Source organism: Lactuca sativa, chromosome 3 (genome assembly GCF_002870075.4).
Source record: "Lactuca sativa cultivar Salinas chromosome 3, Lsat_Salinas_v11, whole genome shotgun sequence".
Lineage (NCBI taxonomy): Eukaryota > Viridiplantae > Streptophyta > Magnoliopsida > Asterales > Asteraceae > Lactuca > Lactuca sativa.
In genome coordinates, this window is record NC_056625.2 from 18,076,297 (window position 1) to 18,148,385 (window position 72,089).

At 36.5% G+C, this 72,089-nt stretch overlaps 1 protein-coding gene and 1 long non-coding RNA gene across 2 annotated transcripts; one reads left to right on the top strand and one right to left on the bottom strand.

Moving 5' to 3' along the window:
• Window positions 1–22,101: 22,101 nt before the first annotated feature.
• On the bottom strand, window positions 22,102–23,369 carry LOC111893763 (transcription factor MYB8). The gene is made up of 2 exons (XM_023889845.2): window positions 23,124–23,369; window positions 22,102–22,885 (listed from the first exon to the last, which is right to left on the bottom strand). Exons 1-2 carry the CDS (start codon window positions 23,254–23,256, stop codon window positions 22,188–22,190), a joined length of 831 nt encoding a protein of 276 aa, XP_023745613.1. The 5' UTR covers window positions 23,257–23,369; the 3' UTR covers window positions 22,102–22,187.
• A 7,231-nt stretch (window positions 23,370–30,600) lies between these two features.
• Window positions 30,601–33,160, top strand: LOC128132577 (uncharacterized). The gene is made up of 2 exons (XR_008230656.1): window positions 30,601–32,407; window positions 32,973–33,160. It is a non-coding gene; the product is annotated as an uncharacterized LOC128132577 (long non-coding RNA).
• Window positions 33,161–72,089: the final 38,929 nt, after the last annotated feature.

Below are 72,089 nucleotides of genomic sequence, written 5' to 3' on the forward strand. Positions count from 1 at the left end.
TGGAAGTCAAAACATGCAAAGTCAAACACCAGAATAATCGAATCCAATATGGTCTTAGAACTTATGAATATAAATAGAACACCTTTCATTTATCACCATATTGATTACCTATTATTCATTGCATACTGTTTCAAACTATCAACTTTGTACTTGAATTAAAACAATAGTTGTTCCATGCTCCAAGCATGTACACTATGTTTTCTAAACACTAGTCATGCCATACACCAAGTATGCACACTATGTTTTTCCAAACATTAGTTATAGTATACACCAAGTATGCACACTAAGTTTGTCTATGATCTTTACTTTGTGAAATAGACTGATTGAACATAATTCCAATGATTCTCATTTCACAATCCCAAATCCTTACCGCAAATGCAAGAATTCCAAATTCCTGCCATTTACCGAAATCTGTTAGATTCTAAACTTATATGCATTGATCCTCTTGTAACGATTATGCACAAAGTCACAAAGACTAGTCAACATACATTACAGAGTATTCCAATGGAGATCATTCCATGGAAATGAAGTCTCAAATTCAAAGTACATTGCTTTGAACATTCTTCTTACATTAAGTTTCCTAATCCTACACAGATTTAATGAATAACTTCCACCTATGGGAATATTTCCATATTCTCATTTTGTCTATCACTTCTGACCAAGAGTTGCCTCTTTTCAGAATATGTCAATATGGTCCTCTCCAAAATTTACACCACACTTCCAACTGTCCCTGAGTAACCAATCTTTGGCAAACCTTAGATTGTCCTCGACAATTGCTTAATCAAATTAGTCTTATCCAGTTCTAGTACTTTTTCCCTCTTAATGCACTAAGCATTTTGAAAAATTAGAATAGATGAATATTATAGCACATGCAATCGACCCTATATCTGAAGCATATGGGACACGATTCATGATGTCTCACTTCAAGACATGATACTAGACCGGTGTCTTTGCTATGATATTTCTATTTCTATTTGACAATTTCTCATAATTCAGATTATGAAAAGGGATGTCGTAATCATAATCGAATTTTAGAACGCAAATAATGGACCCATATATAGAATTTACTTATGTTGAGCCATTCCAACATAAAATTTATATATATATATATATATATATATATATATATATATATATATATATATATATATATCCTTGACTAAAGATGATTAAAACCTCAATCTAAGCTTTTAGAATTGAAATGAAGTATAATTTCCTCTCCCTTAATTATAGTAAAACAACTTTTTCCCAATTGAACTTTTGTTTTATATAATTAACATTGCTAACTTGCAACACTCGTCGTAATTATCATGCTCCCACTAACATGAGAATTATTAGCATAACACTTATGCTCCCACTAGCTTCGACATGTACTCAGAAATCAGCTGGACTTCTAGAAATCAATACTTTATTGACTTTCTTACCAAAGTTCAGACTTCTGATACGAGAGGCTTTGATAAAATTTTATCAACATCATACACCTTTCCTTAGATAGCACACATGTGTGTCTAAACAATTTCAGAAATATGAAAAGGGACGTCATAATTATAGTCTCAATAGTTTAGACCTTTGCCATTTCTCATAAGTCCATGTTATTGTTCCAATTAACCACACACGCTCCACTAACGAATTTGAGAATGCAAATATCACAAATGCTATCTACTTAAAATCTACTTAGTGAAAGCATTTCCTTACCATCATTTTCATTATTTGGAGAGAAACCTTATACCACTTAGATTTTATGGTTTATGTGTTCCTATCCATGTGAATTTGTCAAAACCATAATCACAAGACAAGGTTAGTGACAAATCCAAACTCATATGGATTGAACTTGTGCAGTCTTAACTTCTTGCCACCTGGCAGCACAAGGGCCTGCCATTGCTTCCAAGTTGTTATTCAAGCAATTAAGAACTATCAGAACTCATATGCAAAGCCAACTTCACTAGAATAGGCACAAAAGTAGGAATATGTCAAGACAACAGGTTATAAACCTCAAGTCGTGTGCAAGTGATAAACTACAGGTTTTTACTCTTGATTAGATCTTGAAGCTTTTTCAAGATCTTTAAGACTTCCACTATCCTCTTGACATATAAGACTCACTTGCCAAATATTCAAGAGATAGTGCGGATTCTTTATCAAGACAAACACTTCACACAATTGGCCTTAGTTGGTCTTTGTTTTATCCAAAACATCACAACTTACCAATTTCAAATGTACAAGAGTATGACACATTTTACTCTTACATTTGACAAATGTTAACAAACCTTCTTTAGAATTTGTCACTCAAGTTACAATATTGGAGTATGACTCTAAGAATTGTTTTGGAATGAAGTATGACTCATCTTCTTGATTTAACCATTTCAATAGTTCAATATTCCTCTTCTTAGTCATAAGAATGCACTAAGATCTCCTTAGAGGACTAATTGTGATATGATTTCTAAATAATTAAGATGATCACACAACATGATACTAAAGCACTCTCCCATCTTTTTAGATTGGAGAAACTTTTATCTTTCTGCCTAATTTGATTCTTCTCATTCGTTCTGCCATGCATCGAAACTTTTCCAATGTTTCAGAATTATACTTAAACTTGTAAGTATAACCATATTTACTAAACTTTAGTAAATCATGACGAATAGTCTTATCGATATTTTGTGGTGGACTTGACCAGTACACAAGAATGTGTACCCGATCCCTTTATTCCTTCACTTGACTCACATATACATGTGAACAAGGAATTAGTCTTAATTTCCAAAGATGAAAATTCTCACTCATCATACTATACAACTTGCATGATTCCAAGTTTCGGTCCAATTGAAACTTGGGTGATGAGAATCTTTCATTATTTGGTAAATTTAGACATTACCACAAATGAAAGAATCAAATTCACATTTCCATTATTGCTAGAAACATACAAATATCAATTTTTCAATAAAAGCCATTGCAAGGAGATATAAACTAAAATAAAATAAAATTTTTATTTATTTATAAAATGTGGAAAAACTTTTTCCTTACCATGCAACTTTAAATGAAAAACTATGCTATTACATATTTCCTACCAATCTATCATAACTCCTAAGTAGTAGCTCAAGAATCCGATCTTCGAACCATGCGATTAAAATCCATCTTCGCAATCAGATTCAGCATACTCTTTCTTTAAGTTTCCTTCACTTTGATTGATCCTGTCATACATCAAAATGTACTAAGAACCTTCAAATAGGAACTTAAGAGAGTTAGATAGTGGACTTACCTGAAGCAAAGTCAAACTTTTTGACTTGACCTTCTCTCAGATCTTTCAGGTAGTTAGGGCAACTTCGCAACCAATGCCCCTTCCTTTTGGCAATAGAAACATATGGACTCTTTGGTAATCTTACATGGGACTATCTCAGACTTAGCCTTTCTCTTTACCATTTGGTCAATCGAGTTGACTATGGCTGCTCCTTTTCCATTGGGAAGAGAAAGCTTTTCTGGATTTCCAATGTTCCGTTGTCAATGTCCATGGAAGTTTGGGAAGTTGATCTTCCAATCAAATTTGCTTTACCAGTGCTCCAAATCATTGCTGATTCAGCAGCACCAAGCAGATAGATTAGATCATTAAGGGTCATGTCATAGTCTTTTTCATAGTAGTCCCAAAGGAAACTTACTATATGACTTAGAAAGTGATTGAACAACCAACTTTCTCAAGACTTTAACACCCAACTCTCCCGGCTTGTCAATATGAGACTTCAACTCTAAGATGTGATCACACATAGACCATGCTTGCCAATAGGGCTTGAGAGACCTTGAACTATTCAAGAACTTATGGGTTACGGAGAATAGTTGGAGGAGGTGGAGGGACTGAAGAATGATTTTTGGGACATCATCTTCATTAGGAAACCTTATTCCAAGAGATTTTGGATGATCGTAGATGTCTAAACCAGACATCTAATATGGGAGATATTCAAGTTATTTGATTTAAAGTCCTTAATATGACACCTAATATGAAATATTAAGGCTAGGACCCAACATAATATTTTATAACTTGGAAGAGGGATGCTAATATGGGCATATTTAGTCATATAATTCATTCATTATCTTAATACTTTATGTTGTTGTTGTCTCATTTAATGAACAAAAGGTGCTTAATTAGTTTATAATTTCATTTTTCAGCAACAATGACATGCGCGGATGGAAAAGGAAGCGGAACTAGCGATTGGAAGCTTGGATCTTGGATTTTGAAGAAAGAAGGATGTTGCTGGACAGCTTGACCCCTTGTCAGTGTTTTGGCCATATCTCATGAACCGTAACTCCGATTGTCGAGATTCAAAATGTTCTGAAAACTAGACACAATTTCGGACGACTTTCATGATTTTGGACGCGCTGACTTGCCGTTCATGGGTTTTAAGTGACGAACTCGCCGAGTAGGTCACTGGATTCGACGAGTCACCTCTATTTTGTGAAAATCTATATAAATGGACTTTCAGATAGATACCCTAGCATATAGATGAACCCTTGGAGGCCAATTGTCGACTAAAGGTACTGCTAGAGTGTGGCAAGCTAAGGAATCAACCCTACATTCAATTTTAAGGAGAATCAAGTCAAAATCAGGTTTACTCTTACCTAATCTCTTGCTTGAACTATGTTTTTACCAATTGATTTTGTTTTTGAGCTTGTTTCTATTGTAATCATGATCTAAAACTCATAACTTCTCTATAGGTAGATGAATTTGTGAACATGGATTGATTATTTGATTAGGATTAATTTTAGTTAGTGATTATGTTTTATTAAGCTTGTTAAAGAACCTTATGTGTTAACAATAACTATTCTTTTGTTAATAAATCAGTAATTAAGTTGTATGAACATCTCTTAGTTATTAATTTCATATGATTTATTGTGACCACATAGTTATAAGTCTAGGAATAGTGAATGTGAAACTAGAATTAACTAGAAGATAGGTAAGTTAATGTGTGAGCTTGTTTGATGAACATCAGCAAGCGGTTAATTTAAGGGCCAATTTAATTAACCATTACAAGTCTTATTTAACCCGAATCAATAACTAGGAAATCCATTAATTTAGATAATTGGCCACTGCTTGAGTTAATTTGTTTCCTAAGGATTAGTAATAGCGAACGTGAAACTAATCATCTTAGTCGGTAGCCAAGGAAGAATTTATTTGATACATTGAAATCATCCATGGGAACAAATGAGTCGAACCTAAACAGAAGTCTTCTCCATTATTGAATTTAGTTGATTTATATTTTCTTAGCTCTTAGTTTCTTAGTTTAAGTTTTAGTTAATTGTTTAAGTTTCTAGTCATGCAAAACTAGAGAAACCCCCTTTCTATTACTTGTTTTATTTAGATAATATTAGCATTTATTTTAATTGTTTACCATTCCCTGTGTTTGATACCCTACTTACCTGAACTAAACTGCTAATCGATAGGTACACTGCCTTTCGGGTGTTCGTCTTTGTGTTTAAGTTAGTAGGATTAAAACTAGTTGGTTTTACACACATCAATTTTTTTGGCGCCGTTGCCGGGGAACGGTTCTAAATAGTTAATTTTATTTGCTAATTGTTATCATATATTTTTATTTATTTTTATTTTTTTATGTAGTTTAATTTTTATTTATTATATATTTTCCAAATCTCGATGCTTTTGATGCTTTTCTTGAGGAAGTAGTACAGGAAATTGAGCAAGAAGATGAGGAGTGTGGATCGGATGAAGATTTGAAGAAATTTGATAGATGGTTAGATAACTTCTTGTCTAACGATAAAGAACAATTTGAGTCACAAGAGCTAAAGTTACAAGATGAAGAATTTAATCCAGAAAGAGATTTGGAGGAGCTGGAAAGGTTGCTAGCAGAGAGGTCAAACGAAAAACAAGAACGAGTTGAATTGCAGGAACCAACCTGTGGTTTGACCATTACCACGACATGGTCCCCTGTTATTCCGGTTTGTGTTTCGAAGCATGGGGTGACGATTCCAACTTTGGAGAAAGTTCTAAATCATGATCCATTTATGATTAGTATCCAACCGATTCCAACCCTTGTCAATATTCTTGGGTTTTATGAATTCAAGCTCGTTTGGCCAATTTTTGAAGCAAAGAGTCGAATTTTACAAATTTGTCCACCAAAGAAAATATTCAATGCAACGAATGGATTGGCATTGAGTTTATTGGAAGTTTATTAAGTTGGGAGTCCAGATAAAGACTCGCACAAAAAGAAGTGCTTGCGGGAGGTAACCCGTCATTAGAGTTTGCTTTTCTTTTTCTTTTTAAACTTCTAGTTTATTAAGGTAATTTAGGATTTTAATTTTGATGTTTTTTTCGTTTTTATATTACTTGTGTGTTGGTTTGATCTTTTTGGTTTGAAGCTTAGGATTGCATGTGAGGGTCTAGAGTCAAGGCTAAACGAAGCGAGAAATCGAGTCTAGGCGAGAGAGGAAACGAAGTTTTGAGTCAAGCTATGAGTCCAATTGATAGAAGGGTTATAGAGTGTTTATTGACTGAAGAAAATGAGAGGAAGTATTAGTTTATATAACCCCCATACATCAGAAACGGACCTGGGCAGAATACAAACTTTTCCCCACAACGGTCTACTCGCCGAGTGCATCTTATGGACTCGACGAGTCCATGTGAAATTCCGCGACTTTTCTGCCAGTCAAGCTACAACTCGGCGATTTAGCCTATCTACTCAACGAGTCACTCTTTAATTATATTTTCAAGATTTGACCACATTTGATACGGGCATTGGTTCTTTTCTTAGGAGATCATTTTCCGAGCATTTCCAAGAATTTTTCCCTTATAATTGGAGCTATACCACACGAGATTTTGACACCCAAGACATGGATGAGCTGTTCCCATGTCTAAAATCAATTGAAGATGGGGCTTAAAGACGAAATATCAACTTCTCACTACTATCCCAGGGGAGTTTGTTCCAATTCTCTCTTTATTTTATTGTTCTTTATCATGCATAATATGCAATGAGGACATTGCATAAATTAAGTGTGGGGTAGGTGGTATGTTAAATTAGTTAAAATTTTAGTTAAATTTCGAAAATCTTGTAGGAGGGTGGTTAAATTAGTTAAAATTTTAGTTAAATCTCGAAAATCTTGAAATTTTAGTTAATTTTCAAATTTTTGCATTAAAATTGCTTGGGCTAATTTAGAAAATTTTGGTAAAGCAATTAGGATTCTCTGCTAGTGTTAAGTTTGATGATTCCATGAAGACCCAAATGTTTAGTTGAGCCTATATACGTTACAACGCATTTGTGGCTTCCCTTATTCTAGTGAAATCATGGGACAAAAACACAACCTTGCTTAGTTTGAGGGATGCGATATGTTTAGCATCGTGTACTTGAAATGTATCCAGGAAGACTAATACTTTAACTGTGACATCCCCAATTTCACGGCCCGAAAAGACCGATTTGTTTATGCTTTGTTTTATAAATCAGAGTGATTGTTTAAAGAAAACGGTTGCGGAATTTGTTCCCAAAATAAAATATGATAACCATTTTATCAAAACATTTCTCGAAAAGAATGTATTTTCATTAAATAATAAAACCTCGGGATGTCATGTTCGTTACAGACCAAAAGCATAAACAATATAAATAGACCTTACAATAGTTATTCAACTACTGATCTATAATCCAAAATCTCTCGTCAAGTCCGCCGACTTATACTCTTGTGTCATTACCTGTAATGAAAAGAAAACTGAGTGGGTCAGGCTTGGGAGCCTGGTGAGCATATAGGGTTTTCAACCCACAATAATACATTTATTATATTCACTTATCAAACAATCAACCCAAATACCCATCCCCATTATCTTCTTAAGGTTTTACCCTAAAAATCCACTATCCTTCATTCATTCATTCTTAAGGATTTACCTAAGGAATTGGCACGAAGTCCATTGCTGCCAATGTTTATAGATCAGGTACTAAATCCATAGTTATCAGACGCTAACTCCATAGTCGTCGGGGTTTACTCAAGCGACGCTAACTCCATAGTCACCAAGGTTCACTTAACAGGCACGAAGTCACATCGTCACCAAGGTTTACTCAATAGGTGCTAACTCCATAGTCACCAAGGTTCACTTAACAAGCGCTAACTCCATAGTCGCAAAGGTTTACTCAACAATAGGCGCTAACTCCATAGTCACCAAGGTTTACTCTACAATAGGCGCTAACTCCATAGTCACCAAGGTTTACTCTACAATAGGCGCTAACTCCATAGTTACCAAGGTTTACTCTACAATAGGCGCTAACTCCATAGTCACCAAGGTTTATCTAACAGCAGGCGCTAACTCCATAGTCACCAACTATCCCATCTACCCATGTTCTACCCAACAATTTTTGTAGATATAAATACTTACACAGTTTAAATCATTTAACACTTGTATAAAACATCAATTCCATGCCCATTTCAAATAGACAAATAATATATAACACATAGCACGTATTTCATAGCTAATACTTTATATTTATGTGTTAGAAGAAAGTAACCACACACTGACACATATAAACGACAATATATAAACACATAGCACGTATTTTATAAAATACTTCATATCTATGTGTAAGATGAAAGTGACTATACACTCACGCATATAAACAACAATATACTTAATACACTCAAACCATACTTGTATTATTATCGTGTTTATGAAAGGTAGTATACACTCACTTGATCAGAAGATGATCGGACAGCACTACGACTTGCAGAAGTAGAAATCCTTAGCAGATCTGGAAGATCTCTACAAAAATCGAACTTCTCACGGGCAGAGCTTCGACTCGGGAACCGCACTTCTCGGGATCTTCGGGATCTCGGGACTTGCCTCGGGGCTAGAGAATAATACCGGGGCTTCGGGGTATTTCTGGCACGCAAAACGATGCAAAACGGGAGAGAGAAGAGAGAAAATAGCAACCCTAAACGGCTGGCCCTTCAAATCTATTTATAGGGCAAATTTGGCCCTTGCCACGTCGTGGCAACCTTGTTCCACGTCGTGGGCTTGGTCGTCACTGCATGCGTCATCCCAAGTTGCATCTGGGGGCCTTCCGGAGGTGTCAGGACACTTGCCACGTCGTGGCAACCTTGTTCCACGTCGTGGGCTCTGACAGTTTTGGGGTTTCGCGCCCCGAACTTCAGAAATTCATAACTTTCGCATACGAACTCCGTTTTCGACGTTCTTTATATCGCCGCGAAGGTGAGATTATGCTCTACAACTCTCGTTTAGACTCCATTGGCTAATTTTGAATTGATTTTTAATATATTATAATTATATTACTTATATAGCATTTTTAGTAGGCCGGGACAGGAAAACTCCGTTATAAACTCATAACTCCTTCATCTGAACTCCGATTCCGTCCGTCTTTCCTTCGTTGCACTACTATCGATGAGATCTTCAATTCTCATTTATATCACTAAGGATAGATATCTATCTACCTTAAATTCACTATCTGGGTCGCACTGGGTCGTGCCGGTTCTGTCGTGAAACTTCGACAGGTCATAACTTCTTCGTTATAACTCGGATTTCGGCATTCCTTATATGCACGGAAACCTTGTGACATATACTACAACTTGGTTAAGATTAATCCTTCTAAATAATCTTCCATCAAAAAGTCATTTTTGATGCTTATCGTCTCTAAATTGACTAGCCCTGATCTACGGGTGTTACATTAACCAATAAAGGTTGAAGTTGAGCGCCCCTGCTTAAGCTTGTAGGGTTTTGAGTGGAAAAAAAGTTAGTTACATGTGAAAAAAAAGAGAATTACAAGAAAATTTGTAAGAATTTTGGAGCAGTTAAAGTGAAGATCAAAAGATCAAAATTCCGAAGATTCAAAAAGTTGAAGATACCAAAAGTCAAACAACAAAGGTGGTGAATTCAAAGAAATCAAAGATCAAATTATCAAGAAAGTGAAGAATTCCAAAGAGCTCCATAGTGGTATCGAAAAGTTGTAATTTTCTAGATTATGTACGCTTGGGTTGCTTGACCAAAAATACCTTGAGGTTAGGAAGTTTTCTGGGGATGGATTCGGAGGGATGCATAAAATGAGCGATGTTCAAAAGAAGTGGGGGAGTGTTTATGAGGATTGTAAATATTTAGAATTGAAGGGGGTCCTTAGGAAAATTTTTAGACACAAATGCATGCGTTGCGGTCCTGACATAATGGATGGGTTCGATTGGGATTATTGTATGTGATATTGGTGTGCTAAAATTCAGTTTTGCTTGGGGGCAAACAAAGGTCAAGTGTGGGGTATTTTGATATGGGCATATTTAGTCATATAATTCATTCATTATCTTAATACTTTATGTTGTTGTTGTCTCATTTAATGAACAAAAGGTGTTTAATTAGTTTATAATTTCATTTTTCAGCAACAATGACATGCTCAGATGGAAAAGGAAGCGTAACTAGCGATTGGAAGCTTGGATCTTGGATTTTGAAGAAAGAAGGATGTTGCTAGACAGCTTGACCCCTCGTCAGTGTTTTGGCCATATCTCATGAACCGTAACTACGATTGTCGAGATTCAAAATGTTCTGAAAACTAGAGACAATTTCGGACGACTTTCACATTTTGAGAAAATGCTGATTCCAAACGGACTCAACGAGTAGGCCATAAACTCGACGAGTCATTTCGAACTTTCGTGATTCTGGACGCGTTGACTCGCCGTACACGGGTTTTAAGTGACGGACTCACCGAGTAGGTCACTGGACTCGACGAGTCACCTTTGTTTTATGAAAATCTATATAAATGGACTTTCAGATCGATACCTTAGCATATAAATGAACCCTTGGAGGCCAATTGTCGACTAAAGGTGCTGCTAGAGCGTGGGAAGCTAAGGAATCAACTCTACATTCAATTTTAAGGAGAATCAAGTTTATTCTTACCTAATCTCTTGTTTGAACTATGTTTTTACCAATTGATTTCGTTTTTGAGCTTGTTTCTTTTGTAATCATGAGCTAAAACTCATAACTTCTGTTTAGGTAGATGAATTTGTGAACATGGATTGATTATTTGATTAGGATTAACTTTAATTGGTGATTATGTTTTATTAAGCTTGTTAAAGAACCTTATATGTTAACAATAACTATTCTTTTGTTAATAAATCAGTAATTAAGTTGTATGAACATCTCTTAGTTATTAATTTCATATGATTTATTGTGACCACATAGTTGTATGTCTAGGAATAGCGAATGTGAAACTAGAATTAACTAGAAGATAGGTAAGTTAATGTGTGAGCTTGTTTGATGAACATCAGCAAGAGGTTAATTTAAGGGCCAATTTAATTAACCATTACAAGTCTTATTTAACCCGAATCAATAACTAGGAAATCCATTAATTTAGACAACTGGCCACTGTTTGAGTTAATTTGTTTCCTAAGGATTAGTAATAGCGAACGTGAAACTAATCATCTTAGTCGGTAGCCAAGGAAGAATTAATCCGATACATTGAAATCATCCATGGGAACAATTGAATCGAACCTAAACAGAAGTCTTCTCCATTATTGAATTTAGTTGATTTTTATTTACTTACCTCTTAGTTTCTTAGTTTAAGTTTTAGTTAATTGTTTAAGTTTCTAGTCTTGCAAAACTAGAGAAACCCCCCTTTCTATTACTTGTTTTATTTAGATAATATTATCATTTATTTTAATTGTTTACCGTTCCCTGTGTTCGATACCCTACTTACCTGAACTAAACTGCTAATCGATAGGTACACTGCCTTTCGTGTGTTCGTCTTTGTGTTTAAGTTAGTAGGATTAAAACTAGGGTATCCAACACAATATTTTATAACTTAGAAGAGGGATGTCGTAATCCAAGCTATAAAATATTTGAAGGTAGGTGAATGACGATTCACCAATTTCCACCATGAAAATGAAATAATTTATTAGGTTTTAATTGTATTGAAACTCCTAGATCTTTTGAGATTCATTGAACTATTCAATGACATGTTTAAATCTCGATTGTGCCCTCTCAAGTTTCTGACTGGTATGTCAAGGATCACAAACATGGTGTGAATAACCATGCAAATTGACTTGGTACCCTTAATATTTATCACCTAATCGATATACAGGTTACCCACACGTGCTCCACCGATCTATGATAAACATTAAGTCGCCCTTTTCCATCCTTACTAGTCCAAGTTAGAGTGTTGGTTACCCACACACGCTCCACCAATGACTTGGTAAGGTACAAAGTGTGAAGTTCATGGGTTAGCACCAAATTCACATTTTCCTAAGTAACTAAGATTGGGGATTTATAAGTGTTTAGTTACTTAGTATTTATCATTAATACTTTTAATGAAGGGAGAACTCTAGTCCTTGTTTTACCCGTTCGGCTAACGACCCTCCACCAGTCAAGGAAGCGGTTGATGAGAGTGAACACCCATTAAACTGCCATTTTATAGGCAGTAACCTTATACCCCCTTATAGATCGGCTTCGTGAATGAGGCCTACTAACGGTAAGACTGACTTGCTCTTATATATATATATATATATATATATATATATATATATATATATATATATATATATATATATATATATATATATATATATATAAACTTATAATACTATAAAGTATAAGGGTTGAATTTTAACTTTTAAAATTCAACCGGCTTAACTTGGAATTAAAGTATTCATGAGAGAAACTTTACAAATTCCAAAATTTGATGGCAAGTTTTGAACTATTCAAAAACTTTTCAATTTCATAACTTATGTGTTTAAAGTAGTTTTAATGAAAAACTCTTCAAGTTCCATAACTTGAGGAAAAGTTATGGAAGACTTTAAAACATTTAAAAATGAGACTCTCTATTTTTCATAACTTTTGGAAATCTTATGAGTTTTTAATAATTATAAATGTGACTTTTCATATAACTTGAGGACAAGTTACAGAAACACATATTATGAATAACTTTTAGATTAATTTGGATTGAAAACATATTATCACATAACTTATCTATTAATCTAAATCAACTCATAAGAACAAGATAATTCAAATCACACACTTTTTCATGTAATTAGCCTAACCATTAAACAAATACAAACCATGAATCTATTGATAATTATCTATGAAATTGGATTAGCATGAACATTACCACATCAAAAACAGGTTTACAAGTTCAAAAACAGCTTAGGGTAATGCTCCTAGTCCAATTCCAGCCAAAAAACTCGAAAATATGTTGTCTAGGCTCCTACTCGTCGAGTGTATGAACCTACTCGACGAGAAGGATGATTTTCTTCATGGACTCGGCGAGTCCAGTGCCCAGACAGCCAAAAAATCGATTTTTTCAGCTTTTTCAGCAATTTGCATCAAGTATAATTGAAAACAAGCATAAGCTCTGATATCACTGAAGGGTTTTAAGAATTCTAACACTCCTATTGTGTACATGCAACCCAAAATACCTTGGATCTATGTTTTCTCTATTATACATGCAAACTTGAACTTTCCAAGGTACTCCCCTAACTAGCATACAATCATTGATACTTGGGTAATATAAATAAGTTAGAAGACATAACTTTTGTTGTAGCTTGACTCCATGGAGCTCAAGAGCCTAGTGCCCCAAGTGTGACACCTCAAATGGTTCACACAACATCACCAACATTTGGAATAATCATGAGAAGAGATACATGAACTCTAGAAATCGGTTTGCCCTCTTGTGTATCCACTAGTCCAATTTCACCAACCAATGGGGTCTTTATATAGTCTGGCTATTAGGGTTACACCATGTAACTCGTGACTTTACCCATTCCTTATGCTCCATGGGTTTTAACCTCCATGGAGTATCCATGGTACACCATATGGGTTAAACCCAACATAAGGAATCATGGATCATAAGCCCACATATATAAGAATGAATGATTTACACAATCAATCCCCGTATATTTAATTAGTCTCTTTTGATCACTAAATTAATTTCAAATTAATTCTTGATCAATACTAATTAAATAATATGATTTCATATTAATATATTAGAACTTATAATATATTAATATGTCATAAATATCCTCTTCTCACAAAAGGTCTACCCAAATGTTTCGATGCCATGCAACCCAAATGGACCATGCCGGGTCGGGTCAAGTATATACCAATTATAGTTATGGACTTAGACACTAATCTAACAGAATCTACCTTGGAATTCAAGTCAGAGTTGGTAATGTGATCTTGTTACTTATCTCTTTATGAGATTTTCTCATTTAGCTTTCAGAACATCTCAAATCTATGTCTTTCAAAACTTGACATCTAAGATCTTCTGTCATTGATACCTATGATATTCATTTAGACATTGTGTCATCTCTAAACCTATATAAATTACTAATGGTGCTTTGAAATTTCTTCCAAAGTATCTTATGTTGTTCAATCTTGGAAGCATCCACATATAAAAGGATTTTGAATCCTAACTGTTCCCACTTTTCTCAATTTGGCTATCGTCTTCTTAGCTCTTTCAACTGTACTCTCATTGTTCTCATAACTCCATCAATGGCATCTCAAATCACCAAACCTACAACCAAGAAGAAGTAATCAAACGGTTCTGCTTCATCTTTTTCAACTGAACCTATCCTTAGGGAAACCACTCAACTCTTTTCCCTCAATCCTATAAACTATGATGAATATGTTAGGATCATGATAGAGTTCATCTCTAGACACCCATCGCAATTCCTCTCAGCAAAATCTCAACCCCTAACTTCCATTTTAGGTTGTTGAACAAAGCCTTTGAACATGTCAAGTGTGAAGATGAAGTCCTCGAGATCAAAATCACTGATGATCGCATTGTACTGGTTCATAAAGCAACATTTCTTCTTGAACTTTAATCCTTTCTCTCTCAGATCGGGTGCAAAGAGGAATTCAAAGTAAAAGGAGTTTAAGAAGTCAATTGTTCCTAAATTATGGACCATTCTGATGCACCTTATTTATCAAAGGATTGTCCAGCAAGCACGGTGGAACGGACACAATAAGCAAAGAATGGCTCTATGTCATTTACAACATCTTCATCGTTCGAACAAACGATGTTGATCTACTAGAGGTTCTTTAGCATGACTGCAGAAAATTCACCCAGAAAAGGAAGGCGAATGAGAAACTGAGTCCGAGATTCTGGGCTCTGACGGTGTAACAATTGTACTCCAAACGAAGTGAAGCAATTTCGCTCAATTTGGACATCAGTGAGGTATGTTTTTGCTTCAAAATGATTAAAACTTATAGGTTACCTAGTCAAGCCACTTTCGGAGTTGTCCGATGTCTTCCTCCACATTTGAAACAACATCTTGAGACTTCGTTTGTGTTTGACCCAACGCAACCCACCACATCTCTAATGAATTAGCCTTGGAAGAGAATAAATCAACTGGATCCGAAGGACGAAAGAAAAAAATCACCAAAAAGCAAAAGGCATCTCCCTTGAAACCTAAGGCCAAAAAGAGAACCAAAGTCGGTGAGTCCTCTCAAAAGGATTCACATATCGAATCTTAACCTGACTCTGGGTCACTGCCTATCCCACCTATCTACTCTTCTGAAGTACCATTTGGAGCTTCAAAAAAACACTTTACACATACTAACAAGGAGTCTGCTCATAATCTACCCCCACCCTCCTAAAAGGGTGGTGCTGGTATTGAACAAAGTCCCTTGGAGCCCCCTGGGACACACTCACGTGTCGATTTGAATCACCCTATTTCTTCTATGCAAGCACAATCAGTGACCGCTACCATTGATTCCAAACTTTTCGAGACAAGAGTAGTCCTTCCTACCTCAGACGCCACAACTAGTCTGATACCTGCTTTAGGTAAAGGACGATCGGGTTTTTTAACGATGATTGGGTTGATTTTTTGACAGAGTTCATTCAAGGCATTCGGAGCTATCAATAGAACAAGTTGAATATACTCTGATCTCTATCTTCAACGTGTACTTCGAAGTCACCAAAGCCAATTCTAAAGTTGACATGATATCTACCAAATTTGCCTTGCTTGATTTGAAACTTGATTTAGTGATTAAATCTCTTTCTGAGGTCAAGGTTGTTGTTCCTTCGAAACTTAACCGAGATAATGTCGCCAAATACAATTCTAAAGTTGACATGGTCTCTACCAAATTCGCCTCACTTGATTCAAAAATTGATTTAATGATTGAATCTCTTCCTGAGGTGAAGGTTGTTGCTCCTTCGGAACTTGACCGAGCAACCAAATCGATCAAATTATTTCTCTTTGTTTGAAACAGACTTTAGAAGAAGTCGAGGAACGATACAAATACAATCTCGATCATCACATATCCACCACTTCTACAATGTTAAAGATCCTTGATGTCATGATTTCGGCTACCAATAAGCTTATCAGGAAAACCCATGTTCATCATGAAAAACAATCCAACGATTAAAGGAGGAGATCAAGCATAAATATGAGATGAATATGAGTATGCAAGAAGTTCTCATCAAGTCATTCGATCAACTCTACATTTTATGGATACTCTCTGAACCACAAGTTTGATGAACTTCTGATAATCATGGAGGAAAACTTTGATACTTTCAAAGACCTAGCTCAAACTGTAGATGACTATGATAATCTTTCCAAGTAAATCAACATTAGCTTCTAAAGGGTGTTTAAACGATTAAATTATTTGAAAATATATTATTTGCTTGTATCGGAGGTAGGGCCTTCCCATGCAAGAGGGGAAAAAGAAGTTAGTTTAGTTGAAGCCTATCTCAAAATATGAGCTTCAAGATGAAACAACTAATGAAGAAATAGTTGAAGTAAAAGTTGAAATAGAAAATAAGTTTGATGAAAAAGATCGGGTGAGTAATGCAATCCTTTGACTTCAAGCCATCAAGGAACAACCTTCCATTAAAAATCCTCTCAGAAAAAGAAAAAAAGAAATGGACTTCTGTCTGTTGGCCTTCCAATTTAGCAGAAGCATTTAAAAGGAATAGAGAAATGGTTATGTTAAAAACAAAGCAAACAACTAATGTTTTCTGAGCCTCTCACTCAATGCCTCCTCCTATTCCTGCTCCGATGATTGTTCCAATTGATGAAGGTTCTCCCATCAGGAAACCTAATGAGATTCTTTAAGATCCTTTGGTTCCTCCTCCTTCCGAGATGATCATCACATACACCGGTCAACAAATCATCTCCTTTTTCTCTACTCAAGAAGATCCAATCAAAGACAAAGGGAAAAGGATCGCAATTGAATTAGAAAGCCCGATGAAGTCATCTAAAAAGTCTGAGGGCTGGTCTAAAGAATAAATTCAACAAGCTCTTGAAGAAAGCATTCAGATTCAATCGTTAAAAGATAATCCTAATCCAATGTTGGGCATTTCCCATTTTTCCGAGAAGGAATTTTGCATGACATCAATTTTGTGCCCTTCATGAGTTTTTCCCTTCCAGCCAATGATTCATACCAACTTGACTTACCAATCTCTCCTCATGGACGTTTTTATGTCAAGTACGCACCATTTCATCAGGCCAATGATCCACAAATTATCATCCGAACTGAATGTGAGAGATTGAGAACCTTCTATTCTACAAATACACAGCCTCAAAAGGAAGTATAGTCTCGGAAAAGAATTACAAAGTTTGTCGGATATGGTAAAAAGGTTCAAAGCAAGTTTGATTTCGACTGTCTTCTCTACAAATACTTTGTGTCTCAGATTAAAGAAGCCACCATTACAATCACTGATGTGGATTTTCCTTCGATCAATCTAAACGACATTCTCACCATTATTGTTCATCTCAAAGATCGACAGTCAAATGAATCTAGCATTGGACCATTCAACATTGCTATCAGCTTCCTGAAAGACTACATCTCTAAATACTGTAGAGCCGATGTGGAATTTGCTCACTTGTTCAGAACTGAGAATCTATTGGCAAGAAATAGCACTGAGCTTCCTGAAGCACAAATACTAACCAAAGGCCCCATTAAAGAACCTGAATTCGGATTTGTCTATCTGAAGAAAAAGATAAACCAAAAAGAATTTTCCCGAGTTCTTGACAAACAACTTGTCCCAACCAAGATTCTTCAAAAAATCATCACTAATGTTGCCAAGAGTGAATCATCGGAACACATCAAGAAGAAAGCAACTCCAATGGTACATCGAGTTCCGAAGATGGCTCCACAGTGCTTATCTGTTCGTCTTCAATGAAGCAAAGTAAATAGTCAAAGATTGCTAAGGTCACTTAGGGGAGATTGTTAGAACATGAAAAAGTGATCCTTATGCAATCCAAGATACAACATGTCTGAAATAGAGAATATGTCTGAGGTGAAGAGGTTTCAAAGTGAAGACTCAGTTCGAGATTAACTTTTGTTTGAAAGTATTTTGAGTCTATAATGCATTTAATGTATCAAGTACTATTTTTTATTGTTCTGAATGTCTTTTAGTACAGTATAGGACACAAGATCACCAACAACGGTTGTGTCAGCCTGTTGATCTTCAGTCCTCCTCAGTCCATGTGCACTTTTCTCTGTAATTGTCTTTTAGTGACTCATTGTCAATATAAGGAGTTGTCAATCCTTATAACAAGTGTCCACCTTTTTCACTATCATCAAATCAAAAAATCATTCAATCAGTCAATTCTCTCTTACATTCTTCTTGTTCTTATTTGCTTTACATTGTTCATACTTAATACTATTTTATATTGAGCACTATGTTGAGTTAATCATTTTCGATACAAGACTAAAACCATATTACAAGCAATCATTGATTAAGTTAATTCAAGTTTTGAGTTTTCAAATCTTGTCCGTGCAAATCCTTACATTCACAGAGTGGGGACTAAGGGTGGGGGTGGGGTTGAGGTTAGGTGGTAGTTTGTTTTAGCTTTTCTGTTTAATTATTGTAATAAAAAATGAAAAATAAAATTGTAAAGGGGTGAATCCACCATTTTAAATATTTAAAAAAAATTAGATAAAAAATGCAACAAAATGAATGTTTTTGACGAGTAGTTATAGTCCAAAACTTTTTAGATCAAAGTGATAATTTTCAACTAAACGTGATTTTTACAATTTTATCAAAATTAAATCGATTAATAACTCTTAAATAAACATATCACTTTCACCATAACAACACCACATATCGTGGCCGTCTTCATCCCACTTAACACCCACCTATGTATCATCCCCCACCACCATCTCGCCACCTCAATTAGATGATATTGTATTGAATCATCTACTGCACACACTAAGCCCAAATCTCTAATTCATGATTTTATCTGTCTCCGAGGATTTGCTTCTTAGAACATCATCATTGTTACTGATAGTTTGAGATATAAGAAAACTGTGTCGTTCTCTAACAGATTTAAGAAAGTTGTGTCATTTGTAATCCTTAATATCCCATTATGACTTATGAGTTTCTTCATGCGTGTAATAGATTAAAGAAAACGGCGTCATACTATGAAAAAAAAATGCTTTTAGAATTATATAAATACATGTACGTAATTATAATAACGGTTTTCGTACTTTACTTATTTTCTAAACCTTACATAATTCCATTCATGGTCCTCAAAATATTTATATGTGATCTTTCAAAAGCCACGTACTAAGCAACAAACGCGTACTCATTAGTCATTTCCATACATGCTAACTGCTCTTTGATAAATGATATTCCCAAATCCTATGGCATCTAATTTAATCAGTTTTCTAAAACATATAAATAAAGTAACATGAATGATAAATATTGTAAAAAGGTAATAGATTTATTTTAGAAATTTTTTAATATGTATCCTAAGGGCACATATAAGAAGTATTAATTAATGACAAATATTATCATAATTAAATATAAAATATATTAATTATGAGGAATATTAGCATAATTATATGTGAAATGTATTAATAATTTTCATAATAAATTTATTTTAAATTTAATTATGATAATATTTTTTATAATTAATACTTCTTATTATGTATATAAAAAACATTGATTAAAAAATTGTTATTAATGGATAATAAAATATTCGTTTTTTTTTTCACAAAATAATAGTTTTTTTGTGTACAAAGTTGTATATGTTTACTTTTTGATATCCTTTTTTTAACATGCAGTGTTTTATGAAAAAAAAAAAAAGGAAACAAAAACAAAAACAAATAACTGCTCGCCTAATTACTACATTAACTTTGAAAAAAAAAACCGAAAAAAATAGTTTCCAAACGAAACCTAAAATGATTTAGTGACAAATATGTCATGTTAGTTAATTTAGTGTACAAAAACATAACCTCACAGTTAAATATACCTCGTGTCATAAAATAGACACATCATCAACTAATGATAATCAATCAAACCGGTCACAATCGATTTTTCACATCTGAAGTTTAAGTTTCGAACGAGTAAAAATGTTTAACGACAAAAAAGACCCTTTTCGTATTTTAAAGATAAAAATAAAAATAATCATAAAAGAATTTTTTTTTTCGAGCACTTTTTAACTAATTATATTGACGTGAAGCAAAAATGTTAACAAGTAATTTATGAGTTATTTATCTCAAGTAGCAGATCTAATAAAATTAGAAGATGCATAAAAATAGCAACTTGGCGATGGCTTTGAAGATTATGTAGATAGTTTAAAAGAGTAGTTACCAACGCACGGTGTAGCACGTGATACGTAAACAAGTTCATGTCCACCACCTCCGCATTTGTATATTTATAACTCCTCTATCATAATTACTTTTAGCAATTATTATTTTTGTATAGGTCCCAACATTTAAATGTTAGGGTCACTTCTTAACATATTAAGTTGTCTGTTATCGATTCTTTTTTTTTTTATCAAATTTGTATATATACTAAGCAATTTGTTTGGACCTCATTGCTTCAAAGGATACGAAATGCCATAAAAAAGTATTAGTGGTTTCTTGTTAAACATGAGAAAGAAAGTTGGCTATTGATCCTATCGCTTTCGGGTGCAGAGTTGTTGATTATGTTCACTTTGAGATAGGAATCATTGAACGAGTCTTGATATTTGAAAAATGAGTATATAAAAACGTTGTAGTTTTCATAGATTTTTGTGTGAAAGTAACTATATTTAGAAGAATTGAGAGAATAAAAAAGCATACATATGGGGAAACATCGGCGGAAAACTGTGGTTGGATAGCTGAAAAAACATAATATAAACACCGTCAATTGTTTTCATAGTTGTTATGTGAAAGTAACTGTTCTTAACATAACTGAGAGAATTAAAAAGAAATAAATAAATAAAGAGACAACGAATAAAACGTAGTATAAAAACGATCATTGTTTTTAGGTTTTAATGTGAAAGTAAGAGGTATCAAAGAAGTCAAGAACAAGTTAGAAAACTTATAAGTGTGATATCAACAAAGTATGTTTTTTATCAGTAAAAATCATATCAAACTAAAAGAACTAAAACTCTTTTTAGAATTACTAGAAATTTTTTAAAAAGAGACATGGAGAAACACATAAGCAGTAAATTATTAACGGATTCTGTATTTGCAAAATCTAATTTACCAATTATATATTTATACTAAGCGGTAAATTATTAGTCACATAATTGTCTCTAAATACTATATAAATATATGATTTATAGGCTAGGTATATTTTAATCAAAATACAAAAATAGAAAGCAATAAACTTTAATGGTTTTTTATATCAAACTTTTTTTTTTTTTTTTGCTAATTAATTTGGATCCCGTGTTTAATCTCTCCATCTTTCGATGCGGTTTTACCACGACTATGAATGGACGAATTGTCACGTTACCTTCTCCATTCCAACATGTTTTCAATTTTTCAATATATATTTACTCCATTCAAGAAATATACAAAATCTATTTTGAAAATATATTTTTATTAATTTATTAATTTGTTAAAAAAAAAACATAAAGTTTTTTTATCTCAAATAATCGACTGATTGTGGTAAGGTAACAGACGAAATTAATGTGTTGGCTGGTTTGGGAACATTTGTTAATGGAGCAGTGGCTGAGGAATCTTAGAAGCTAGATATATACCTGCATATGTATAATAATGGTATGTATGTATGAAACTACGAATGAATCCAATCTATATATCGTCATTCTCAATTTCCAATTTCATTACATAATTAAATCATCCCAACAACCTTCACTCATCAATCATCATCACCTTCAAATACAATATTACACAATTCATTGTCGATGATTATTTGTATCGTTCAGATTAAAGAAGCAAGAATTTAAAGCAGATGTTGATTGAGAGGACATGACAGTTTTTATTTGGAGTTTTCACTGATGAAAGTTAGATGACACACGAATTAATTAAACATTATAGTAAATGATTACACACAATCGTCTCCATCTTCGAGCAGATTCAGGTACTCACAGTAGAGCTTTTCTAGCATTTGGGTCTCGTCGTCATTGGATATGAGTAAATCACAGGCATCCATTGGTAAATCCTGATGATGATCATGGTGAGCGTCCATGGTTGCTGCAACTTCCATCTCAAACAATGGCGTCCAGTTTGGCCATGAGAAGTCTGTCGCAAGTAAATCGGTTTCTCCTTGGTCACTTGTGGTTGTGGAGCTCGATGATGCACCACCGCTCATCACTACGCTATCGAAACTGTGATTCTTTCTCAAAGTCAACGATGCGGATTGAGATGACGAAGACGACGAAGCAGCAGGATGAGAAATGATTTCTTTAGGTTTCTCTGTGATTTTGGATTTCGTTGACTTCTGATTCGTCTTTCGCTTTTTCTTCGGCTTTTTGTTGTTATTGGAAAAGTCCTCCTGGTTCTCGTCTCCGTCAACGTCGCCGCCGCGCAATTTCCGTTTAAGATGCGAGTTCCAGTGGTTTTTAATCTCATTGTCAGTTCGACCTGGAAGTTCCGTGGCTATGAAAGACCACCGGTTGCCATGGACAGAATGGAGCCGGACGATGATGTCATTCTCATCGTCGGTGAAGTTTCCTCTCTTGATACCTGGCCGGAGGTAATTCATCCATCTCAGCCTGCAACTCTTTCCACATCTAAGTAATCCTGGATCCATTAAAACAAATTAGCAAACATTAATTAATTAACCATCATCATCACATCAATCTTCTTCAATCCATCAAACAGTAAACGCTAGCTATTCAACTCATTTCGTCTAATTAAATACCAAATTTGAATATCCTAGATTCGAATCGGTGTTAATATAAACTTTCAACCGGAGCTTGATTGTGCTTCTGATTATTGAATGTACATATAAAGTGAGTATAAAACTACATGTACATACCAGCTTTAGAAGGCAACGAACGCCATTGACCTTCACCATGGGTGTGAATGTGCTGTGTGAGGAGCTTATCTTCTTCATCAGACCATGCTCCTCTGTGTAAACCCACCTTTGCACAACAGGGTGCTCTTCCCATTTTTCACACACAAACACACTCAAGTGTGTGTGTTTGATAGAGAGACCCAGAGAGAGAGAAAGTGGGAGGAGGAGGAGGAGGAGGAGGATATGGTGTGTGTAATGCATAGGAGACCACGGCAATCGGTGGCCTTTTAAATAGCATTTCAGATTTCAGAATAATGTCACGTTTTTTTGGGAAATTTACAAGGCCTTATCAAATTTTTGAAAACTGACATACACTTTGGAATGTTACAAAATTGGCCCTTCATGTGTGATATGAAGTCTGAACTCTCGATAAACAATACAAAATATGACGACATATTATTGAAGTCTGAACTCTCGATAAACAAAAGAGTAAATTACACAAATGGTCTTTATCGTTTGGGGTAATTTGTATGTTTGGTCCCTAATTTATTTTTTTAACTTGGAAAGTCCCTACTGTTTGTTTTTGTTACGCGTTTGGTCCCTACTGTTTGTTTTTGTTACACGCTTGGTCTATGTCTTACCTAAAAAGATTATTATTTAAATAGGAAAAAAAAATGGTAGGATATGTAAAGTAAGGTGATTGAGGTGGGGTTGGGGTGTGTTTATTTAAATAAATTAAAAAATCAAGGGAAAAATAAATTTTTTAGGTAAGACATGGACCAAACGCGTAACAAAAACAAACAGTAGGGACCTTCCGAGTTAAAAAAATAAGTTAGGGACCAAACGCGTAAATTACCCTAAACCATAGGGACCATTCATGTAATTACTCTAAAAAAAGAAAGTTTCATATAACAAATTAATTCGACAGATAATAATAATTTAGAAATATCAAAACCGAACATGGAAATCGTGTCTTATATAATAATAATAATAAAATATTTCTTTGATTTGTGAAAACCAAAGTTTTAAATAACGTTAGGCGTGACTTTCACGATAATATTAAGTATCAAGCTTTTACGAGCTATGACAAATTATGTTTTTTTTAAAGTGTAACTTAAAACAAAAAATTTATGTATAATTAATAATTCTATATATTTTTTCTAATATTATTTTTTTGGTAAAATGTGACGTAAAATAGGAATCTTGAAGTTAACATGACAAACGAGCTTTTCTTAAAACCAATTATGTGCCCCACATAGCTACATAAGCTTCTAGTATGTTAACTGTTATATAACGTCATGAAAAGGCAAAAAGTTAAATTAATTAAAATTTTAATAAGCTATGAAAAGTCGAGGCGTTTGTCATCTAGATATCCTAAGACCAAAAGTTTAACTTTCTGCTGCTACAATATCTTATTATTTAGGATGGTCTGCCCTGATGCAACAAGTTGTTTTTTTTTTTCTGATTATTATTTGAACTAATTTATATAGAATTAAAATTTTCATTATAGTTTGAGAAGAAATTACAATAAAACTTAGCTACTTGAAATTAAAACACGAAAATTAAAAATACGAAACATAAAACATATAAAACTAAAAGCTACGTATTATATTTTTTTTCTAGTAGTTTCTGAGCTTCATTTTGAAAAGAAACGCTTTGAAACTTTCCTATAAAAAGTAGACTTGTTTTGGTCGTTACTGATCTTTGTGTCTTCCGAAACGTCAACCATGCACGTGTCAACGCGTTCTCTTCCTCCGGTTCCAAGGCATATTCATTGTCTTTCCTATTTTCATTGGTTCCGCTTGAGATTAGTCATCATTGTGGTCAAAATCGTTTTCCTATAGTATATATGGTTGAGATTCGGATTGGAATTGGGTTTGGAAGTGAACTTGAGTTTGGTATTTGAATTGGGGTTGAGATTGGAATTGGACTTGAGTTCTTTAATGGGTTTAAATGGGTTGAAATCGGTTTGGGATTGGAATTGAGTTTGGGATTGGCTAGAATGTGGATATAATATAGACAGGTGCCGAGAGAATGGAACATATGTGCTCAAAATAGGACGATTCATTTGAGGTTGGTAGAAGATGGGTGCGTTAACTCGTATTCTTCAAGCGTCATTCTTACAAGTTGGAATATGGCCTTTCTGTAGGTATAGTATGATAGGGGTAATCCATGATCCTAACTCGTCTCATACTTCTAACATATGCACTAGCTCGACATCGATACTTTTTCTATCCAACATTTCTACCATTACTTTCTTTGTCAAATGGTTCCATACCACCGATGCCAACTTGCATAAAGCATCTGCTTCTTTGTTCTTAGTTCTAGGAATCTGAGTGATTTGGAAGAGTTTAAACCGCTTCACTAATTCTACCGCTTTTGTTAGATAGCTTTTAATGTGTTCTTCTTTGGCTTCATACATTCCTTTGATCTGATTTACCACTAGTATGGAGTCCCTATAAACATCAATTTCTGAAATGTTCATGGTAATTGCCAACTGTAGGTCTGCGATCATTGCCTCATACTATGACTTGTTATTTGAGCATTCAAAGTTAAATCGTAGAGCATACGTGACCCTTTCCTTGGTTACCGAATCATCTTTGCTTGATGCACCGTCGGTATACAATGTCCACACTTTTGAGTCTATGACTCCATCACTCGTCTCTTTTACTGTACAAACGTCCATTTTTCATTATTGTGGCATTTATGTGAGAAAATCCACTAAAGCATGCGCCTTGATGCTTATCCTAGGTTTGTAGGAGATAGCGTGCTCTCCTAATTCAATCGCCCACTTCGACATCTTTCTTGATCTGTCGGGTTGCAACAGGATCTGTCTTATCGGTTGGTTAGTAAACACCGTAATTGGATGTTCTTGAAAGTACCTTCGTAGCTGTCTGGCTGTGTACACCAAGGATAATGTCAGCTTCTCCATTAGGAAATAGTTTAACTCTGCAGCCTAGATTACACGACTCACAAAATGCACCAGGATCTACTTCTTCTCTTGTTCGGCGATCAAGACAACACTTATAGCCTCCCAGTTAGTCGATAAGTACATTACCAACGACTCATTTGCCTTCGGGTTGGCCAGCATTGGGAGGGTTCTTAAGTGTTTCTTCAATCTATTGAAGGCGTCGTCCGTCTCCTTTATCCATCTTATTCTTATTTTCCCATATGGTTCTTCATTGACTGGAAGAATGGCAAGGATTGTTCTGCTGATTTGGCTAAGAACCTTCTTAGGGCTGCCAACATACTGTCGAGGCTCTACACATCCCTCATAGTTGTTGGTCTTTTCATGTTGATTACCACCTGTATTTTTTTCTAGGTTGGCCTCAATTCTGAATGGGGTTACTATGTGGCCCAAGGATTTTTCTTTTTAGGCGCCAAATTGCGTTTCTTGGGATTGAGCTTCATATTTGTTTCCCTCAATCAAACCAACATTTCTTTTATGTCTTTCAACAACCCCTGATCCTCCTTACTCTTTATCACCATATTGTCTATTTGTAACGTCCTAAAAAAATAATGACATAAGTTTTTCGTTTTTAGATTAATAAATCGTTAATACATAACATCTCCACAAAACCAAGGTAATCAATATTTAGCAAAACATCATTAAATTAAATCAGAGTAATTCACAGAATACAGAAAAATGTGGTGTGTGATCTGCAGTCATCCCGAGCTCTTCCGTTTGAAAACTGAAGCACCTGAAACATAAAATGAAAATCGTAAGCACAAAGCTTAGTGAGTTCCCCAAAATACCACATGCAACATAGCACAAATAGACAACTATGGGTTATCAGCAACCCTGTGGACCATCAGCAGTCCCAGTGGCTAAAAGCACTCCCGGTGGGTTATCAGCAACCCTCGAGACTATCAGCAGTCTCAATCACATATAAACGGTATAACACAATAATAATAGCTAGACCCAGCTGGTCATCTCAAATACAATTATAACTAGCATCTTACGTATTAAATTTGGTGAGCCGGCATTGGTGCCTTCGACTCACGAGCACCGGGAGAAGACTCACCTCGCACTGCCGAATCACACAGATGATCCCTGGCTGCTGGCTAACAGATTCCCCGAACTATCAAATGCCCAATTAACAATTGGGTTCCAATCCATAACCATAAATTCATACTCAGGGTTAAAAAAAAAAAAAAAAAAAAAAAAAAAAAAAAAAAAAAAAAAAACTATTTTTCCCGTTTGTGACACAAAGAAACATTGACATGGCATGTTTCGCACTTCTTAATTTTATAAGGAGGGAATGACTGAGTGATGAGTATTTCACATGATATGATGAACCCAATATCTCGTTTTGAAATAACAATGTGGCTATAGATGATGATGAAGACGGGATTCCAACACATGGTACTGCAGCAGACCGTGAATATATGACTCAGTTACGGGATGAAATTGTTGATCAGTTGATGCACAATATAGATTGAATTGTTTTAAATGAAATTGTCATTGTAAAACAAATTTTTTTATTGTATGACTAATTTAGTTGCATGAATTTTATTTTTAATGTTATAAGACCATTATTATTAAAATTTTGGTGTTGAAAAATCATTTTAAGTTTGTAAAATAATTTTATTTAAAATTTAGTTTATTTCAGCAGCATGCAGACGTTAAAAAACAAACAATCTTCTTATTGCAGACTGCAGACGTTTGGTCCACCTCTTCTGCTGCAGTGGCTTGCAGATGTGGTCCGCAGACTGCAGACATTTTGGCTTCAGAAAAACAAACATCACCTTATACTACGAAATACCCACCACACCATTTTGAAAAGAAAATAATAATAAAATAAAAGAATTAATTGGTTTCTTCTTTGTTAATCGGCATTGAGTAGCATTATACCTATAACGAGTTATACCATAATATAGCACCTATTTTTCATAATACGTATTACTATGTTAGAATAGGTAGGTATTAATGAAAAAAAGTGATATATTACTCTGAGATGATTCCATTGATATAAAGATCGTCAAAATCAGAGTCTGTATGAGAAAGTTATGGTCATTTGAAGTTGAGATAAAAGTACATTGCTATTTTGAGAAATTAAAGGAAAGTCAAAGTCAAATGGTCAAGTCTCAACGTGGCGTAGGTTGACTTATGCACCGTGAAGGCGAGCAAAATCACGAGACACATGTCGACTGCTGAAGGACATATGGTGGAAGAATGAGACATGTGTCAAGATCTTGGACAAAACACTAATTCACGATGCGGCCTTAAGGGTGTTGCAACACGCTTTTTAAGCAGTATATATAGTTTGGGTTTGTGTCATTTTAGGAGTTTTGGAACACGTGATCGAGGGAGATGCTCAGGAGGTGTTCCCAATGACTTATTACCACAGATTCATACTAATGTACGAGGGTACGAGGGTTGAGCTATGAGATGAGTCGAGGTATTTTAATCTCTTTTTTACATAATTATGTTTTCATAAGTATTTTGTAGTGGGTTGTTGGACCCTGAGTGTTATGAGATTTCATAATACTATGTTATTACGAACCTTGATATTTGTTAAATGTTAATGTAGATGGTAAGGGTTAGACACCCTAATTTACCGAGAATTGTCGATTGGGTTAATGACTTATGGGGTTAAGTCGTCATGTGATTGTATATGGAAATTTGACTAGTTTTGTAACAAGTAGTTACCGAGTCTAGATTATGATCAAGTAATTGATCATTGTGGTTGATATGATGGTGAGTTAAGAAAAGTTCTAATAAACTTGATATATTTTCCAAATAGGTTTGAACTAGTGATGAATTAAAATGCAATGCAAAACTGGAGACCAAAATGTTAGTTAGTTCTTACTAACTAAACACATGGGTAACCATACTTATTTTCTAGACATATGTTATCTAGATGTATGTTTATTCTATTACGTTAATTTCGTGATAGATAACAATATTATGATATTGGGGTTAGAACTTGTAAGGTTAAGAACAGTTAAGAATTTATGTGAATTGGTATGATTAATGTTATACATTATAGCAGGTTATTGCAATGTGAAATAATGAGCTGGTAGAGTTGCATAATAAATAAGCCATATTGATTAAATATTAATCTAAGTATATTTCTTATAACTAGTGGAGTATTAGTAAAGCCATTTGTGGTCACAAGTATCGGTGAGTCTATAAAATGGAATATTATAGGGGCATGTAAATAGATAGTTTGGTTATTGATTATTGTATCGTAAGAGATAAGTTTTCCATTATATTATATATAACATTGTATGTCTATTCTATAGTAGGATGTTGGTGTATTGTTAGTGTATAATTATGTGTTAGAATAAATTAGTATTGTTAACCGTAAGGCAAGGTGATGAATTTGTATATCTATAATGAAATCATAGCAAGAACATAATGGATTATGAGCCTAATCAAAGACCAAATCAGGACAGCGGACACACCAATATTTTCTGATCAATGGACTCGTAACAGCTAGATCTAGCACAAACAATCTATGAAACTTTATGGACTTAATAGAACAAATCATACATTCGTGTTTTTTCGACTTCTCGGGTCTTTCCATCTGATCAAAATTAAGAACCCAACATAGAGTTCCTCTCTTGTGACCGAACCCTAGATGCAAAACACCAACAGGTCTGAAATCTAACTTGAGAACCAGTAGGAACAAGACTCGATTATGTTGATACATGAAAAGTGATCCTTATGCAATCCGAGGTAGCATCTGTCCGAGGTCAAGATAATATCCGAAGTAAAGTTATTCCGAACTGAAGACATGTCTGAGATACATCTTTTTGTTGAAGTGTTTTGTGTCTGTAATGCATTTATTACTGTAAGTACTATTTTGTATTTTTCTTATTCTTTTTATTATAGTACAAGAGACAAGATCAACCAACGCACGACCCCGAAATGAAATGTGGTCTCGGAAAAGAATTACCACGATTGTCGGCTATGGTAATAAGGTTCAAAGCAAGTTTGATCTCGACTGTCTTCTTTATAGATACTTCATATATCAGACCAAGCAATCCACTATTACCATCACTGATGCATACTTTCCCTGTATGAATCTAAACGTCATTCTCACTATAGTTGCACATATCAAAGATCGTCAAACGAAGGAATCAAGCATTGGAGCTTACAACTCCGCAATCAATTTTCTCAAGGAATACATTGTTGGATACTGTAGATCTGATGTTGTAACACCCCGTTTATCAAATAAATGTATAGAAGCCCTAAAATGAATAATAATTGAGCGAGGCGATAGTTTTGAGGACTTAAAAGTCATAATTACAGAAGTCAGGGTGCGTTTGGTAATTAATGGACTTAAATGGAAAAGATTTGAGGGCTTAAGATTTGATTGGTAATTTAGGGATCTATTTTGTAAACATGTATGGGATCAGGGTTTAAAAAGAAAGTTTTGGATTCAGTTTGTAAAGATTTATGGGGGCAGGGTTTGTTTGGTATGTTCTGGATGTAAGTTGAAAAGATTCCATGGGGAGGGACCAAAACTGTAATTATGGGAAAGTTGTTATATTGGAGGCGGGTATAAAACCCTTGTGAAACCCTAACCCTAAGGATAGAGAGAGGCAGCCGTCACCCCCCATCTTCCTTGCTCCAGCCGTCATCGTCGGCCTTCCCTTGTTTCTCCGATCACGAGCCACCTGGTGTGCTGAGCACCGCCATAACCCGCTGTCGGTGAGGTCACGAACAGCCAAGGTAGGACCGCCGATGGCCGAGTATGGAGAGTTGTTGTCGTTGGTTCCGTTCCGACCACCGTCGCTGCTGGGATCGTTCCACACAGCCGCTGAGCCGCCTCTCCGTGTTTCTTTCTTCTTCTTCTTCTATTACTCAGTCAGCCAATGAACACCGCCGACCGCCAGACTGTCGAAGAAGGTCGCCATTGCGATGTTGCTGCCGGAGAACCGTCGTTTCTGGGTTCCGACCATCGTTTGCCACCCATGGTGGCTGAGTTGGGAAAGTTTTAGTCTCCGGATCGTGGTTGCGTGTGATTGTTGTTCGTTTGCTCGGATTTGGAACAAGAAAGACCACCGCCACCACCATTGGGTGGTGGCTAGCATCACAACCGCCGCTGCTGTTGCTTTTTGCGTTGTTGCCGCCACTGTGAGCCACCAAGGGAGGGTGGCTGGACCTTTGTGCAACAGAAATCGTGTGTGTGTGTGTGTGTTTAATTGCAGTTTAGTGGTGTTTGGGTGTTTGGTCTAGCTGGAAATAGCAACGAAGCCACTACCACCACCGTAAGGTGGTGGCTGCCGCCCAGCGCCACCGCCGGCCACCATGGTGTGGCAGTGTGTGTGTGTTACTTAGTGTGTTAGTGTTTATGGTTATGTTTTGATCAAACATTGTAATTGTAATTATTTTGGTTAATAATAAAATAGTAGTAACCACCACCGTAAGGTGGTGGCCGCCGCCGTGAGCCGCCATCGACCACCACTACCCAAGGTGGTAGTGGGTGGTGCCCCGCTAGCAAACCCTAATGGGCTTAGAGATTGGTTTTGGGCCTATTGGGCCATGTTTGAGTGAAAACCCTAATTAGGGTTTAGAAAACCCTAATTGTGAGTATTGGGCCTTAGACTTATTGGACCCACTTTTGGGCCATTGAGATGGGATTATGTATTAAGCCCAATCACTCCATCTCATTTATCTAGTAGAGTAAAGAACTTAATGGGCTAAGTCCTTAATGAGCTAATTGAGAAAATACTAATATTGGAGAGGTTATCAGCACACGCACAAGAATTATTTAATAAGTGAATATTAAATAATAATCATTGGCAGAAATTAATCTAAGCAATAATGGACTTAATGGATTAAGTCCCTAGTGTGTTAAGTCCTTAATGGGTTAAGTAAGAAACACTTAGCCCTAGTTATCGGTCGAGGTGAAACCCTAATTTCACTTGGGCTTTGTGTTGGGCCATTCGAGAATAATCAATTGGGCCATAGATGGGCCATAGTTGGGGCCTAGATGGTTGTATGATATTGGGCCCTAAAATGATACATGTTGGACTGGACTGATCAATTGGGCCTTAAGGGAAGTCCATGTAGAGGTTTGGGCCCAATTTGGAAAATTGGGCCATATGTTGAGCTTTGATCCCTAGTTGACTTTGGGCCTATGGAATTGGGCCTTGGGCTTGGGTAAGCCAAGTTAGGGGTAATGTAGCGATTATCCAAAGTATGTATTTATAGTATGTGTTAGAACCCAATTATTAATTGGGTGTTATTTGGTGTTGACAGTTCGAGAATCTGTCAGCTAGCAGCTGGGGTGGAGTCTGCGGAACTTCAGCAGTGTGGGATTGTGTCTACGGGACTTCAACAGTGTGAGGTGAGTTTCCTTCCAGTAGGAACGGGTCTAAAGCCACAATGTCGGCGCGTTTAGCTAGCAGTAGTTTTCGGATTTTGATCTGATGCAGTAGTTAGTATGTTTGATGCCTTCGTGGCTCAGACAGGATTTATGTGTTATGTGTTCCGGGCTACGGCCCGATGTAGTATGCAGTATATGTGAGTTTATGCCAGTTGATATGTTATGATATGCTGTGTTCAGTCAGCTTCGGACTTCGGTCCGATGGAGGGGCAAGGCCCCAGTCAGTTAGCTTCGGACTTCGGTCCGATGGAGGGGACAAGGTCCCAGACAGTCAGCTTCGGACTTCGGTCCGATGGAGGGGCAAGGCCCCAGTCAGTTAGCTTCGGACTTCGATCCGATGGAGGGGACAAGGTCCCAGATAGTCAGCTTCGGACTTCGGTCCGATGTAGGGGACAAGGTCCCAGTCAGTCAGCTTCGGACTTCGGTTCGATGGAGGGGGCAAGGCCCTAGTATGTGCTTGATATGTTATTGTTTGGTATGTGGTAGTTTGGGGGAGCTCACTAAGCTTCGTGCTTACGGTTTTCAGTTTTGGTTTCAAGTACTCAGTTTTTAAAAGAGGAGCTCGGGAAGATTGCAGTGCACACACCATTTGTTCAGCCTGGGATGTTTATACTCTGATATATTTGACAGTTGTTAACATATTTTGAGATAAATTCTTTATGACTCTTATATGACATTTGATGAATATGGTTTTATTACTAATTTTAAAAGAAATTTTTAGACTGTATTTTTGGGACGTTTCAGATGTAGAGTTTGCTCATCTTTTCAGAACAGAAAAGTTTTTGGCCAAAATCACATATGAGCTTCCTGAAGCTCAAATCTTAGCAGAAGGTCCAGTTGAAGAACCTGAACTTTGTTATGTATATCTCAAGAAGAAATTTAACCGAAAGGAATTCTTCTGAGTTCTTGACAAACACCTCGTTGCCACTAAGATTCTTCAAAAGTTCATCACAGATGCTGCCAAGAGTGGCTCTTCTAAACACATCAAGAAGAAATTTATTGAGCATCTCCAATGGTACATTGAAGTCTGAAGCTGGCTTCAACAGGCTTATCTATTCATCTTCAAATAAGCTAAGTAGAGTGGTGAAAGATTGCTAAGGTTACTTAGGGGGAGATTGTTCATACATGAAAAGTGATCCTTATGCAATCTGAGGTAGCATTTGTTCGAGGTCAAGATCATGTCTAAAGTAAAGCTATTTCGAAGTGAAGACATGTCCGAGATGCATCTTTGTGTTCAAGTATTTTTGTGTTTGTAATGCATTTATTACTGCAAGTACTATTTTGTATCATTCTTATTGTTTTTTAGTATAGTACAAGAGACAAGATCAACAGCAACGATTGTGTCAGTCTGTTGATCTCCATATGTCTCTCAGTCCGTGCACACTTTGTCTAATATTTGTCTTTAGCGAGTCCCTGTCTATATAAGGTGTTGTCAACCTTAATAGAAAGGTGTGGATGTATGCAAACAACAATTGTGATCTTTTTTCACTTATATCATGAATCATTCAGTCAATCATTCTTTTACATTCTTCTTGTTCTTAAAACACTTTACATTATTCATACTAATTATTATCATTTCTTATTGAGCACTTTGTTGATTATCTTAATTCTGAGACAAGACTGGTTTGCCGGACTTGACTGGATCATTATTACAAGCATACATTAATTTTAACTTAATTCAGGATTTAAGTTCTCAAACCTTGTTCGCGTAGATCATTGCTCTCACACAACTAGATCATGATTTGCTTTGTGCTAGCATGCATGTTTGTATTGTTTATTTAAAATGTTGATTATTATGTGAGGTTGATAACTTAGTTTTCACATGCTCAAATAATATTTTGAACAAAATAAACATGACATTGAGTTTGGTTTTAAAAGTTTAAAATGTGAACATAATATGTAACAAGATTCTTTTAATAACTACCTGTATTGATTTATAGTACGAATGTACACCGAATTTGTTATGATTTGTGTTTTTTAAAATGAAAAAAAAAAATTGGGTGCACTTTCTACTAAAAGGTCAGGTGTTACACATAATGAGTTAGGGGTAGCATTCATCTGGCCATACTGGCTATATAGATGTGCCGCATCGGCTCTCCACGGTGTTTTAATACCCATACTCATCTCTTTTATGGTTGTTGAGACCTTATTTCTCCCTTTATCTCATTATTATGTGACTACAATACAATCGGTGTTATTTTTTAACTTTTCTAATAAGAACCAATTATGTGTTTTTCTTTTACTTTGAGCAACTAGTTATATTTTTTGTCATTGATAAATAACTGACACTTGAAATAAGAACTTGAAAAGGGTGATTGTTATTGATGTCTACATTTTCTTTACATTTTAATTCTTTTAAAATTAAATAAATTGATGATGTCTACTTCTTAACGATGGCTAAATAATAAATTCAATATAACTTACAAATATAATATATGATAAGCAATTGTATAGAAAAAGGAATCATAAAAAAAGGAATCCCACTTTGTAACGATATCATTTATATGTGTCCTTCTGTTCGTACGAAACAAATAATTGATAATGCAGTTCTGTTTTTAGTTTTAATAGTTGTAGACAATTATTGCCTATTCAGAAAATAAAAATAATAATAATAATACAAATAAAATAAAAAACTATAACCACAGAAACTATTATATAATATGCGCCATGAAAATGTGTTCTAAATGTAATCATTATTTTATGATAAAAGTTAGATAAAATAAGAAAATAAGAAAGCCAATATATATTAAATAAGAAATAATATGAGTAAATGGTAAAACAAATGTTATTAAAAATAAGAAATATATATAAACAAGAAAGGAAGATTTCACAAGAAAACATCTATTATTTATGTAAAATTAACGATTAAATCCCCTTTCTTTTAATAGAAAAACCTAAGAAGCAGACAAATTTTTTCACTATAATTTCAAAAGATTATTTAGAATAAATAATCTTAACCAAGTTGTAGAATATGTCTCAAGGGTTCCGTACATATAAAGAACGCCAAAATCCGAGTTTAAATTTTTTCACTATAATTTCAAAAGATTATTTAGAATAAATAATCTTAACCAAGTTGTAGAATATGTCTCAAGGGTTCCGTACATATAAAGAACGTCAAAATCCGAGTTATAACGAAAAAGTTACGGCACCGGGAGATGTAAATAGTGAATTTATGATGGATGACTTTTTAGCCTTAGAAATCTAAACAAAAGTTGTAGTATACGTTAAACCAATAACATACAAAAAAGAACGCCCAAATTTGACTTCGTACGAGGAAGTTACGAATTTTCTAAGATTTGGCTTAGCATTGCATAATCCGAAACTCGAATTTTAGATCGAGTGGTTTTTGGCCTACGCGAACTAAATGAGAATTGAAGATCTCATTAATAGAAACTCAACGGTAAAAAGACAGACGAAAACAGAGTTCGTATGTAGAAGTTATGAATTTTACGCGGACTTTTAACAGTATAATCTCCTCGTATTGTTAAATTTAAGATCGGTCGAGAATTAGCCGACGGAGTCAAAATGAAAGTTGTAGATCTTATTTTTACCTACGTGTGGATATAAAGAATGTCAAAAACGGAGGTCGTATGTGAAAGTTACGGATTTTAGAAGTCGGAAATGTGTTGTGCGAAAATAGGTGATGTGACACAATCTTGGCCATTGCTTTCTCCCCAAGTCTTGCCACTAGATGGTGACATGTGGCACCAAGTTCAGCCATTTTCACCCTATAAATAGAACCTCTCCCATCCTCATTTTCTTCACACATTTCTCATTCTTTCTTCTATTTACTCTCTCTCTCTCTGGAACCTCTCTCTAGCCCCCAAACCCCCCCGAAAAGCCTAGGGAACCTCCCTAGCACGAGGCGGATGCCCCGAAGTGCCCAACGACTCCGAGAAGAAGAGATTTTCGGCTCGGGAACGCTGCTCCAAGCAAAGCCCGGTTTTCTATAAAACCCGTTGTAAGTGAGCTACGCCTACACTATTTTTTAATATATCGTTTATTTAATTATAATAACGTTATTAGGAGCTTATAATAAGTACTTGAGAGTATTACTATGGGTTATATAAGTATTGTTTAACGCTTATATAATAGTAATAATAGCTAGACTATTAATTAGTCTCAGCGAATAATAGACTAAACTTTAGTCGTAATAATACTAGGTTTCGTTGAAGGAAAATTATTTTTAAGAAGCGAAGTGCTGTCTGAGTTCGGATTCACCACCTTTTCAAGTGAGTGCATGGTCCCTTTTCATCTTACACATAGATATGAAGTATTTTATATAAATTACGTGCTATGTGTGCATATTATCTCCCCAAGTCTTGCCACTAGATAGTGACATGTGGCACCAAGTTCAGCCATTTTCACCCTATAAATAGAGCCTCTCCCATCCTCATTTTCTTCACACATTTCTCATTCTTTCTTCTATTTACTCTCTCTCTCTCTCTCTCTCTGGAACCTCTCTCTAGCCCCCAAACCCCCCGAAAAGCCTAGGGAACCTCCGTAGCACGAGGCGGATTCCCCGAAGTGCCCAACGACTCCGAGAAGAAGAGATTTTCGGCTCGGGAACGCTGCTCCAAGCAAAGCCCGGTTTTCTATAAAACCCGTTGTAAGTGAGCTACGCCTACACTATTTTTTAATATATCGTTTATTTAATTATAGTAACGTTATTAGGAGCTTATAATAAGTACTTGAGAGTATTACTAAGGGTTATATAAGTATTGTTTAACGCTTATATAATAGTAATAATAGCTAGACAATTAATTAGTCTCAGCGAATAATAGACTAAACTTTAGTCGTAATAATACTAGGTTTCGTCGAAGGAAATTATTTTTAAGAAGCGAAGTGCTGTCTGAGTTCGGATTCACCACCTTTTCAAGTGAGTGCATGGTCCCTTTCATCTTACACATAGATATGAAGTATTTTATATAAATTACGTACTATGTGTGCATATTATCTGAATACTTGTTGTCTATGATGGATGAATGATTTTATACATGTTTTAAATGATTTAAATATATATTTATTTTATATCTACAAATATGTTGGGATAAAACTGATGGGTTTTGGACATAAGAACTTTCCCTATGTACACATACAACCCTATAGCTTGGATCTAGGTTTCTCTAATTGAATATGCAATATATCCAGGACTTTCATAGCTAGAAATTATCTATATTTATGTCAAGGATAATCATTAAATTAAGTTAAAATTCGGATTTTTACATAATAAAACGATTTAGTTATCAATCCAAGAAAAAACAACAACAAAATCCCGAATTATCCTCTGTCTGACGTTGGGACTCACCGAGTAGGGCCAACTTGCCGAGTCCAGACACTGACTCGCCGAGTTGGGTCGGACAGAGGTGAAGAAAAAAGATTTTCAGCTAGCAAAACAGCTAAGCATCACATTCAATTGAAACCAATCATGGCTCTGATACCACTGATGGGTTTTGGACATAAGAACTTTCCTTATGTGCACATACAACCCTATAGCTTGGATCTAGGTTTTTCTAATTGAATATGCAATATATCCAAGACTTTCATAGCTAGATCTAATGTAAACTAACAATTAAAACATATGAAAAATAGATCTAGAATAATACCTTGAATTAATTGCTTAAAAACCTTCTTCTTCTTGGAGCTTAGAGTCACAAATGTCACTCCTCTAATGGCTTACAAACACCAACTAGCAAGAAGATGATTTGAGAGAAGGAGAGAGGTGAGAAATCGGCTCTAGGGTTACTCCAATCACAAGGGTGCCGATTTCCACAACCCCAAGGGTCTATTTATACTTGTGAGCTCCTAGGGTTTCACCTTAAAACCCTAATTGGATAACATAGCCTCAAAGCAATCCAATTCCCCTCTTGATAAGGCCTTGGACGATTTCTAGGTGATCCACATCCCTAAAATCGTCCAACCCATATCCATAAGGGTTATTAGCTCAAAATACAACTTTCACACATTTGACAGTTTATGCCCCTTTATTCAATTAATCTCTTTAAGTCGCCAAATTAATTCCTAATTAATTTATGACTTATATTAATCAAATAATATTATTATTCTTTTAACATATTATTCTTATAATACATTAATAATAATATCTCTTCTCTCTAAATCACCCTATCAAGTTGCTATGGTGAAGGCAACCCAAAAGGACCATGCACAACCGGGTCAAGTACTTACCAAATATAGTTACAGCCTTAGACACTAATCCAACAGTCTCCCACTTGGATAAGTCTAGTAACTATAAACGCAAACACAATCCGATTAGCAATCGTAGCTCTCAAAGACGCTGTCAACTCTGATCTTATCAGTAACCTGTCCTTTAGATAAGGGATCGTACAACCCTCTGTTTTGATATCGTGCAGACAATTTCATGAAACATTGTCATACTTATTGTCTAGCAACTATTTTCTCGATCTCAGATTTATTCTACATAGAACTTAATTGAACACATCAATTCAGTCTTGACCGGGCTCGACACATAAGTCAAATCAAATCATCGAGCGGTCGTGATATCGCTTTTACCCTCTTAGGATAAAAGTAATAGATAAACTTCGACTTCTATGCATTTACTTATCGACTAATCAACTATACACAACAATGTGTTTTATGACATCAATTTACCGATGCGGTTTCGCATTATCAATGTACAACCAATTAGTAAATAATAAACCATATATCTAGGTTTTAAGACCATATGATATTATCTTCTTGCGATCACTCCAAAGTGATTCCAGCAAGCGCAGGTGTATTCCAATGCTGAAAACTTGTTCATAAGCACTCATGAACGTTGCAGCAAACCTTTGCTATGTCTAATACCATTTAGACAATCTGCACACCAATTCACGACAATCTTCATTGATACCTACTTCCAACATATGAACGATTGTGGACAGTTTGAATAATTCGATTATTCTTAATAAACACAATTATTCTGGAAGTCAAAACATGCAAAGTGAAACAATAGCTAAACAATTAACATAAGACAGTAACATTACTTATAAATAATACTCCTTTATTTAATCATCAAATGTCAATTACATTTATCTATTACATGTTTCTAATACTATCTAATCTAAACTAATATCATCCTTCAGCCCAATACTCCTAGCATGCTGCAAGGGCTTAACCCTGCTCAGTCCTTTCGTAAGCGGATATGCTGGGTTATCTTCTGATGATATCCTCTTAACCACGAGGTGTCCTTCTTCTACTCAAAGTCTAATAAAGTGATATTTTCTATCGATATGCCGAGATCTACCATGATCCCTCGGTTCCTTGGTCAAGGAAACCGCTCCTTCATTATCACAGAAAATTTCCATGGGCTCCTTTATAGCAGGCACAACTCCATGATCACCAATGAAGTTTTTCAACCATATTTCCTCCTTTGACGCTTCGCTCGCTGCAATGTACTCTGATTCGCACATCGAATCAGCTACAGTTTCCTGTTTGGAACTTTTCCACGTTACCGCTCCTCCATTAAGGGTAAAGACCCATCCCGACTGCGAACGGTAGTTGTCCCTGCCGCTCTGGAAACTGGCGTCACTATACCCTCGCACCTTCAAATCATCACTCCCTCCGAGGACTAGAAACCATTCCTTGGTCCTCCGAAGGTACTTAAGGATGTTCTTGACCGCAATCCAATGCGCTCTACCAGGATTCCCTTGATATCTACTGACCATGCTCAAAGCAAAGGCCACATCAGGTTGAGTACAAGTCATAGCATACATGATCGAGCCAACTGCAGAAGCGTAAGGTACTCTACTCATCTTAGCTATCTCGGCTTCGGTACTCGGACTTTGAGTCTTACTCAACTTGATATTACTCTGTATCGGTAGTTCTCCCTTCTTCGAGTTTTCCATACTAAAACATTTTAGTACCTTATCTAAGTAAGTATTCTGACTAAGTCCTATTAGTCTCTTACTTCTTTCTCTCACTATCCTTATTCCCAAAATATAGGAAGCCTCTCCGAGGTCCTTCATAGCGAAACACTTCCCGAGCCAGGACTTGACCTCCTGCAGAGTCGAGATGTCGTTTCCTATGTGAAGTATGTCATCGACATACAAAACGAGAAAGCTAACTATGCTCCCACTGGCTTTGACATATACACATGATTCATCTTCGCTTCATACAAATCCAAACTCTTTGACTTTCTCATCAAAGCAAAGATTCCATCTGCGAGATGCTTGCTTAAGTCCATAAATGGACTTCTCAAGCTTGCACACTCTATTTGGATGCTTCGGATCGACAAAACCCTCTGGCTGAGCCATGTAAACATCCTTAGCCAACTTCCCATTAAGGAAAGCGGTCTTGACATCCATTTGCCATATCTCATAATCATGAAATGCAGCAATAGCTAGCATCACCCTAATAGATTTTATCTTCGCAATTGGTGAGAAGGTCTCATCATAGTCAACTCCGGGAGTTTGAGTAAATCCCTTCGCCACCAATCACGCCTTATATGTGTGCACATTCCCATCCACGTCGGTCTTCTTCTTGAAGATCCATTTGCACCCAACCGTCTTACGTCTGGGCACATTGTCAACCAAATTCCAAACTTGGTTGTCATACATGGACTGAATCTCGCTGTCCATTGCCTCCTTCCATTTCACAGACTCCGGACCTGCCATGGCTTCCTTATAGCAATTAGGTTCATCTAGATTTATTAGTGTACTATCACTAATATACGTGTCCCCTTCGGTAGTAATATGAAAACCATACAACTGGGGTTGAACTCTAACTCTTTCGGAACGTCTCAGACGTAATGACTCGTCAATTGGTTCAACCGGACTTTCCTCCTCGGGTTGAGCGCCAGCGGTAGAGGCTCCTTCATCACTTGACTCTTGAATCTCTTCAAGATCGATCTGCCTCCCACTGTCTCCTTGGCTTATGAGTTCTCTCTTGGAAAACCCCTATCCTCGCAACGAAGACAATATTGTCACTCGGTCGATAGAAAAGATATCCAAAGGATTTTTGCGGGTAGCCGATGAAAATACATCACTCACTACGAGGTTCGAGCTTGTCATGAGTTTCTTGTCTTACGAAAACTTCACAACCCCAAACCTTGATATGTGCCAACGAGGGAGCTTTCCCTGTCCACATCTCGTGAGGTGTTTTGGCAACCTTCTTTGTAGGGAATCGGTTAAGGATATGGGTGGCAGTCTCTAAGGCATACCCCCAAAATGAGATAGGTAGTGAAGCACGACTCATCATACAACGAACCATGTCCAACAAGGTTCGATTGCGCCTTTCTGCCACACCATTTAACTGCGGTGTCCTAGGTGGCGTCAATTGTGAAACTATTCTACATTCCTTGAGATAGTCGTGGAATTCAAGACTTAGGTACTCTTTTCCTCGATCGGATCGAAGCATCTTGATTTTCCTGCCCAATTGATTCTCCACTTCATTCTTGAACTCTTTGAACTTTTCAAACGTTTCAGACTTGTGCTTGATTAAGTAAATATACCCATATCTACTATAATCATCGGTGAAAGTCACGTAGAAGCGGTTTCCATCCTTTGTGGTGGATCTAAAGGGACCACATACATCGGTATGTATGAGATCCAATAAACCCTCACCCCTCTCACAAGTGCCAGTGAAGGGTGACTTGGTCATCTTTCCAAGCAAAGAAGACTCACACGTGTCATCTTCCCTAAGGTCGAATGACTCCAACACTCCATCCTTTTGGAGTTGGGCTATGCGCTTCTTGTTGACATTTCCAAGACGACAATGCCACAAAGATGCTTCATCCATACTATTGGAAGAATCTATACACAACACATCATTTCCTAGGTTATCTACAACCATAATAGTTTCATAAATTCCATTACAAGGCATTGCTTCAAAGTATAAAACACCATTTAGATAAGCATAAATAGAACCTTTCATATTATTAAACGAATATCTAAATCTTTTTCTAAACAAACCATGAGATGAAATGATGTTGCTTGCCATATCTGGCGAGTAGCAACAATTATTTAAATCTAGACCTAATCCATTACTAAGCACTAAAGAATACGCTCCAATCTTGGTGACAGGCGACGATCTTCAGTTTCCCATGATTAGATTTATTCTTCCTTGCTCCACATCTCTATCTCTTCTTAGTCCCTGCAAATCAGAACAAATGTGGTAACCACATCCTGTATCAAGAACCCAAGAAATAGTATGAGATAAATTACTAGATTTAATTGTGTATATACCTGAAAAAGATGGCTTGATCTTTCCATCCTTGATGGCTTGCAGATATTCCGGGCAGCTTCTCTTCCAATGCCCTATTTTGTGGCAATGATGGCACTCTGCCTCCTTCGGGTTAGGGTTGGGCTTAGCAGGATCAACTTTGGTCCCACTAGAAGAGGAACCATCTTGGGACTTTCCCTTGCGGTGGCTCTTTGACGGAGCCTTCCTCTTCTCGCCCCTTCCCTGCCCTATAGCTAAAACAAGAGCAACGGTTGGTGCGGGAGTTGGTGCAACAGACTTGTCCTTTAGGTTGCTCTCAGCAGTCCTTAGGAGTCCTTGGAGTTTGCTTAGGGTGACTTCTTCCTTGTTCATGTGGTAGGTCATCCAAAATTGGTTGTAGCATGAAGGCAAGGAATGAAGAACAATGTCGATGGCCAAATCCTCCCCAAAGTTAACATTTAACTTCCAAAGACGATCAACATATCGTTGCATCTTTTGCAAGTGCACAGTCAATGATTCTCCATTTCCCATCTTAGCGGTGATCATATTGGTGATGATCTCGTAGCGCTCTTGCCTCGCGCTTTGGTGGTACCTCTCCATCAAGTCTTGATGCATTTCATACGGATACATGTCCTCATAGGACTTTTGGAATTCTTGGTTCATAGTGGCTATCATGAGGCAATGGACTTTCGTTGCATCACGTTCGTGTGTCTCAAAGACAGCCATCTCTTCAGGAGTAGCGATTTCTGGGTTGACCTTCTCGAGCTTTTCATCGAGGACATACTCTTTGTCCTCGTAACATGCAATGGTGTGAATGTATCTTATCCATTCGCTAAAGTTCGTACCATCGAAGGTCACTTTTTGGCAAAGACCCATTAACGTGAATGAGTTAGCAGCAGTGTTGTTTGCGTTCGACATCTACAAATAGAAAGGACAAAGTTTGATTAGAATTGAATCCCTAATTAAACACCCAAAATGAAAAATTAGGGCTAGGACCCAACAACATTATTTACATATTAGAAAAGGGATGTCGTAATCCAATCATGCAAATAATTTGGAGGTAAGTGAATGACGATTCACTAATTCTTCACCACGAAAACATAACCTTAAGTTTTTATTGAGAATTCCTAGATTTTATAGATTCATTGAACTCTTCAATGGCATGTTTAAATCTCGATATGCCCCTCTAGTGTGTGACTGGGATACCGAGGATCACAAAGCGGGTGTGAATTACCATGCAAATCTACATGGTGCCTTCATTGTTACAATCATCTATTCGATGTGCCAGTAAACCACATACGCTCCATCGAACTATGATAAACAATGAATCACCCTTTGCCACCTTTGCTTAGAACCAATTAGTGTGACGGTAAACCACACACGCTCCACTAACTTCTTAGCAAGGGTGCAAAGTGCAATTTCATGGGATTGCACCAATTCACTTTTCATAAAGTAACTAAGATTGGGAATTTTATAAAATAGTTTGGTTACTTTATAGGTTCATTATGTTGGATTAATGTCTAAGTCCATAACTATAATTGGTAAGACTTGACCCGACCCGGCATGGTCCATTTGGGTTGCATGGCATCATGCATTTGGATAGACTATAATGAGAGAAATAAGACACTTATGGTTATTAATATATTATAAGTTCTAGTATATTAATAATAAGAATAATAAGATTATTTAATTAGTATTGATCAAGAATTAATCTAGGATTAATTAAGTGATCAAAAGAAGACTAATTAAATATACGGGTTGATTGTGCAAATCATCCATACTTATATAGTGGGCTAATGCTTCATGGATTATCTAGTTGGGCTAAAACCCATATGATGCTCCATGGATACTCCATGGTGTTTTTGTACCCATGGATCATGGAAATGAAAGGCCATGTCAATTAAGGTTTACATGGTGTAACCCTAACTATATATGCATCTTATTCTTGACCAAAATCGGCACTAGTGTGTGTTATAGAAGGGCTAGCTGATTTTCATGAAGTGTAGAATTCTCTCAAGTTATTCCAAATATATTTGGTGTTGTGTGAACCATTTGAGGTGTCACACTTGAGGCACTAGGCACTCAAGCTTCATGAAGACTTTCTACATCAAAGAGGTATGTATTCTATCTTGTTACATTCGTTGTTTTGTATGCTAGATTAGGATAACACCTTGGAAGTTCTTATTTGCATGTATAATAGAGAAAACATAGATCCAAGGTATTTAGGGTTGCATGTACACTTAGGAGTGTTAGAATGCTCAAAACCCAACACATTATACTTATTAATGAGGAGAGAGAGTTGCCCTATCCTACTCGTTCGGCTAACGACCCTCCACCGGTTAAGCAAGCGGTGGGTGTGAGTGTACACCCATTAAGCGTCATTTTATAGGCAGCAACCTTATACCCACCTTATAGACCGGATTTGTGAATGAGGCCTACTAACGGTAAGACTAGCATTTTAATTTTACTTATATATATTAAGCCTTTAATAATATAATAATATAGGGTTGAATTTTAAACTTGTAAAACTCTAGGGGTTGAAATTTAAATTCTTCTAAATTAAACTATTAATCACAAAATTCAAACTTCAAAACATCGGGATAGAAATTGAACTTTTCAAAACAATAGGGATCAAATAACAAATAATTCAAATTAAACAATTAATTTCATAATTATCTATATTTGACCTAATCCAATTTTAGTCATTAGATAATTACCAAATAATCTTAAATAGTCCATATTTATCACATAAATAAACAATATTTAGAAGATTTGAAATTATCTATATTTATGTCAAGCATAATCATTAAATTAAGTTAAAATTCGGATTTTTATATAATAAAACGATTTAGGTATCAATCCAAGACAAAACAACAACAAAATCCCGAATTATCCTCTGTCTGACGCTAGGACTCGCCGAGTAGGGCCAACTCGCCGAGTCCAGACACTGACTCGTCGATTTTGGTTAGACAGAGGTGAAGAAAAACGATTTTCAGCTAGCAAAACAGCTAAGCATCACATTCAATTGAAACCAATCATGGATCTGATACCACTGATGGGTTTTGGACATAAGAACTTTCCCTATGTGCACATACAACCCTATAGCTTGGATCTAGGTTTCTCTAATTGAATATGCAATATATCCAAGACTTTCATAGGTAGATCTAATGTAAACTAACAATTAAAACATATGAAAAATAGATCTAGAATAATACCTTGAATTACTTGCTTGAAAACCTTCTTCTTCTTGGAGCTTAGAGTCACAAATGTCACTCATCTAATGGCTTACAAACACCAACTAGCAAGAAGATGATTTGAGAGAAGGAGAGAGGTGAGAAATCGGCTCTAGGGTTACTCCAATCACAAGGGTGCCGATTTCTACAGCCCCAAGGGTCTATTTATACTTGTGAGCTCCTAGGGTTTCACCTTAAAACCCTAATTGGATAACTTAGCCTCAAAGTAATCCAATTCCCCTCTTGATAAGGCCTTGGACGATTTCTAGGTGATCCACATCCCGAAAATCTTCCAACCCATATCCATAAGGGTTATTAGCTCAAAATACAAATTTCACACATTTGACAGTTTATGCCCCTTTATTCAATTAATCTCTTTAAGTCGCCAAATTAATTCCTAATTAATTTATGACTTATATTAATCAAATAATATTATTATTCTTTTAACATATTATTCTTATAATACATTAATAATAATATCTCTTCTCTCTAAATCACCCTATCAAGTTGCTATGGTGAAGGCAACCCAAAAGGACCATGCACAATCGGGTCAAGTACTTACCAAATATAGTTACAGCCTTAGACACTAATCCAACAGTCTCCCACTTGGGTAAGTCTAGTAACTATAAACACAAACACAATCCGATTAGCAAGCATAGCTCTCAAAGACGCTGTCAACTTTGATCTTATCAGTAACCTATCCTTTAGATAAGGGTTCGTACTGTTGGATTAGTGTCTAAGTCCATAACTATTTTGGTATGTACTTGACCCGATGGCGCATGGTCCTTTTGGGTTGTCTTCACCAAAGCAACTTGATTAGAGAAATAAATAGAGAGAGAGGTTATTATGATTTATTAATATGTTATAAGAATAATATATTAAAGGACAAATCATATTTGTTTAATTAATATTGGTCAATAATTAATTAAGAATTAATTTTGTGATCAAGTGTAATTAATTAAACTAGAGGGGCTGAATTGTAATTATGTGATAGTTACAAAATAAGGTAAGGATTATCTTAAATATAGGGTGAACGAATTTAAGGTGATAATGCCTTAGAATTCGACTAGGATAAGGGTTTCTAAGACTTATCTTATGGTTGCTTGGTGGGCAAGCAACTAGATAAGGATAAAGACTAAAACCCTAATCTTGACACCTATATAAACCCCCTAAGGCTCATGAATTCGTCTAAGCCTTCCCAGGAAATCCTAAGGATGAATGCCTACCTCTCTCCTCTCTCTTTATACCTTCTCCATTTGCTCTTGGTGTTTATAAGCCATTAGAGGAGTGACACTTGTGACTCTAAGCCTTCCAAAGTCAATTCAAGGAGGAATTGGGATTGTTATTGCTACATAACAATCAAGGTAATATCTTAAACCTAATTATATGTTAATATTGATTTCCATATGCTAGAATTAGAGTTTATAGTCTTGGATTCAAAGCATGTACAATAGAGAAACCTAGATCCAAGCATTAGGGTTTGTATGAGCACATAGGATGTCTTATGACCAAAACCCGTCAGTGGTATCAGAGCCTTGATTGGTTTCTATTGTATTGATGCTTGATATGTTTGAAAATTTCGAATTTTGTGTTTCTGGAGGCTGGACTCGCCGAGTCCAAGGTGACTCGACGAGTCCATGCCTGACTCGACGAGTCGACTCGTCAGATGGAGGGTACTTCGAGATTTCTTGCTATTTTTGCTTATGGATAGTTACCTTATCATGATAGATCAATATTAATCTGATTATATGATATATTTGACTATAATTTTGATCTAATTGAAGATATTTATCAATTAATAAGATAATTGTTTCCTTATAAGATAATTGATTAATTATTTTGAGTAAATTGATAAATTGTTTTGCAAGAAATCATTAAATAAATCAAATATGGATAATTATGTGATTAAATGTTAATTTAGATTATTTGTTATTTGACCCTTGTTGTTATGAAAAGTTTCATATTTTTCCCTTTAAGTTTTCTAGTTTAAATTTGACCCCAAAAGTTTTGTTGTTTTGAAATTTAAATAGTTAAAACCCTAATGTTTTGAAAAAGGTTTCAAAACTTGCCCTCAAGTTTTGGAATTTAAATTTTGATTAAATAGTTTAATTTTGATGCATATTTAAATTCTAAACCCTAATGTGTTGAAATGTTTCAAAACTTGCCCTCAAGTTCTAAAATTTAAAAGTTGATTAAAAGTTTAATTAGGAATGTTAAATTCTAAAACTCTAGTATGTTTTGAAAAAGTTCAAATCACACCCTTATGGTTTTATTAATTAATTAAGGTGTATAATTAAAAGAAGTTTAATAAATCCATAAAAGTTTAGGTTTACAATTTAATTAAAAGTATAATTGTTAAATTAGACCACCTAGTATTTTAAAAGTGTAAAATACACCCTATATTATATATAACATTAAAAGTCTAACATTATATATATGTATGAGTAAAAGTCAATCTTACCGTTAGTAGGCCTCATTCACGAAGCTGGTCTATAAGGGGTGTTTAAGGAAATTGCCTATAAAATGGCGATTGAATGGGTATCCACTCTTACCCACCGCACTCTTGACTAGTGGAGGGTCGTTAGCCGAACGGGTAGGATAGGACAAAACCTTCCATTATAAGTATAATGAAGTATAAAAGTAACTAAATGTTTTCATAAAATTCCCAATCTTAGTTACTTAGGCAAAACTGAATTGATGCAATTCCATGAAATTACACTTTGTGCCCTTGCGAAGACGTTAGTGGAGCGTGTGTGGTTTACCGGCACACTAAATGGTTCTAAGCAAAGGTAGCAAAGGGTGACTCAATGTTTGTCATAGTTCGGTGGAGCGTGTGTTGTTTACCGGCACATCGAATAGGTGACTGTAACATGTGAGGGCACCATGTAAGTTTGCATGGTTATTCACACCCGCTTTGTGATCCTCGGCATCCCAGTCACAAACTAGAGGGGCATATCGAGATTTAAACAAACCATTGAAAGTTCAATGAATCTCAAAGGATCTAGGAGTTTTCACAGATTTAAAATTTAAATTTCTTTTTCATGGTGGAAATTAGTGAATCGTCATTCACTTACCTTCAAATATTCGGCAATTAGGGTTACGGCATCCCTCTCCCGAGTTGTGGAATATTGTGTTGGGTCCTAGCCTTAGTATTTCATTTGGGTGATTTACTAAGGACTCAATCTATCAACTAACTTGAATTCGTCTTTCTCCCGTTTTGTAGATGTCAAAGTTCGACAACTATGGTCTTCTCAAATCCCGTGAAACAAGCATTCCACATGAAGATGATATTCCACAATTCGATCGAGGAACAAGAAATCATGCTTCACTTCCTCTACCTCCTCCAGTTATTCTGCCTAACCCACAAGTTCAAAGGCTTGAAAAGTTCAAGATCACTCAAGCCCTTTTGGCAAGTAAACATAAAGAAGGAAAGTCCGTGTGTGCACACGTCCTAGGGATGAAGTCACACATTGATAGGTTAAGAATGTTGGGATCCATTGTCTGTGAGGAAATGGCTATTGATTGGGTTCTTTAGTCACTTCCCAACTCATATAGTGAGTTCGTAAGAGAGTACTATATGATGAACCGCGACGTGACCCTTATAGATCTCACCTATATGCTTATTGCTGCTGAATCAGCAATGATTTGGCGCAATAGGAAAGCAAAGTTGATTGGTGAATCTGCCTTCGAGACCTCTATGGATATAGACAATGGCAACGAAAGACATGCTATGATCGAAAAGTTTGATCACAAGAGAAAGAAAATGTCTGAAGTAGTTCCATGTCATGTTCCAAAAGAGTCAATTTGCTTTTATTGCCAAGAGAAAGGGCATTGGAGACAAAGCTGCCCCATTTACCTAAGAGATCTAAGAGATGGGAGAGTCGAAACATATGGCTCTGCTTTAGGTAAAATCCATTGACTAACTCTTTTAAGCTCCTATTCTAGATTCTTAATACATAATGTGATAAGATTACGATTGATGTTTTGTAGGATCGAAGAAAGGAGAGGAAGCTTAAGGGAAGAAGTGAGCAGAATCTAACCGTGAAGGAATGGATATCGATCGCATTACTTGAAGATTAGATTCTCAAGCTGCTACTTAGAGTTAGAATTAGATTGCTAAGAAAGATGTATTAGCATAGTTTTCAATGAATTGCATTGTAAGGACAAATTTTTCCGCAATAAAATAAATTTTGATTTTATATTATTTATTTATCCTTGCAATAGCGTATGTGAAAAATTGATGTTTTAATGTTTCTATTATTAGCAATAATGGATTTGATTCTTAATTATATTATTTGTGGAAATGTCGAGAATTTACCAAATAGGAAGAGTTTCTCATCGCCCAAGTTTCAACTGGACAGAAACTTGGAATCATGCAACGTGGATGCACGATGAATGAGAAATTTCGTATTTGGAAAATTAGACTAATTCATTGACAAAGTGTCAAGTGAAGGACTAGGAGATCGAGTACACAAAGGTGTGTTGATCAAGTCCACCATAAGAGTAACGAGATATTCGTCATGATTTACTAAAGGTTTAGTAAATATGATTATACTTATAAGATTAAGTGTAATTCTGAATTGATTGAAAAAGTTTAAATCAATAGTAGAACGAATAACAAGAATCAAGTAGGCAGAGAGATAAAAGTTTCTCCTTTCTAAGAAGAAGGGAGAGTACCTTTTATGCTTTATGATAGGTCTTAATGATTAAGAACCATATCTCAATTGATCCTCTAAGTGATTCTTGGTACAATTGTATGTCCAAGAAGAGGAATCAAAGATTGAAGAAATGGTCAAATCAAGAAGTCAATCATACTTCGTTCCAAAACAAGTCTTAGAGTTAAGATTGTGACAATGAGTGAAAAATATTAAGAAGGTTTAAAACATTCATTAAATGTGGTAAGTTGTGATGTCTTAGATAAGACAAACACCAACTAGGACCAATTTATGAAGAGTTTTGATAAAAGCTACACTAACTCTTGAATATTTGTTTGTCAAGAAATGTTTTGACAAGAAAATCTTATATGTCAAAGAGTCAGTGGGAGTCTTAATGGTCTTGAAAGGTTTCAAGAACAAATCAAATAAACCTTATCAATCATCACTAGCACACGAGTTGAGGTTTACAACCTATCGTGAAGACATTATTTTGTTTCTGTGCCAATCCAATCAAGTTAATTATGCATGTGAGTTCTATGAGTTCTCATTTTGAACGCATAAAAGGCAAAGCACCTTAATCAATGAAAGGTACATTGATAGGAAAGGGTGAGCTGCTTAACTACTTGGAAGACATGGTGGGCAGCTGTGCTACCATAAGGCAAGAAATCAAGATTAAGAAAGTTCGGGCCATATGAGTTTGAATTTGTCATAAACTTTGGTTTTAACAAATTCACATGGATAGGAACACATACGCCATTTAAATCTAGGTTTTAAGACCATATGATATTATCGTCTTGTGATCACTCCAAAGTGATTCCAGCAAGCGCGGGTTTATTCCAATGCTCAAAACTTGTTCATAAGCACTCATGAAAGTTGCAACAAACCTTTGCTATGTCTAATACCATTTAGACAATCTACACACCAATTCACGACAATCTTCATTGATACCTACTTCCAACATATGAACAATTGTGGACAGTTTGAATAATTCGATTATTCTTAATAAAAACAATTATTCTGGAAGTCAAAACACGCAAAGTGAAACAATAGTTAAACAATTAACATAAGACAGTGACATTACTTATAAATAATACTCCTTTATTTAATCATCAAATGTCAATTACATTTATCTATTACACGTTTCTAATACTATCTAATCTAAACTAATATCATCCTTCAGCCCAATACTCCCAGCATGCTGCAAGTGCTTAACCCTGCTCAGTCCCTTCGTAAGCGGATCTGTTGGGTTATCTTCTGATGATATCCTCTTAACCACGAGGTTCCTTCTTCTACTCGATGTCTAATAAAGTGATATTTTTTGTCGATATGCCGAGATCTACCATGATCCCTCGGTTCCTTGGTCAAGGCAACCGCTCCTTCATTATCATAGAAAATTTCCATGGGCTCCTTTATAGCAGGCACAACTCCAAGATCGCCAATGAAGTTCTTTAACCATATTCACTAGGTTTCCCAACCTGACCTACTCCAACTTATTTGTATCACATGTGTCGATACGAAGCTACTTTGCACTAAGAGATTTAAAAGAGATGTAGATCACTAGTGTAAATGAATGTAAGTTCTGTTTATGCTTATGTTTATGTATTAACGATGACATCCCAAATGTTTTAAATGAATAAAAATACATTTCTTCGAAAATGTTTTGATAACATATTTATCATGTTTTTCTGGGAACAAATTCCGCAACATTATTATTAAAATAAGTACTCTGATTTTTATAAAGCATAAACAAAATCGGTCTTTTCTAGCCGTGAAAATTGGATGTCACACACACACACACACACACACACATATATATATATATATATATATATAGTTAGTTAGTTAGTTAGTTAGTTAGTTTCTAATGAATCTTGAGATCATATATATATATATATATATATATATATATATATATATATATATATATATATATATATATATATATATATATATATATAGAGAGAGAGAGAGAGAGAGTTAGATTCAAATATTCCACTATCTATTGTGTGCTTGTATGATTGATTATTGACCAATCATTTTAGTTATTTTAAGAAGATAATTAATGTATATTAAATGTTGAAGGTTTAATTAATGCTCATTATATATTTAACATGTAATATGGATTAATTATTTTCTTAAAATAACTAAAATAAATGGTCCAAAATCAATCTTACATGCACACAATATTACATGCACACAATAAATAGTCAGGACACAATAACCTAACCCTATATATATATATATATATATATATATATATATATATATATATATATATATATATATATATATATATATAGAGAGAGAGAGAGAGAGAGAGAGAGAGAGAGTTAGATTCAAATATTTCTATTATCTATTGTGTGCTTGTATGATTCATTCTTGACCAATCATTTTACTTATTTTAAAAAAATAATTAATGCATATTAAATGTTAAAGGTTTAATTAATGATCATTATATATTTAACATGTAATATGGATTAATTATTTTCTTAAAATAACTAAAATAAGTGGTCCAAAATCAATCTTACATGCACACAATAAATAGTCAGAACACAATAACCTAATATATATATATATATATATATATATATATATATATATATATATATATATATATATATATATATATATATATATATATATATATATTGATTGACATTTTTAAATCACTATTTGCTTTAGTTAATGTGTTTACATGTGATACTTTCTTCATTAGTTTTGTATTATTTTACGTGAATTTCATTTTCTTTTTATAAACGTGATAAATTAAATTAAATATTCTCCTAAAATTTGTTTTTATTTTTATTTCTATCATATCAATTATTGACAAATAGATTAAATTATTATTAATTTCATTAAATGTCTAATTAAATATGACAGATGTTAACATTTGATATGGTAGGAAGATAAGTGGGAATAAAATATAGGTGGATATTTAATTTTGATTTGATAATTATGTATATATTATAAAAGGACAAACACCATGTCGAAACAATAATAAATGAGATATTTCGTTGTGTGCAACATCAAGAGAACCATCGTTGCTTACCTTTTATATCCACATTTTGACAAAATAAATAAATAAAATAAAATAAAATAAAACCGCTATATATAAAAGAACATTTTATGATTGCCGTTTTTGAACGAAAAAAAACGACTATATATAAAAGAACATTTTATGATTGCCTAACGAAAACAACTTTTTTTAAAGGACAGTTCTCGCTTATTTTCTTGTACAATGTACATTTGTATCATTTAGTATTCATGTGGGAGCCCTATATCTTGTTTTTCACACGTGGTTTGATATAATAAAAAGTATATTACATAAATTCTTCTTATAGTATAATAAAATTTACTTATACCGTCCTTGAATTTTTGTATCACATGGATAGTCATTAAATACTCTTTTCTTTGTGTTTAAATCAACATTAGATTATTACTAGCGTAAAACGCAAAAAACGTACAAAAAATAATTATAAAGTTATGAAAAACCCAACACAATAAATAAATAAATAAATATAAAATAATATGATGAGAGTTTGCGTCATTTGTTATATTGAAATGTTTAAAAAAATACAATGAAATGCATGAATATCTATAATCATTGAATGACATCTTTGAAGACAAAATATTTTTTGTTTTATTAGTTTGACGACATTTCTAGTCACATAAGTTGTCTTTTTTAAATTATCTGTCATTTTTCATTTTCATTTAAGTTTTTTTTTTCGGAATTAAATGAAAGGAAAAGCAACATAATTTTGTTGTATGAAATAAATAAATAAAAAGTATAAGGCTATAAGTAATGTAAAACCCAACAATGATAGTTCATAACATTAACTTAACTCATATAATTTTTTAGAAGTTATTTTTAGAATCTGATTAATTTATTAATTTTTCTATAATTAGGGAAATTTCAATTAATCGGTTGGTTCATACTTGTTTTTCGTTCGACAAGTCCTTTTCTTTCAAATCAGTAACTTCTTTCCAAAAATCAAATTCAAGAACCAAACATCGTAAATCCAAAATACTTGGGAAAAATTCTTGACTTTAGTTAGATTTTTATAAATGTGGAGACTGAGCTGATGTTTGTTTTTTGTCCGCAGATCTTTCTGACCTCTTCTATCTGCGAGACGCAGACCACACGCAGACATTAGTCTTCGCAGACTGTTTATTTTTTTGAAGACTACAGACCTAAAAATGTCTACGCGCCCTCTTCTTGTCGCAGATGTGAACCAGAGTTTTCTAACATCTTGAGACATCTTATAGCCTAAAAAAACACATATACATTATTTTATTTTATTTTAGTTTTTGTGAATTTATATTTATTCCAACTTTATTAGTGATAAACAATTTGAAAAAAAAAAAAGTTACAATACTTAAACAAAAAAAAAGTTGACGACACAAACGTGATATTGCTGACAAATTTATAAATAAAACATTATTATAATAATGGTCGTTGAAGCTGTTTATATAAATATGAAAATATATATATATATATATATATATATATATATATATATATATATATATATATATATAATATTATATTTTCTTGCCAAATTTTATAAAACATTATTTAATAAAACATCGTTAATTTCTTAGAAAAAAATATTAATGGCACGTTTTTAATTGATTTAATTGAAAAAATCGAAGTTTATTTCCATTCATTTATATATCAAATTCTTTTATTACTAATTATAATGTTTAGGCATAATCTTACGATCAAAATTGTTGGTTTTTTTCAAATATATACATTAATCTGTATCATTTTTATTTTCACTTTTTATACAATCATACTAAAAGTTGATTTAGACTTGTTAATTATTTATAACAAAGTCATAAATATATTTAAAAATCACTTTGTAGTTTAAAAAAACCAGATTATTTAGATTTTAGTTTATTTTAGTAGCCTGCAGATGTTAAAAAAACAAACAATCTTCTTTTCTCAGACTGCAAACGTTTGGTCCACCTCTTCTGCTGTAGAGGTCTACAAATGTGGCCTGCAGACTGCAGACATTTTGCCTTAGAAAAAACAAACAACACCTAACATGATTTTTGCAATTGTGTAATGTTAAAACATAGTGTCATATCTAACATGTTTCCTTTTAGAAATTAGTTTTTTAAGAACTTTTTTTGAAAATATTTATTTGAGAAAACATGTCATACTGAAATGGCTTCAAAATACTTATCATTTACTAAGTAACAAATAGTAAAATTTGACAACAAAATATAACATTAGCATAAGGTAGTGGAGTGGTTTCATTGATTTGTAGTTATGTGATCGCACATCAAAGTATAACATATATATATATATATATATATATATATATATATATATATATATATATATATATATATGTACACACACTCTTTTATTTAATCATCAAATGCTAATTACAATTTATCTATTACATGTTTCTAAACTATCTAATCTAAACCAATATCTTCCTTCAGTCTGATGCTCCTAGCGTGCTGCAAGTGTTTAACCCTACTCAGTACCTTCGTAAGCGAATCTGATGGGTTATCTTCCGACGATATCCTCTTCACTACGAGGAGTCCATATTCCACCCGATGTCGAATAAAGTGATATTTTCTGTTGATATGTCGAGATCTACCTTGATCCCTCGGTTCCTTGGTGAAGGCAACCGCTCCTTCATTATCACAGCAAATTTCCATAGGCTCCTGTATGGCTGGCACAACTCCAAGCTCTCCAATGAAGTTCTTCAACCATACTTCCTCCTTTGACGCTTCGTTCACTGCAATGTACTCTGATTCGCACGTTGAATCAGCTACGGTCTCCTACTTGGAACTTTTGCAAGTCACTGCTCCTCCATTAAGGGTAAAGACCCAGCTTGACTGCAAACGGTAGTTGTCCATGACGGTATGAAAACTGGCGTCACTGTACCCTCGCACCCGTAACACTCGGATTCCCAGTAATGATGTTTTGCTCTTTTATTTTTGAGTGTTGAAGGGAGACTCGGCGAGTTGGCGCCTAGACTCGCTGAGTATGGTCGCGGATTTGTACGCGAGTTCACAGCTGGACTCGGCGAGTTCATGAGTGGACTCGGCGAGTCCATGCTGTTTAATGAAACCCTAATTTCCAGGGTTTGAGACCTATTTAAAGGGCCTTATGGCCGTCATTTGCGGCCACCAACCCCAGAGAGAAACCCTAAAGAGATCTAGAGCGTTTGTGAGGAAGGAGAGGCCAATCTTGAACTTTGGTGGGTGTTTTTGCAAGAAGGAAGTGTTCAAGGCAAGAGGAGGCTGAAGGAGGTGCGATTTTGGTGGTTTTGAGCTCATAGAGATTGCATTGAGGTATTATTCTGGGGACCTTCTTTAGTTTTGGTGTTGATTCTTAGTGTTAGGGTTTTCCTAACCCTTTTAGAGGTTGATTAAGTGTTGTATTTGGTCCCTCCTCGAGTTTGTGTTATGGATCTGGACCCAAAGAGGTCCAGAGACCTTAACCCTCGGAGCTTTATGAGTCATTTTGGAAGTCATGAGCTTGGAATGTCATTTTTGGGGCTAAATCACCATTTTGGACCATTTCTATGTTATATGTATGTCAAGGTCTGAACTTTACGTGATTATCATGCTTGGGGAGGCTAGATCTATGATTGTATGGAACAGATCTGACCTCAGAAGTTGTTTTGAGTTTGTGCATGGCATGAACTCGCCGAGTCCGAAGAACAGACTCGGCGAGTAGTATGAAGGTTGCCAGTTAATCACTTAGTGAGTGGACTTGTCGAGTTGGGGGAATGACTCGATGAGTCAGGGAGAGTCAGGGGTCTGAGTTCAAGTTGGAACTCGCCGAGTTGTTCTTGGGACTCGATGAGTTGAGTCGGGGTGGCCCTGCGATTCATGCCAGGTGGAACTCGTCGAGTCCAGGGAAGTACTCGACGTGCCAAGAGATGGTCTAAGAGAGTCAGTGGACACGTGTAGACTCACCGAGTCGCCCTTGTGCACTCGCCGAGTCGGGTCAAGTTTGACCGTTGACCTTGTTGACTTTTAGGATTGAGTACAGTTGTATTTATGGGGGTATTTACTTTATGTGATTAGGCAGAGGCTAGATCACACTTCTTCTGAGTCAGATATTTACCGAGACATCGAGGTGAGTCTTCTCACTATACGTTACCTAGAGTGGTACTTTGCGATGACCAGAGGGTCTTATGTGTTATATTGTTATGTATGAGATTATGTGCTATGTGATATTTGTATGTTGTATGATGATATAGACCGGGCCGGAGGGTCCAACGAGCTATGACCGGACCTAAGGGTCCAACGAGCTACGGGACTGGAGGGTCCCTGCTGAGACACATCGACCGGAGGGTCGTATTATAGCCTTGAGTGGCGTATGTGATGTATGTGGTATTTTGGGGAACTCACTAAGCATTTATGCTTACAGTTGTTGTGTTATGTGTTTCAGGTACTAGTGATGAGCGCGGGAAGGCGTCGGCATGATTCGTACACACACGCATTGGAGTTTTTGTAGAGATTCTGGGGAGATGTTTTGTGATAATAACATTTGATACAATGTGTTTGACATTATTTATGAATGAATGAATGTTTAAAATGAAAAACTTATTTTGAAAATTCACGTTGTTACAAGTTGGTATCGGAGCCTTAGTTTGAGGGATTCAAATGCATCTTCGGGCGTATCTGAACTCAAACTGAGGATTTGAGAAATTTTTTGCTAATGAAGTAAAAATTTTGAAAAGAGTATAAAGAGTTTTGAGACAAACAGAGCAGAGCTGTGTGTACGATCAGCCAGCGCCCGAACGGTGAATCCCCAAAAGTACCCTTACATTATGTGTTATGAGATATGTTATGTTATGCATGCTAGAATAGGCTAGGTATACATATTAGGACTAGAGTGGGCTGATTTGTGATGCCTTAGCCTAGGAGATTTCTGCTGCTGAGATGCTTTGAGAGTAAAGTACTTGTAATCCAAGATCCAAGGAGGAGGACTTGGAGTGAATACTAATGCGGTGTGATCAGTAGTATTGGGCCCGTACTACTGAAGACACCGGATCAGTGGGCATTCCACGTAAGAATCTTTTGGACAATCAAGGACAAGGAGGGTTGCATCATCGAGTATATGTATGCTCGATCGAGTCTCTGATAATTTTTGTTGTATTTCAGAAGCATCATTGTTGGGACTCGACACACACCTGAGAGCAGTGGTGTCAGCGACGAGGAGATCCGTCGATTGATTCATGAGGAGGTTGTTGCTGCCATTCGGGCTGAGATTCCCGAGATGTTTAAGGACATCAAGACCACGTTGATTGAGACTTTTGATGAGCGGTACGCAACATTGACTAAGGCTGCTGCAGCTGCAGCTACTGCTGCTGCCAGACCTCAGGGAGGTGACTCGTTGTTGTTCCGGGAGTTCAGCAACACGAAGCCACCAAAGTTCGATGGGACGCAGGACCCGATTGCCGCTATGAGATGGATCTCTGACATCGAGGGATGTTTCTATACGTGCTCTTGTCCAGAGCACTTGAGGTTTCGGTTCGCCTTGAACCAGCTCCGTCTGGGAGCGAAGGATTGGTGGAAGTTCGTGACGGCGAACTTCACTTTGACTGAGATTTCCGAGGTGACCTGGGAGAGGTTCACCGCTATGTTCAAAGAGGAGTATGTTCCCCCGGTGGAGAGGGAACGGTTGATTCAGGAGTTCTTGACCCTCAAGCAGGGTACTGATTATGTGGCTGTCATCACCAGGAATTTTCATGAGAGGGCGATGTTTTGCCCTGAGCAGGTGTCGTATGAGTAGGCTCGTATGAGCCGTTATCTGAGTGTGCTGAGGAGAGATATTCGGGAGTTTGTGGCGAACTCGACTTACCGGACATTTGTTGAGCTCCAGGCAAATGCCCGGAAGAGGGAAATCGAGTTGGAGACTCAGGCCAGGGAGGAGGCCGAGTCTTAGAGGATGGATCGGCGGTCGACTGAATCCAGCCGACAGCCAAGCGGGCTAGACCCGCTGATTCGAGATCTGGAGGCGCGAAGGGCCGCACTTATGGGAAGTGTGGTAAGAGTCACGAGGGGTCGTGCAGGGTTGGGGTATGCTACAAGTGTGGGAAGGAGGGGCATATTGCGAGGGATTGCCCCAAGGGATTCTTGGTTTGCTTTCATTGCAACCAGACCGGACATCGGAAGGCCGAGTGTCCGCAGCTTCTTCAGGGATCAGCACAGGGATCTGTGCCTGCTGCTAGGACTACCGAGGTTCGGCCGGTGAAGGTCGAGGCCCCGAAGGCTTGTGGGAGGGCATTTCAGTTGACCGCGGAGGAGGTCCGCGCGGCGCCCGATGTTGTGGCTGGTATGTATTCTCTTTTCATCTTTTATTTGAGTTGAGTTTTTATGCTTATATGATGACATGCGTATGTACTTTTCTTGTGAGTTCTGTGCATGTGTTGGTATTATTTGACTCGAGTGCGAGTCGGTCGTTTGTTTCCATAGCTTTTAGTCAGCATATTAGTGTCCGTCGAGAGGCGTTGGATCGGCCTCTGCGAGTTTCCATAGCTGATGAGCGAGCATTGTATGCTTCGGATGTGATTCGAGGATGTGTCCTTGAGATCTTCGGTGTGGAGTTCCCAATAGATCTGGTTCCAATCGCGATGGGGGACGTGTGTGTTATAGTGGGTATGAATTGGTTGAGCCGATATGGAGCTGTGATAGACTGCGAGCGTCAGTTGGTGACGATTCGAGACTCTAGTGGGGGAGTTCTTACAGTGCACGGCGAGGGTACACGTGCGGGGTCAGCATTTTGTTCGGCCGCCAGAGCGAGACAGAGTCTACAGCAGGGCTGTAGAGGATATGTGGCATATATGATGGATGCGAGGGTTGTTTCAGCAAGACCGAAGTCGGTTGATGAGGTTCCAATAGTGCGCGAGTTTCCGGATGTGTTTCCAGAGGAATTGCCGGGTGTGCCTCCGGAAAGGCTGGTAAAGTTCGGTATTGAGTTGGTTCCAGGAGCTGCGCCTATCGCTAAGGCGCCGTATCGCCTTGTGCCTCCGGAGATGCATGAGTTATCCTCGCAGCTTCAGGATCTGCTGGGGAAGGGGTTTATCAGGCCGAGCAGTTTGCCTTGGGGGGGGGCGCCTATCCTTTTTGTCAAGAAGAAGGATGGCTCGCTCCGGATGTGCATTGATTATCGTGAACTGAATAAGCTAACGGTCAAGAACTGTTACCCATTGCCGAGGATCGATGATTTGTTTGATCAGTTGCAGGGAGCATCTTGGTTCTCCAAGATCGATTTGAGGTTTGGGTATCATCAGGTGAGGGTGCGGGAGGAGGACGTCCAGAAGACAGCATTCCGGACTCGTTATGGGCATTACGACTTCGTGGTGATGCCTTTTGGACTCACCAATGCACCGGCGGTGTTCATGGATCTCATGAACAGGGTGTGCAGACCGATGTTGGATCGCTCTGTGATCGTGTTCATCGACGACATTTTGGTGTATTCGAGATCTAGAGAGCAGCATGAGGAGCATTTGAGGGAGATCCTCGGAGTTCTGAGATCGGAGAGGCTTTATGCCAAGTTCTCCAAATTTGAGTTCTGACTACGAGAGGTTCAGTTTCTAGGACACCTCGTTAACTAGGATGGGATATTGATCGATTCGGCCAAGATTGAGGCGGTCATGAGATGGGAGGTGCCGAGGTCACCCACCGAGATCAGGAGTTTTCTGGGTTTGGCCGGCTATTATCGGGGATTTATTAAGGATTTCTCCAAGATCGTCGTGCCACTCACCAAGTTGACCCGGAAGGGTGTTGCGTTTTCTTGGGGTCTGGAGCAGCAGACCTCGTTCGAGACACTTCGCCAGAAATTATGCGAGGCCCCAGTGTTAGCTCTTCCGGAAGGGATGGAAGATTTTGTGGTATATTGTGATGCATCGATATCCGGATTGGGAGCGGTGCTTATGCAGAGGGGGCATGTGAATGCATATGCATCGAGGCAGCTTAAGCCTCATGAGTCGAGATACCCCACTCATGATTTGGAGTTGGGAGCGGTAGTGTTTGCTCTCAAGATCTGGCGACTTTATCTGTATGGGGTTCGGTGTACGATATACACGGACCACAAGAGCTTGAAGTATTTGATGGATCAGCCTAACCTGAATATGCGCCAGAGGAGGTGGTTGGATGTGGTCAAGGATTATGATTGTGAGATCCTGTACCACCCAGGCAAGGCTAATGTGGTAGCCGATGCATTGAGCCATAGGGCGGAGGGCGCCCTGATTCGAGATGTTTGTTTGAGATTGTCAGTGATGACCCGGTGTTGGATGCTATTCGTGGGGCCCAGGCTGAGGTTGTGAAGCCAGAGAGCCAGAAGAGGGAGCGAGTTATCGGGCTGGTATTGGAATTTGTTACCGATAGCCGGGGACTTATGACATTTCAGGGCCGGATTTGGGTATCGTCTGTGTGCGGAACGCGTACCATTTTGTTGGAAGAGGCTCATCGATCGAAATTCTCGATCCATCCCGGGGCCACTAAGATGTTTTTGGACCTGAAAAAGGATTATTGGTGGCCCTGTATGAAGAGGGATTTCGCATGGTTTGTAGAGAGGTGCTTGACCTGTCGCAGGGTGAAGGCCGAGCACCAGCGTCCACATGGTAAGCTGCATCCATTAGAGATTCCTGAATGGAAATAGGAACATATTACCATGGATTTCATCACCAAATTGCCAAGAACCGCGAGGGTTGTCGATGCAATTTGGGTGATTGTGGACAGATTGACGAAGAGTTCTCACTTCTTGGCCTTCAGTGAGAGATCTTCCGCGGAGAAGTTGGCAGAGATATACGTGAGAGAGGTGGTATCACGGCATGGAGTGCCGATCTCGATTGTCTCAGATCGATATGTACATTTTACTTCCAGATTCTGGAAGAAGTTTCATGAGGAATTGGGTATGAAACTGCATTTTAGTACCGCATACCACCCACACACTAACGGGCAGAGTGAGCGGAAGATTCAGACGCTCGAGGACATGCTCCGGGCATGTGTGTTGGATTTCGGCAGGAGTTGGGACACGTATTTACCCTTGGCGGAGTTTTCTTATAATAACAGGCATCATTCGAGCAATAGCATGCCGCCCTTTGAGCTGTTATATGGTAGGAGGTGTCGAACCCCTGTTTGCTGGGGAGAAGTAGGGCAGCGTGTGATGGGCAGCACCGAGATTGTGCTTCAGACGACAGAGCAGATCCAGCAGGTCAGGCAAAGGTTGTTGACTGCTCAGAGTCGTCAGAAGAGTTATGCGGACAGACGCTGGTCCGAGATCGAGTTTCAGGTCGGTGACTTCATGCTCCTGAAGGTCTCTCCTTGGAAAGGAGTGATCCGATTTAGGAAGAGGGGCAAGTTGGGGCCCTGATATATTGGCCCTTTCAGGGTGTTCGCGAGGGTGGGCAGGGTAGCCTATCGTTTGGAGTTACCAGCCGAGTTGGGTCAGATTCATGACACTTTCCATGTGTCGCAGTTGCGAAAGTGTATAGCCGAAGAGTCGGCAGTGGTGCCATTAGAAGATATTCAGGTGGATGCGAGCCTGAATTATTCCGAGAGACCGGTGGCGATCAAGGATCGGAAGATCAAGGTTTTGAGGAACAAGGAAGTGCCACTGGTGCAGGTCCAGTGGCAGCATCAGAAAGGGTCATAGTTGACTTAGGAACCGGAGCGTGAGATGCGGGAGCAGCATCCAGAGTTGTTTGCAGAGTAAGACTTCAAGGGCGAAGTCTGATTCTAGTGGGGGAGAATTGTAACACCCGGATTCCCAGGAATGATGTTTTGCTCTTTTATTTTTGATTGTTGAAGGGAGACTCGGCGAGTTGGCGCCTAGACTCGCGGAGTATGGTCGCGGATTTGTACGCGAGTTCACAGCTGGACTCGGCGAGTCCACGCTGTTTAATGAAACCCTAATTTCCAGGGTTTGAGACCTATTTAAAGGGCCTTATGGCCGTCAATTGCGGCCACCAACCCCAGAGAGAAACCCTAAAGAGATCTAGAGCGTTTGTGAGGAAGGAGAGGCCAATCTTGAACTTTGGTGGGTGTTTTTGCAAGAAGGAAGTGTTCAAGGCAAGAGGAGGCTGAAGGAGGTGCGATTTTGGTGGTTTTGAGCTCATAGAGATTGCATTGAGGTATTATTCTGGGGACCTTCTTTAGTTTTGGTGTTGATTCTTAGTGTTAGGGTTTTCCTAACCCTTTTAGAGGTTGATTAAGTGTTGTATTTGGTCCCTCCTCGAGTTTGTGTTATGGATCTGGACCCAAAGAGGTCCAGAGACCTTAACCCTCGGAGCTTTATGAGTCATTTTGGAAGTCATGAGCTTGGAATGTCATTTTTGGGGCTAAATCACCATTTTGGACCATTTCTATGTTATATGTATGTCAAGGTCTGAACTTTACGTGATTATCATGCTTGGGGAGGCTAGATCTATGATTGTATGGAACAGATCTGACCTCAGAAGTTGTTTTGAGTTTGTGCATGGCATGAACTCGCCGAGTCCGAAGAACAGACTCGGCGAGTAGTATGAAGGTTGCCAGTTAATCACTTAGTGAGTGGACTTGTCGAGTTGGGGGAATGACTCGATGAGTCAGGGAGAGTCAGGGGTCTGAGTTCAAGTTGGAACTCGCCGAGTTGTTCTTGGGACTCGATGAGTTGAGTCGGGGTGGCCCTGCGATTCATGCCAGGTGGAACTCGTCGAGTCCAGGGAAGTACTCGACGTGCCAAGAGATGGTCTAAGAGAGTCAGTGGACACGTGTAGACTCGCCGAGTCGCCCTTGTGCACTCGCCGAGTCGGGTCAAGTTTGACCGTTGACCTTGTTGACTTTTAGGATTGATTACAATTGTATTTATGGGGGTATTTACTTTATGTGATTAGGCGGAGGCTAGATCACACTTCTTCTGAGTCAGATATTTACTTAGACATCGAGGTGAGTCTTCTCACTATACGTTACCTAGAGTGGTACTTTGCGATGACCAGAGGGTCTTATGTGTTATATTGTTATGTATGAGATTATGTGCTATGTGATATTTGTATGTTGTATGATGATATAGACCGGGCCGGAGGGTCCAACGAGCTATGACTGGACCTAAGGGTCCGACGAGCTACGGGACTAGAGGGTCCCTCTAAGACACATCGACCGGAGGGTCGTATTATAGCCTTGAGTGGCGTATGTGCTTTATGTGGTATTTTGGGGAACTCACTAAGCATTTATGCTTACAGTTGTTGTGTTATGTGTTTCAGGTACTACTGATGAGCGCGGGAAGGCGCCGACATGATTCGTACACACACGCATTGGAGTTTTTGTAGAGATTCTGGGGAGATGTTTTGTGATAATAACATTTGATACAATGTGTTTGACATTATTTATGAATGAATGAATGTTTTAAAAATGAAAAATTATTTTGAAAATTCACGTTGTTACAAATGTGAAAACCACATGATGTATCAGAACAAATGTGAAAACCATATCCTGTATCAGAACAAATGTGAAAACCACATCCTGTATCAAGTACCCAAGAAATGGAATGCGATGATTTAATTGTGTAAATACCTGCGTAGGATGGCTTGATCTTCCCATCCATGATAGCTTGCAGATATTATGGGCTGCGTCGTTTCTAATGACCTATCTTGTGGCAGTGGTGGCACTCTGCCTCCTTGGGGTTTGAGTTGGGCTTAGCAAAACCAACTTTGGTTCCACTAGAAGAGGGACCATATTGGGACTTTCCCTTGTGGTGGCTCTTTGAGGGTGCCTTCCTCTTTTTACCCTTCCCTTGCCCAATTGCCAAGATATGGGCAGCAGAAGGAGTTGGAGTTGATGCAACATACTTATCCTTGAGATTGCTTTCAGCAGTCCTTAGCAAGCCTTGAAGCTTGCTCAAAGTGACCTCTTCTTTATTCATGTGGTAGGTCATACGGAACTAGTTGTAGCAAGGAGGCAAGGAGTGAAGGATGATGTCAATGGCCAGCTCTTCATCAAATTTAACATTCAACTTTAGCAGGAGATCGACATATCTCTGCATCTTTTGCAGATGAGTGGTAAGGGACTCTCCATTACCCATTCGGGTAGTGATCATCGAAGTGATGATCTCGTACCTTTATTGCCTCGCGCTTTGGTGGTACCGGTCCAACAAGTCTTGATTCATTTCATAGGGATACATGTCCTCATAGGACTTATGGAGTTCTGCAATCATGGTCGCCAGCATGATGCAATGGACTTTCGTAGCATCACGCTCATGATCCTCAAAGGTGGTGATCTCTTCAGCAGTGGCAGTGTTGAGGTTGATTTCCTTCTGCTTCTCATCGATGACATACTCTTTGTCCTCGTAACGAGTGACCATTCGGATGTTGCGGATCCATCATTGAAATTGGACCCGTCAAAGATCACTCTCCCACACAAGTTCATGAGTGAGAATGAGCCGGAGGAATTCGAGTCGGAAGCATTTTTGTTGACGTTCAACATCTGAAAAGGAAAAAGAACAAAGTTTGATTAGAAATGAATCCCCAATTAAACACCCAAATGAGAAATTAAGGTTGGGATCCAACAACATTATTTTCAAAGTAGAAGAGGGATGTCGTAATCTAACAAGTAAACAATTTGAAGGTAAGTGAATGATGATTCACTAATTCTCCGCCATGAAAAACGAAAAAGATATTAAGTTTTAAGTGTATTGAAAAACTCCTAGATCTTTTGAGATTCATTGAACTTTTCAATGACATGTTTAAATATCGATATGCCCTCTAGTTTGTGACTGGGATGCCGAAGATCACAAAGCGGGTGTGAATAACCATGCAAATATACATGGTGCCCTCATTGTTATAGTCACCTATTCGATGTGTCGGTTAACCACACACGCTCTATTGAAATATGACAAACAATGAGTCACCATTTGCCACCTTTGCTTAGAACTTAATTAGTGTGTCGGTTAACCATACACGCTCCACTAACGTCTTTGCAAGGGTACAAAGTGTAATTTCATGGAAGTGCATCAATTCACTTTTGCCTAAAGTAACCAAGATTAGGAATTTTGTAAAATCATTTAGTTACTGTATATAGATTCATTATACTTTTAATGTGGAAAGGGTTTTCCCTATCCTACCCATTCGGCTAACGACCCTATACAAATCAAAGAAGTGGTGGGTGAGAGTGGACACCCATTAAACGGCCATTTTATAGGCCATAAGCTTATACCCCCCCCCCCACCTATAGATCGGCTATAAGACTAGCATTTCAGTTATATATATATATATATATATATATATATATATATATATATATATATATATATATATATATATATATATATATGGGAAAATGGAATATACATTACAGCCCCACCTAAGCTTAGGTACTAAACCTCTTGAAAATAAATTGTTTTACTATATAAATATTACCGTTAATGGATTCACGATTAATATTTCAAGATGTAAATTCAAGATCGACACGGTAGAGTTTAGGGTTTAGGGTTTAGGTTTAGGTTTAGGTTTAGGGTGTAGGGTTTAGGTTTTAGGGTTTAGGGTTAGGGTTTAGGGTTTAGGGTTTAGATTTTAGGTTTACGGTTTAGGTTTAAGGTTTAGGGTTTAAATTTAGGGTTTAGGGTTTAGTAATGTTCACTTGGGTGAAGTAATAAACGGTAATTGAAGAAAGAAAATAGAGATGGTAAAACGATAATGAAAGAAAGTAATGTTATGGAGGATGATATATTTACCAAGTGAAACCAAATCGGGTATATTTAGCATGATAAAACGACATATTTTAGAGGTTTAGTACCTAAGCTTAGGTGGGGGCTGTAATGTATATTCCCTATCCCCTATATATATATATATATATATATATATATATATATATATATATATATATATCTTATAATATTATAAAGTATAAGGTTGAATTTGAATCTTGTAAAATTCTTGGGTTTGAAAATTCAATAGTTCAAATTAAAATTTTAATCAAGAATTTAAATTTCAAAACTTGAGGGAAAGTTTTGAACTTTTACAAGATAATTCAACAATTAATTTCAATAATCAAATATTATCAAATAAGGAATTTATTTTTCAAACAATTGGTAATTATCTTTTTATTTGGTAAGGATAATCATAAATTAGTAATAAAATTCGGATTTTATTAGTCAAAAACGATTTAGGTAATTATCTTTAAGAAAAACAGCAAGAAATCCCGAAAATCTCTCTGTCTAACAGCTAAACTCGTCAAGTTCATCAGACAGAAAGCCCAAAAAATGATTTTAAAGCATGAATGAACATACAAGGCATCAATACAATAGAAACCAAACAAAGCTCTGATACCACTGATGGATTTGAGCCAAAAGAACATCATATGTGCTCATCCAAACCCTAATGCTTGGATCTAGGTTTCTCTATCGTGCATGTAATCATCTAAGTCTTGCAAACCCTAGATCTAGTGAGTATAATTCGAAATTAACATAACAAAAGTAAATCTAGATGATTACCTCTTCTTGGAAGCTTGAATCTTTTGTCCTTGGAGCTTAGAGTCACAAATGTCACTCCTCTAATGGCTTACAAACACCAATAGCAAAAGGATGATCTTGGAAAGAGGTTGGAGGCTATATAATTCGGTTCTTGCACTCTTAGGAATAGGGTTAGCCGATTTCTGAAGCCTAGGGGGTCTATTTATACTTGTGTTGCTAGGGTTTCAGTCAAAACCCTAATTGGATAGCTTAGGCCTTTAGCAGTCAAAAGAACCTTCCAGAATAAGGCCTTGGACGAAAATTAGATGGGCTCCCACTCTATTTTTGTACACCCCTTATCCAAAAGGATTCTCATCCCAAATCAACTATCACACAATTGACATTTCCAGTCCCCTTTATTTAATTAATCTCTTTTAGCCACATAATTAATTCTCAAGGAGTTCTTTGTCAAATATCAGTTAAACTATATGATTTCTCTTTTAATATATTAATTATATAACATAATAAGAAATCATAATAACCTCTTTATTCATAAATCATCCTATCATGTTGCTTGGGTGAAGGCAACCCAAAAGGACCATGCACAACCAGGTCAAGTACTTACCAAATATAGTTATAGGCTTAGACACTAATCCAACATTATCATCATCCAAAGTTCTTAAAATTCAACTATTAACTTGATTACTTCAAAAAGTTTTATAAATTTCACTATTATCTTCTTCGTATATAATTTTTATTTTCAGCTGTAATATATATATATATATATATATATATATATATATATATATATATATATATATAGTTTGGTTTTTGGTATAATACAACATCTTATGGTGCACAAACAACCCTAAATACCTTGGATCTATGTTTTCTCTATTATACATGCAAATATCAATGTTTCCAAGGTATTGTTCTAACTAGCATAATATGAAGAACATATAATATAAATTATAGTAGAATTACATACCTCTTTGTTGTAGCTTGATTCCATGGAGCTTATGAGCCTAATGCCTCAAGTGTGACACCTCAAATGGTACACACAACATCTCCAACATCTTGGATTAACTTGAGAGAAAAGGTTCCTATGCTCAAATTAGCTATCCCTCTCATGTGTACACACACTTGTGCAAACTTCTTGAGCAATGGGGTCCTTATATATGGTGGCTATTAGGGTTACACCATGTAACTCATGTCTTTCCATATTCTTCATGCTCCATGGGTTAAAACCTCCATGGAGTATCCATGGGTTACTCCATGGGTTTAGCCCAACATGAAGAACTATGGATCATAAGCCCACATGTATAAGAATGAATGATTTACCCAATCAATCCCCATATATTTAATTAGTTTCCTTTTGATCACATAATTAGTTACAAATTAATATTTGATCAATACTAATTAAATAATATTATTTCATATTAATATATTAGAGCTTATAATATATTAACAAATCATAATTATCCTTTTCTCACAAAAGTCTATCCAAATTGTTCCGATGCCATGCAACCCAAATGGACCATGCCAATCGGGTCAAGTACATACCAATAATTGTTATTGACTTGGACACGATTCCAATAGTCTCCCACTTGGATAAGTCTAAAACTATTATTGCGTATGAGTTCGAAACCCGACTAGCAATCGTAGCTCTTGAAAGCTGCTGTCGAACTCTGAACAAATCAATGACGCGTCCATTAGATAAGGGATCATATATTCCTCCATTCTAGATATCATATGTGTTGGATTAGTGTCTAAGTCCATAACTATTTTGGTATGTACTTGACCCGATGGTGCATGGTCCTTTTGGGTTGCCTTCACCAAAGCAACTTGATAAGATGAATTATGGAGAGAAAGGATTAAATATGATTTATTAATATATTATGAGAATAATATATTAAAGGAGAAATCATATTGTTTAATTAATATTAGTCAATAATTAATTAGTAATTAGTTTTGTGACTAAAAGAGATTAATTAAACTTAAGGGACTGGAATTGTAATTATAAGATAATTGCAATTTGGGCCATGGATTGCCTTGAATCAAGAGGTGGATGAATTCTATGGGGAAACCCATAAGGAAATCGTCCATGGGCTTGATTAAAGGAGTCTATGGGTTGCTTAGGGCTTAAGCAACCAAATTAGGGTTTCCTTGTTAGATAACCCTAATAGCCTCACTATATAAAGACCCCTTATGCCTCAAAAATGTGGACAAGCAACCTTCTAGGGTTTTCACACGTTTTGGGCAGCCTCTAACCTCTCTCCTCTTCATCCTCTTGCTTATGGTGTTTGTGAACCATTAGAGGAGTGACACTTGTGACTCTAAGCCTTCCAAAGTCAATTCAAGGAGATTTGGGATTGTTATTGCTACATAACAATCAAGGTAATATCAGAAACCTAATTATATGTTAATATTGATTTCCATATGCTAGAATTAGGGTTTGTAGTCTTGGATTCAAAGCATGTACAATAGAGAAACCTAGATCCAAGCATTAGGGTTTGTATGAGCACATAGGATGTCTTATGACCAAAACCCATAAGTGGTATCAGATCCATGATTGGTTTCTATTGTATTGATGCATTGTAAGTTTGAAAAATTCGTTTCTTGTGGTTCTGCCTCCTGAACTCGACGAGTACCAAAGTGTACTCGGCGAGTAGGCCTCAACTCGGCGAGTACAGTGTGGTGCTCGGCGAGTTCGAGCGTCAGACAGAGGTATATCCGGGATTTCTTGCTGTTTTTGCTTATGGATAGTTACCTTATCATGTTAGATCTATATTAATCCGATTATATGATATATTTGACTGTATTTTTGATCTAATTGAAGATATTTATCAATTAATAAGATAATTGTTTCCTTATAAGATAATTGATTAATTATTTTGAGTAAATTGATAAATTGTTTTGCAAGAAATCAGTAAATAAATCAAATATGGATAATTATATGATTAAATGTTAATATGAATTATTTGTTATTTGATCCTTGTTGTTATGAAAAGTTTCATATTTTGCCCTTTAGGTTTTATAGTTTAAATTTGAACCCCAAAAGTTTTGTTGTTTTGAAATTTAAATAGTTAAAACCCTAATGTTTTGAAAAAGGTTTCAAAACTTGCCCTCAAGTTTTGGAATTTAAATTTTGATTAAATTGTTTAATTTTGATGTATATTTAAATTCTAAACCCTAATGTGTTGAAATGTTTCAAAACTTGCCCTCAAGTTTTGGAATTTAAAAGTTGATTAAAGGTTTAATTAGGAATGTTAAATTCTAAAACTCTAGTATAGTTTTGAAAAGGTTCAAATCACACCCTTATGGTTTTATTAATTAATTAAGGTGAATAATTAAAAGAAGTTTAATAAATCCATAAAAGTTTAGGTTTACAATTTAATTGAATAAAAAGTATAATTGTTAAATTAGACCACCTAGTATTTTGAAAGTATAAAATACACCCTATACTATATATAACATTAAAAGTCTAACATTATATATATGTATGAGTAAAAGTCAGTCTTACCGTTAGTAGGCCTCATTCACGAAGCTGGTCTATAAGGGGTGTTTAAGGAAATTGCCTATAAAATGGCGATTGAATGGGTATCCACTCTTACCCACCGCACTCTTGACTAGTGGAGGGTCGTTATCCGAACGGGTAGGATAGGACAAAACCTTCTATTATAAGTATAATGAAGTATAAAAGTAACTAAATGTTTTCATAAAATTCCCAATCTTAGTTACTTAGGCAAAAGTGAATTGATGCAATTCCATGAAATTACACTTTGTGCCCTTGCGAAGACGTTAGTGGAACGTGTGTGGTTTACCGGCACACTAAATGGTTCTAAGCAAAGGTAGCAAAGGGTGACTCAATGTTTGTCATAGTTCGGTGGAGCGTGTGTTGTTTACCGGCACATCGAATAGGTGACTGTAACATGTGAGGGCACCATGTAAGTTTGCATGGTTATTCACACCCGCTTTGTGATCCTCGGCATCCCAGTCACAAACTAGAGGGGCATATCGAGATTTAAACAGACCATTGAAAGTTCAATGAATCTCAAAGGATCTAGGAGTTTTCATAGATTTAAAATTTAAATTTCTTTTTCGTTTTTCATGGTGGAAATTAGTGAATCGTCATTCACTTACCTTCAAATATTTTGCAATTAGGGTTACGG

Coding starts and splice junctions, on each gene's coding strand:
- LOC111893763 (XM_023889845.2), bottom strand. CDS start 23,256: ATGGGAAGAGCACCCTGTTGTGCAAAGGTGGGTTTACACAGAGGAGCA. Junction 22,886..23,123: donor TTCGTTGCCTTCTAAAGCTG/GTATGTACATGT, acceptor TAATGGATCCAG/GATTACTTAGATGTGGAAAG.